Genomic DNA, 58,591 nt, shown 5'->3' on the forward strand with positions numbered 1-58,591 from the left:
AGCCTGGAGGTTGGGAAACTAAGACAACACAAAACAAGGATGGTCTCAGAAAACATGTGCCCTTAGCTGCAGTGAAACTGATGAGCGATGTCCTGAAGTGCCCGACTTCTGTACTGGATGGTAGGCTTCTGTCGTCTTCAAGTAAAGAGAAAAGAGATGGCAAAAGCCAGCACCTCTTGCCACATTTTATCTAGTAGATTTAAGCACATCTAAGTATTGTTCAGATCTGCATTAACAAAATGTAAAGGTCTCAATTTTTTGCCTTCTGCCATGTAAATGAAATGAGAATGTTTTATAGATGACCCCAGCAACAGTCTGTCTCTATAAAACAAAATTCTCCTATTCTTGAAGATCTACCAGTCTAGCTTGAGAGAAAATGATGTGTGTGAAAATCAGGGGCTAACACAAGACTGAATAAAAGTGTGTGTGTGTGTGTGTGTGTGAGAGAGAGAGAGAGAGAGAGAGAGAGAGAGAGAGAGAGAGAGAGACAGAGAGAGACAGAGAGAGACACAGAGAGAGAGAGAGAGAGAGAGATTACTAAATCACATGGTTGAGAGTTAAGTCTTTAGAAGCTCACAGATCACTGTAGGCTAAGTAAAAACAATGAAGGCTCTCCAGTAGAAGATGCAGTTTGGAGTTTGAGTCAGGTACAGGATGAACAGCATCCACACAGAATGATGTGAAGCAAGGTATAAAATGCAAAGTCCTAAAATATTTGATATGGAAAAATGATTAAAAGACAATCTAAGCTAGACTGGGTAAACACAGACCCGTAGTCCCTGTTACTTGGGAGCTGAGGCTGGTTATGAACTTAAAGCCAGCCTGTGCTTGCACAGTGAGATTCTTTCTCAAAGCAAAAGTGAAAACAAAACAAAACAAAAAGCCCCCACAAGATAGACTATGTAACCAAACCACAGTGCCAGGCCTTTCCAGTTGTCGGTCAGAGAGCAGTCAAGAGACTCCTAAAACAATATAGGCTATGGCCAGTGCCCTTAGTCACCTTGGTAAGACCTGTTGCTGTTGACAATATCCTACTATTGAAGACACCACATGTTTTGGACACAGGATTTGGAGGAATGAAGTTTAAACAGATCTAGAAGCCTCATCCCTGAAGACTAGCTAGCTCTTGTAGCACCTGAAGGTGCCGTGAAAGCTGATAAGGGAGAAAAATCCATTAGAAGTTCAATCCAGCTGCAAACTCTACTAACCACAACAATGACCAGCCTAGAAAGGTGTTCTCAGTGACACAATAGTGGTACTTCCATGTTAGGAGTAACCAGCAGTTGTCTATTAGACTTTGTACTGGCTGTGTATACAAGTTGTATGTCAACTTGACACCAGCTGGGGTTATCACAGAGAAAGGAGCCTCCCTTGAGGAAATGCCTCCATGAGATCCAGCTGTAAGGCATTTCCTCAATTAGTGATCAAGCGGGGAGGGCCCATTGTGGGTGGTGCCATCCCTGGGCTGGTAGACTTGGGTTCTATAAGAAAGCAAGCTGAGCAAGTCAGGGGAAGCAAGCAAGTAAGTAACATCCCTCCATGGCCTCTGCATCAGCTCCTGCTTCCTAACCTGCTTGAGTTCCAGTCCTGACTTCCTTTGGTGATGAACAGCAATGTGGAAATGTAAGCTGAGTAAATCCTTTCCTCCCCCCTTGCTTCTTGGTTATGATGTTTGTGCAGGAATAGAAACCCTGACTAAGACAGACTTGAATACAGCTTAACATGAAGGGACTGATGCAAACTCAAGGCTGGAAAGCTCATAGACTCTAGAGGAGAAACTACTACTGCTATCTTCCTGAGCCAATATCATTCCTAACTATTTATCCTAAATTCTTACCCTTATACCCACAGCTAAGTGTAGTTCTCATGATCCACAAAATGCAGAAACTAGGTGACTGTCGGATACTCAGATCCAATTTGTACGTTGACAATGGATCCTCTGTACATAAGGCTTGGAGTACCCTGTGGGAGGGGTGTGTGTGTGTAAAAGACTGGAAGAGTCTGAAGGTTAAGATGGCAAGACAGTGTCCTCTAGGCATGATGGTAAAGTGGCACCCATAAAATCTCAGGAATATAGTTGCGTAAACAAGACCTGCAAAATGACCACATGGATGGAATGCCAGCCCAGGTGGGGAAAATTCCATAAGGTCCGTCTCCTGGCTAGCTTTATGTCATCTTGACAGAGCTAGAGTTATTTGAGAGGAGGGGACCTCAATTAAGAAGATGCGTCTGTAAGACTAGGCTGTAGGCAGACAAGCTTGTAAGGGAATTTTCCTAATTAGTGATTGATGGGGAAGGACTCAGTCCATTGTGACTGGGACACCAATGGGCTGTGTTCCTTGACACTATAGAGAAGAAGACTGAGCAAGCCAGTAAGCAGCACTCCTCTGTGGCCTTTGTATTAGCTCCTGCCTCCAAGATTCTTCCCTGCTTCCATTACTGCCTTGGCTTCTCTCAATAATAGTCTGTAACCAGGATACATAAGCCAAGTAAACTCCTCGCCAAGTTGCTTTTTGTCATGGTGCTTTAGCAAACAATAGAAACCAAAACGATGCATATCTGATTTCTAGATGAAGAGCTTATGTAGTCACTGGCTGTCCAGAGCAGTTTTCTCCAAACACAAGCTCTCTTGATGTTATTCAATCTCAAGTGGTCAGCCCTAAATAGATGTCCATAGGAATGGGCTCATGGGATAGTTATTATCAGCAACCCCAAAATCCACCAAGTGGGTGAGGATTCGGATAATTTGGGATTCTGTTACCTGGTTAATGGAACTGTGAAATAGTGCAGCTATGTGGAAAATAGTATGGTGGTTCCTCCTAACATTAAAAAACAATTATTCTCTAGTGCAGCAATTTCACTCCCATAAATATGTCCCAAAGAACTGTAAATAAGGTCTCAAAGAGAGTCTGTACTCCCTTGTTCACAGCAACATTATCAACTGTGGCTCAAACATGAGCCAACTGTAGTACCCAAGGGTCTCAACCAACAGATGAATAGACTAATATCATATGATCCACACACGCACACTTATTTGATGTATGTGCCTGGTGTCCACAGAGGTCCTAAAAGGGTGTTGAATTCCCTAGAAGTGGAGGTGTAGATGGTTTGAGCCACCATGTTAAGAGCTAGGAACTGAGCCCAGGTCCTCGGTGAGAACAAGTGGTCTTAACCACTGAGCCATCTCTCCAGGCCCAGCACTCTCTTTCTTACACACACATCCCAGAGCCTGAAGAAACAGAGGCTGTGACAAGGAGCATGGGCTTGGCAGGTACAGCTCACCAAGTCCATGGTATCAGCAAAAAGATGTCTCTTGCACCATAGCCATGTGATCAGGTGAGCTAAAATTGACTTCATGGAATACATGCAGTGGAAGGAGACATCAATGTCTAAGCGAAGAGAGCCATGCTATTCACTCTGATCCTAGCTGTTCCTAGCTGGTATTTTTTTCCAGTGTTCTTTTTCAAGATAATTCTTTTGTCTGTGAAGTTCAACATTATACATTTCAAATGTACCAAACAAATTCATATCCATGTAAAATCAATATCTGTCAACAAAATAACAAATACTCCAAAATGTGTCAGAGACAGTGACATTTAGCAAATATTCCAGAGAGGTTTGTACTCTTCTACCCCTACTGTTAGTGTAAACAAGAGAACTTCTGCAAGGCACGTTTGCTGCTTCAGGAAGCCAGATGTGGTTCTCCCACCTTTCCTGCTGACTTTTCTGAGTCACCCCTGTCCCTGGCTCTGTCTGGGTGACTCACTCTGGTCATGCACGATGAAGGAGAAGTAAAGTCTCACTGTGGGAAGGCATGAAGGCTTTAGGATTACGATGTTAATGTAGCATATTAGTAGGTGAATAGAAAAACTGGGAACAAATCCAGGCCATTCACAGAAGAAAGGGTAATGACTAGTAAATATACGGAATGATTGACAAATGGAAGGATCATTGAAATAGTTTGAGCAGTACAATGGGCAATGTGGAAGAAGATATTAGTACTCTGAGTCTATGACATTGAATGAGTAAGAAATGTTGTTACAGTATGGACTGTTCCAGGAATAAATGCAGATCTGTTTGAAGGATACTTACATAATACACACACACACACACACACACACACACACACACCATACCTCATAATACACATACACACACACACACACACCATACCTCATTATAGCACACACAGCATGGTACATATTTGAACACTGAATATGATATTCATAGCTTTTTCAGAGAGAAAAAACCCAATCTAAATGTTTACTAATAAATACTTATATATTTTAGCTTCACTTTATACGATGTTATTAAAATATTATAGAGCAGTCGGAGAAAAGTTCAGGTTTTAGGTAGTAGTGATTTGGAGCCCCCAAGACACCATGTTAGATGATGATTCAAGTTACAAAGGTTACATTTTACTTGTTTTGATTATGTGAGACAGATTTTCACACAGAAGCCCAAATTGGCCTAAAAACCATTGTCACCCAGCCTGGCCTCTATCTGGAGCCAATTTCCTTCCAAGAGCTGGGATTCTTGGCATAAACCATACGTTCAGAAAAAGACCAAACCAAACCAAACCAAACCAAACCAAACCAAACCATTTCTCAGTGTTTCTTCAAGGCAGTTAATCTTTGTAATTACTGTATGTATGTAAAGAGAGACTTGCCTATGTTTTAGGTTATAGATAGTAATCTGAGAACTGAGGGCCTCTTGGGTTACTTTACATCTATGTATTAATTGTTTGTTTGTTTTAGAGTTTACTTTTATTTTATGTGCATGGGCATTTTGCCTATATGAATGTTTTGCATTGCATCTTGAATGTTATGCAGAGGCTAAAATAGAGTGTTGGTTCCTAAGGGACTGGAGTTACAGACAGATGTGAGCTGCCGTGTAGGTGCTGCGAATTGAACCTGGGTACTCTCCAATCCGCCTGTGTTGAATATTGTAACAAGCCTATGTTCATGTATTATCTGTATTCTCAGGAAATTAGAGATGATTCAAACAGATTAAAATACTCTTTTAGTGAAAGAAAAAAAATGAAAGAAAATTTCTCACATGTGTATCAATCACTGTTTTGCAGAGGGGAACATGTGACCAGATAAAATTGAAGTTATCAAACAAACCTTCAAGTCATGGGTCTCTAGGGCCAACTGCTTGCTTATTCTAGCCTCCCCACTGTGTCTGCTCAGAGCCTGCTGCTCTCCATCTAACCTGGAACACTCTCACTGTAGTGTTAGTCGGTTTAAGATGCTGTAATAAGCACAGACCACAGGCTTATAAGCAGCAAGCTGGTGTTTCTGAGTTTTGGAAGACAAGATGCCCAAGATCAAGGTATGGGCAGGCTTAGTATCTGATGTGGATCCATTTCCTGGTTTGTATCATATATAGGACCTTCTAGCTGGGTTTAGGCTAGCATTCTCATTCTACATCATGAACTAGTCACCTCTCCAAACCCCACCTCCTAATATGTATCCCATTTTTTAATTGGGCTGTTTGGATTGTTGGTGTCTAGCTTCTTGAGTTCTTTATATATTTTGGACATTAGCCCTCTGTAGGCTGTTGCTTTGTCCCAATGACAGTGATCTCTGATTCACAGTAGCTTTTCAGTCTCATGAGGTCCTGTGTATTGATTCTTGGCCTTAGTGCCTGAGCCATTGGTGTTCTGTTTAGGAAGTTGTCCAATGAATTCAAGGCCATTTCCAACTTTCTGTTCTATCCGATTATATGGGTCTAGTTTTACATTGAGGTTTTTGATTCATTTATACTTGAGTATTGTGCAGGGTAATAAATATGAATCTATTTGCAATCTTCTACTTGCAGATATCCAGTTAGTGCAGCACCATTAGTTGAAGCACCCTTTTCCACTATGATTTAGCTTCTTTGTCAAAAATCAAGTGTCCATAGTTATGTGGGTTTATTTCTGATCTATGATTCAATCCATTGATCCACCTGCCCCTATACCAATACCATGCTTTAATTTTTGTCACTACTGCTCTGTGGCACAGCTTGAGGTCAGGGGTGGTGATTCCTTTCTGAAGTTCTTTTATTGCTCAGGATCATTTTAGCTATCCTGGGTTGTTTTTCCATATGAAATTAAGAATTGTTCTCTCAAGGTCTGTGAATTGTGTTGGAATTTTGATGGGAATTACTTTGAAAACAGATTGCTTTTGGTAAGATGGCCATTTTTACTGTTAATTCTACTGATCCACGAGCATAGGAGATCTTTTCACCTTCTGGTATCTTCAATTTCTTCCTTCAGAGACAAAGTTCTTGTCATACAGGTCTCTTACTTGCTTAGCTGTAGATTTCCATTCATTCTCCTGACCCTCTCTCCTATCTCTCCCCACACATGATCGTGGACTTCCCCCTATTTCTCTCCCCAACCCCTCTCCCACTCCATTCCCTACCTCCATCTGCCTCTCATGACAATTTTATTCCCCTTTCTAAGTGAGATTCAAGAATGGCCCTGTGGGTCTTCCTTCTTGTTTAGTTTCTTGGGTCTTTGGAGTGTACAATGGGTATCCTGTAGTTTATGATTAATATCCACTTGTGAGTACATATCACAGGTGTCTTTTTGGGCCTGGGTTACCTCACTCAGGATATTTTCAAGTTCTATTCATTTGCCTGCAAAATTCATGTCTTTGTAATAGCTGAGAAGTATTGTAAATGTACATATCTATTATTTGGTTGAGGGACATCTGGGTTGTTTCCAGTTTCTGGCTATTACTTATAAAGCTCCATGAACAGAGTGGAGCATATGTCCTTGTGGTATGGTGGAACATCTTCTGGACATATGCCTAGGAGTGGTATAGCTGGGTCTTGAGGTAGAACTACTTCTAGTTTTTTAAGAAACCACCAGATTGATTTCCAGAGTGGTTGTACAAGTTTGCACTCTGACCAGCAATGGAGGAGTGTTCCCCTCATTCCACATCCTCCCCAGCATGTGCTGTCACTTGAGTTTTTGATCTTAGCCATTCTGCTGGAGTGTGAGATAGAATCTCAGAGTTATTTTGATCTGCACTTCCCTGATAACTGAGGATGTTGAACATTTAAGTACTTCCAGGCCACTGGATTTGGGTAATGCAAAATCCTTGTCGTGGAATATTTCAAAGCAGTGCGTCAATCCCTATCTGACTCATTGTGATGATCTGTAGATGCTCGGCTCAGGGAGTGGCACTATTAAAAGGTGTGGCCCTGTTGGAGTAGGTGTGCCATGTGGGCGTGGGCTTTAAGACCCTCAATTGTAGCTGCCTGGAAGCCAGTATTCTAGCAGCCTTCAGATAAAGATGTAGAACTCTCAACTCCTCCTGTACCATACCTGGCTGGATGATGCCATGTTCCTCCCTTGATGATAATGGAGTGAACCTCTGAACCTGTAAGCCAGCCCCAATTAAATGTTGTCCTTATAAGAGTTGTCTTGGTCATGCTGTCTGTTCACAGCAATAAAACCTGAACTAAGACACTCACCCATACCCATTTTTGTTTCCTTTGTATTCTATTTTGAAGCAAATCTTGGACATTGTTATCATAAAAAAAATCAACCTACTGAAAAACAAGATACCCTTATAAATATCCATTACAATTTTGTTTCTTCCCCTCCCGCCCCTGCCACCTCCCACTTTTTTTGGGGGGGTGGGGTGGAGAGTAGGTCTATCCCAGGGCCTTGTGCCTGCTCAGGTGGCTCACGCCTTTAATCCCAGCATTTGGGAGGCAGAGGCAGGCGGTTTTCTGAATTGGAGGCCAGGCTGGTCTACAGAGTGAGTTCCAGGACAGCCAGGGCTACACAGAGAAACCCTGTCTTGAAAAACCAAACCAAACCAAACCAAAACAACAACAACAAAAAAAAACCAAAAAAATCTACCACTGTGCTATATCTGCAGCCCAGTTCTCTGTATGTGTGTGTGTGTGTGTGTGTGTGTGTGTGTGTGTGTGTGTGCAAACCAGACCCAAGAAGTATACATAGTATATTTGGATGATATGATAAAAAATCCTTTTGTTTCATAAATTTTTTTCCATTTTGGTTTTTGTCTGCACATTTAAAAAAAAACCATGTATTTTATCTATACGACTAGCTGATAAAGTTGGCAGAACATTTTTTTTTCCTGCTATATATTTTTTCTACTTAGTAAATTAAGTAGTTGTGGTACAGACAGATAAAGTAAGCAAAATTAGCAAACTCACTAAGGAACTGGGTCACAAGACAGGAACTTCATTTTTAGAGCAACAGTCCTTCATAACTGAGAACAAGACTGTCATGAGTTTAAAAGAACATTAGGAAGCATAGAAAATTCTGAGAATTTTGAAAAAAAAAAGCATCAGTACAATTTGATGACTGTTGTAAATCTTGGGAAGTGACAGATGTTAATGTGGCCTCGATCCTCGTCAATGGGAGTCTGCTTTGCTTCAGGGCACGGACAGGGCGGAGCACGCTACAGTAGCGGTGTGCCTGTGTGCTGTTACATGTTAGTCGTGTTACACCAGATCACAAACGTCAGCTTGTTTACAATTTCACAGTCAACACTATCTGATATTCAGGATCCTTTTAGCTAGAAAACAATGCAAACGAGAGGACTGACTCCACAGAACTGCCTGAAGTAGAAAAGACACCCCCCCCACCCCCCACCCCGCCCCATGGGTGGAATGAAGTCTCTTCTTGTTTTTCACTGCCACCTACTGGAGCCTGATGTTTCTAATAAAAACCCACAGGGAAGCCTGTTGGAGGAAGGAAAAAAGGTTAGGAAAATGGAGAAAGTGTTTTTCAAAGGAGTAGGTGTGGCTTCATAGGCAAAGATACATTCAATTTTCTAATAAACACCTTAAAACACCGATTACAATACTGTTCGGCATTGTGAGGGGGTACTAATTAAACAGCAACCATCAGTGATATATATATATTTTTTTGGTGGCATTTGCACGTTTCTGGGCATGGCACGGCACGGCAATTATATATGTGGTCTACAGTGCTCCATTCTCCTGTCCAAGCAGTAAGCTTCTCATTTCGTGTGTCGGTTTCTTGCCCTTTAGTCCACTGAAGTGTACTGCAGACTTTACAAAAAGACTATTTACTTTGTGTTTGTGTGTGGGCATGCACTTGCCATGACACACACGGGGAGGCCAGAAGTCACCGTAAGAGTCAGTTCTTTCCTTCTACCACGTGGGTCCTGGGGATTGAACTCAGGTTGTTGGGGCAGGGATGGGGAGCTGGGGGGGTGGGGGATAGATTCAAAGCAGGTGCCTTTAACTCCTCAAAACCACCACACCTGCTCTCATTTAGGGCACTTTATCCACATCACTGCCAAGGAACCAAAACAAACACTATTTGACCGGCCGTTCTTTTTTACTTCTCTTTGTCTCCCTCCCTTTGGTTTGCAGTGGCACAGTGGCCACTTCTGCTTCTTCTTCTCCTTGGTTTGAGGGGGCACAGTGGCCACTTCTGCTCTTCTAGAGGCCTTACTTTTCATAAGAAAGACAGATGTGGTATTTCTCTGTGCCTGGCTTACTTCACTTAGTAGAGTGAACTCCACTTCTCCGCATGTTGCTTTCAAACAGCCGAATGATGTTCTGTCCTGTGCCATGACACTTATATTCCTTGGTGATGACAGCCACTGGAACAGGGAGACGCTTTGTGCCACTGTGATCCCTGGTTTTGGGTTGCATTTCAGTAGTGATGCTGAGCAGTTCTTACTGTTGACTACACAGACAGGTCATCTTTTCATCCTACTTTGAATTTTTCTTTACAATCTGAACATTAATGAAGTACTTCACAGATAAGGTTTGCACTTCCATATGCTATACTGTTTTCTCTGAATTATTTCCTTTGCTATACAGCTTTTTAGTAGAATATAATTTCATCTATTTGTGCCCATGCCTTTGGTGTCTTTATTTAAAAAGTCATTGCTATACTACTATCTTGAAGTGTTCCCTCTATATTTCCTTATAGTAATTACAAAATCCAAGGCTACTTCTGCATGTGTATTCAGTTTTGCTAGGACATACTGGAGACAGTCTTCTCTCCACTGTATGCTCTCAGAGTCTTGGCTGAAAACCAGTTGTCCATATGAGTATAGTTTAATTTCAGGGACCTCTCTTCCAATGACCTGACAGTTTTTAATGTTGGTAGAATGCTGTTCTCGTTACTGTGACTTAATAGTATATTTTGAAGTCTGGTTTTGTGGTATTTTCCAGTTTCTTCTCTCACCAAGTCACTCTGGTTATTCTGGGTTCCCCCACTTCTCAGTGTGACATGTATTTTAGGGGTTTTACTTCTATTTTTATGATGAAGTATTTCTATTTGGACCATCTCATATGAAATTATAATTCACTCAATAATTCTTACCATAAATTATTAGCACAGAAGTTTGAATTAAAATTAGAATACACTTGCAGTTAATTAAAATATACACATACAGCAGTGCATAACGCCAGGCTCTAAGCTTTGATATGGCAGGAATTGTAAAGGCATGGCTGGAGGGCGGGCAGAGCACAGAAAGAACAGGGACATAAGTACACTACCATCTCACGTGGCTTTAGCTGACTTCTCAGATCCTTAAGCTTGCATGGCCAAGTGCTTCACCCAATGAACCATCTCCCCAGCCCCTATAGCAGTATACTTTTGACTAAAAAGATTCTAAGGAACCAAGTATCCAAAACAAGTTCTAATTGGCTGTACACAGCCTGTCTCCTAGGATTTGCTCTGGTCTGCTAGGAGGAGCTGCACACCGAAATAGCATTGCTTCAGTGTACACGTGATAGTCCTTAGAGGTGTCCCCATTTAAATATCAACCTGCCAGCCATCTGCTGTGAATGCACAGCATGAACCTGAGGTCAGCTACTGACTGTATAACCCCATGTCCAGCAGCAGGGCCTATGTTCAGCGAACATTCTATAGACATACAGCTTAAGTAAAACTAATACCTACTGTTTAATGTACTGCCTGAAAAATGTTCACCAGCAAAGTACAGGAAGGAATTATAGGTAGACACTGAGTAGCTAGCTATCCACTATTTATGACTTTGTGCCAGGAGGGTAGTCTGTAGGCTCCCTTCGTGCACCCCTCCGTTACCCAGTTCAGAAGTGTGCAAGTAACTAGTTCACTAAATTAGTATACTTTTACTAAGTAAGACTTCTTAGGGCATTCCACTTGTGGAAATCTGCATAAACAAGCTAGTTTTAAAGGAATTTCTAGGCTTTCAAAGTTTAATAAATGAAAGGCTTTTGCTGTTACCTGTCATGGTTCAGAGTTCGTCAGGAATGGTAAGGCCCATGTGAGCCTGAGTCAGGGATTTAAAATGTAATAAAACACAGGAGAATCTGAATGAGGTAGAAAGGAAAATAGTGCACACTGCTTTCCCTAACACAAACCTATGGCATAGCCTTTATGAAGACAAGACTAGGGAGCAGGGAAAGTGATGAAATCTTCCAAACACAACAATCATCTTCAAAAGAGTTTTAGAAAAAATAATTTGACTTTATTCACTGGCATCCTCTGACCATCCCACACACCGGGAGAGAACTGAACTAGAGGTCACTCTGTTTTTGGAGTTGCAGCAGAGACCTGTGACCCTCTGAGTCTAAACAACTGAGAAATGGGAAGAGTCCATTGTGTGCTTGATTTTAGTAAAAAGTCCTTCAGTTGTTATGGCAATACTTTACTGAAAAAGATAATAATTGAATAACAGCATCATCATGAGTTAATTAAAATAAATCTAAAATTACTGTTCCTATTGGAATAGTGAATATTGGACAGAAGGAAAACCACGGCTACAGGGGAAAAAATAATCAACATGAGTGATCAAAACAGAGAACCCAGAAGGGAAATATGTCAATATCAGGAAGACACGTGAAACAAAACAAACAAAACCATCAGCAGGAACATTTATGAAAGCAAATAAATGAAGGTGTACATACTAAACGCAGGCTTAGACCTGTGACAGCCACACAGCTATCAACTGCTGCAAATACTTCCTCTTACCTTGTTCCTGGGACTGCAGTTTACAGGATTTTTACACTTACTGTTGTTGTGATAAATTAAGAACTGTTCAACTCTTACAAGAAAACCTCTGTCTATACAGTAGTACATTGTAGGAAAAATGGGTAATTTTTATTTTCCCATGTTGTGAAAATAGTCAAAATAAAATATATGGTCATGGACAGAATTTAGAAGAGGTGACTGAAAAGCAAGTCAGTTCTTTTCAAGCGCATCAGAAAATTACAAGTGAAAACCCAAGTCTACTTTGTACAGTATGAAGGTAACAGACTCACGTGCAGGGCCAGGTGTCCAAACATCAGTGCTGGGGTCAGCAAACTAGTCCCTGGGCTGGACTTGGCCTGTGGAGTATTTCTATATGGCCCTGAGCTAAGACTGATGTTTGTTTTTCTAAAAGGATTAACAACAACAACAAAGACACAACAAAGAACCTTATGTGGACTGCAGTCTCAGATGGCGCTGCCTGGCTCCCCAGGAAGTATCTGCAGCCCGCAGCGCCACAGAGGAGCTCTGTCTACACAGGCAACTGCGAGGCCCAGGGCACGTGCATCTGCTTCCTCAAGAGCATCTTTACTTGGGAAAGGGATCTTCTGATGCCATTTTCCAGATTCTTTTCCTTACATGGTTTTTTTTCTTCAACACCATCAAAGTTCATCCTGCATTCATGTAAAGGTGATCAAAAGAGAAAGGTATTATAAGCTAATCAATATTTTACTTTCTTACACATACTCAATGTTCTTACTGAAGAGAATATCACACAAACACTCTTTGCTCAATAACAGTTGATGTGCCAGTTTTCACCTGCACACAGTAGGTATTGTCACACCTACTGGTGTGTCGTCCGTGTGAGATGGTTTCTACTGTCACCTTGACGGGCTCTCTGGGAATTCCTGTGGGGCGTGAGCTGGGGAGACGGTGCCACTTCCTAGCAGGGGCGGACTGTAAGATGGAGGAGGGCACTGAGCAGCAGCACGCGCTCAAGCTTCCTGACTGGGTGACGTCACCAGCCCCTTCAAGCACCTGCCTCTCGACTTCCTCGCTAGGTGAATGCGCTGTGCTCTCGAACTGTGAGTCAGAACCATTTTTATCTTGAGTTGCTTCTGTCAGAATATTTTACACAGCGACAGAAAGGGTATTAAGACACTAAGTGGTAATATGATATGTTCTTTATCTTAATTTCAGTTGTAGTATTTTGGTTTATGAGTAGTAACACACTTTAAAATATTTAGCTTAGGTAAAACCGTAAGTTCTAAAATAACTTGAAAAAATTAAAATAACTCAAACACTAGAAAAATCTACTCGCTAAGAAGACATGGATTCCCATCTCCTCTACCCCTTAGCCGTGGACAAATGTTTGGGAAATAGGCCATAAGCCTTTCCCCACTTAGGGCTCCCCTTCACTGCTATACACAAGTAGGTTCTAGAAAGCCCGAGACTCTGCAGAGACTGTGCTATGCTGACTGCATTAAATTCTATGCAGCAGCTCCCACACTCCTGGAGTCTGCTCCTCTGCAGGCTGAGAGCAGACTTAAGAGAGATCAAACGAATTGGCTACAGAAGAGCAACAGGAAGGAGCCTGCAGTGAGGATGGACAGATAAAAATTAAGGAACAACGGGATTCAGGTTTAAACACAGTCCACTTATACCAAGCACAAAGGAAACTTTGCTTTCCAAAATATGTTCAGGTTCTAGAATATTTACTACTAATAATTCAGTATTTTATTTACACTAAACAACATTTAAATAACTATTAACCATATCACTATTATAAATAACATTACCATATATATATATTAATATATATATTTAAAATGTTTCGGAGATGGGACTCCTACCTAGCAGAGATCTGCCTATCTCTACCTCTAAGCGTTGAGATTACAGATGTGCACCACCAAACCCAGCTTGTGTATGTCACATTAAAAATAGAAAATCTGCAATGAAGTCCAGGGTATACTCAGAGCTATACAACCACTTTCCAAACACTTCCTGCACTTCAGAGCCAGATTCCTTCACACTCTCAAGTAGTCATTGCAATTTCTACTCTCACCCTGTCTCGGCAGCCATTAATCTGCTCTGTGAACATTTTACATATATAGGACCAAGCTACCCACCCACCCATCTATCCATCCATCCATTCTTTCTTTTTTTCTTCAGAGACTGGGTTTCTCAGTGCAACAGCCCTGGCTGTCCTGAAACTTGCTCTATAGACCAGGGTGTATCAGATCTATGCATCTCCCAACTCTCAGACACCCACCTGCCTTCACATTCCAAGTGCTGGGGTTAGAGGCGCGGGCCACCACTACCTGGTTTACTAATCATTTTTTTTTTTCTTCAAAAATTTATCATGAAGTATGGATGCATTCTTCATTTTTTACCTTAAAGACTCTGCAGGCAGCATCAATGTGCCACATTTTGCCTATCCACTTCGTTGGAGGCTGGCTGTCTTTCCCTATTTTGTTGTATGAGTGATGTTGCTATATACATTGGAGTCCCAGTTTTTTTTTTTTTTAAATGAAAGAAACTTGATAATTTTTGTTAACTGATGAGCATACAAATTTCTGAGCATTTCATCATCTAGAGTCTATAATGTCGGCTGTTGTAGTTCTCCAAAGTGAGTATGTCTTTGAATATTCATTTCTGAGTGGCATGCACACCATGAACACATCTTGGCAACCTGCCTGTCACTTGTAGGCTTGGTCTTACCTTATTTCTTTTTACTTGGCTTTGGAGCGTTTCCAATTTTCCATAAATTAAGGCAGCAATAGTTTTTGCATCTCTGGAATTTATTTGCTCTTCCCAAATACTTTTCTAAAATTAAAAACACTCATGTTATCTTTTAAGTACATAAATCAAAACATGACATTTCTACACAAGAAGCTTGCTTCCTTATGCCTTAAAGTTTTTTGCTCCAATGCTGTTTAACTTTCCTGTTTCTTCAAGAGCATAATGCTATAAACGTAGTTAACCCACACTAGAAAGAATACTACTACTTGCAGCATTAGCGGAGCACAAAGTGATTGCTAGGAAAACGCATCACTGACTTCAAAGACTCTTCTGTGGTGTGGTGGGGCATGTGTATGATAAAGTGACCCAGGAGCAGCTTGGCAGTAGAGCATTGCCCTTGTGTGTTTAGCCTTCAGTACTACAAAGTAAAAACCATGAAGACGAGTAAGCCATCAGCTCACATCCCAGTTTTTATTTCTTATAAAATATCTTAAGACAAAATGTGTCTTCATTTATCTTTAAAGGACCAGTAATCTTGCTGAAATATCATAGTTCTGTTCAAAAGCATAGTAATATACCTGGGAAGACGGGACAGTCTTAGGTGCTTTCTGTTAACAACTGTATCAGCTGAAAGATGCTACTTTTCAAACCAGACTCTGATTTGTTGAGACCTTGGTAGAGCTCTGGATTCTTTCACTGAAAACCTAACCCAGCCAGGCACCGTGGAGCAGGAAACCCTAACACTCAGAGGCAGATGGATATATCTGAGAGGCCAATGCTAGCTGGCTCTACAAAGCAAGTTACATAACACAAACCAAAATCAAACCTAACCAACAAAGAAAAAAAAGCATATTGGTAGTACTGCCCCAAACAATTATAACCAAAGCAAAAGACTCCACTTGTTATCTAAGCTCTTAGTAAGCATCCCTCAAAAAATGCTGTTACTAAGTGTATTTCAAAGGTATTTACAAACTAATTTCTTTCAGTTTTTAAAAGAAAACATTTAAAAAACAATTACTATATTAAAAAGTAGAAAATATAAAACTGCATAGAAAGTAATAACTTTGAATTGTACAACCCAGATACAACATGTTTGAACATATATTTGGTTATATTTTTTTGTATTCATGGAGCACAAAGTCTGTAAGGCAATTGAAACCACACAGACCAGAAAACCTTTTAGGATCCCTTGATACCGCAGAAAAGAAGATGTCTCAGTAAAACATATTTTTAAAAGATTAAGGGAGAAACTGGAAAGTAGACAAACTCTTCCTCCCATATAATGCTCTGGGCGTGGCCTGCTGAAGGAAGGCGGAGTCAGAGCCCACACACACCTTTGCTCTCTCGTACTGGTACAGTTTGACACTGGGGTAGGCTTTGATGCCGGCTTTCTGGCACGTCTGGGGGTAAGCCTGACAGTCCACTTTCCCGGCTCTCACTTTTCCTTTGATCATCTGAAAAACAAAACAAAACAAAACGAATTCACAGATCTTGCCACTTTCCAACATATTTCAAATATTTATATATTTATATAAAGTTTTTTTACTTTTAAAACTCGAGTTTTAATTCTTTGTATTCACACCAGATTGTTTCTTTTTTCCAAGCCCTTTAAGCTTCCACTGGCTGCCATTTGTCTAACATAAACAGCCACTTCTTCACGGGTACCTGGAGGCTGTAACTCTGACCTCCCTAAGTGTCCACTCACTGCACTTTGCCCACCACAACCAAACACCTATCTTTAATCCTAAGTGGCATTCTTAATTGGGTGAACGGCTGAGCACAGCATTCAGATTGTCTAGGTCAGAGATTCAGTCTTGCTATACATCAGGACCAGCCTTGCTCTTTTCGTGCCTTTGCAGATGGTCAGAAAGGGGCTTCTCTGCAGAGCAGTGTTTCCTCTCATCGGCAGCATGCACCCTGTCTCTGCTATATGGGTGTTCACCCTCCCTCATCATCTATGAATGTGGTACTCTTTCCACTGATATCTGTTAGCATTCTAACACAAGAACAGCTTTAAAGTCACAAGTGACTTCTGTTTGATTTAACCAAACAGACAATTACCGGACTTCTTCCTGTGTGCTTTATGCTGCTGTCCACGCCTGCCTCCTGTCTTTCCCGACAGCACTTACAGGCCCTCCAGCCCCATCCTTTCCCAGAACAGGTAGCTCGTTGTTTACCTTCAGGTCACTCCATCCCACTCGTCCCATCTTTGGGTGTTTTCATGGTCACCAGTCTCTCAGTGAGATCTTCTATAAGCCTATGCTGAAGAATCTTCCCCTCCTTTGGTAATCCACTGACAAAGGGGACGGCCCTTTGTGAACGCCTCAGGAGCACCTATACGTAAAGTATCTGTCTCTTCCTTCTGTGGTCCTTCAAGGCACAAGCTAGCTGTACCCTCAGTTTCCTTTGCTTAACCTATCTCTCACAAACATAAAGTTCTGCTGTCCTTGTGGCTGTCATGTGTCTGCCTTCTTTCTACCATCACTTTCCTCTACTGACTTATGGTATCCTCTCCAGCTCTAGGACAATGAGAAAGTGTCTTTGCTTCCTCTGGTTTCTATGGCTACTGAAATAAACAAACAGGGAGACTAACTTAAGTTAGCAATCCAACTACAGGAATAACAATGTGCACATACACAAACACACACTCGGACCCTTGTAATCTGTCACTAAATACTTTTAATACTAGCAATTTCAAGGAAAGGGCAAGCAGTTTGAGGCTGGCCTGGTCTGCATAGGAGATTTCCAGTCAGCCAGGGTTATAAAGAGAAACCTGCCTCAAGACAGATAATAATTATAGAAACACATTTTTTTTTAATTGAGAAATATTTTTAAGAACTAAATTAAGAATTAGTTTACAATGTTTTAACAAATTGTTAAAGCAAACACACATGTATGTACAATTTATTTAACTAGACAACAATACTTACCCTAGCCAAGAGTTCAAACTCAGGAGCAAAATTCTGGCAAGGTCCACACCAAGGAGCATAGAAATCAACCACCCAGTGAGTTTTCCCTTGTAGAACTTTTTCGTTGAAAGTCTGAGGTGTTAAATCTATGGATGCTTGGGGCAAAAATCTGCAGTAAGAGAATCAAACATTTTTTATTATACAAAAGCAAAGCAAGCATTCTACAGCAATACTGTAAGCATTCCTAAGTTAGAAATGGTTCAATCCTTGATAAATGCCATCCTTTTCCAAGTATTTTCGATGCCAGAATCCTTACTACATACACGAGAAGATAAAAAGCTGCAAAGCAGTGTTAGATACCAATGTGCACTTGAATCACTCACCCAAGACCCCAGCTTCTCAGGGAATACGCATCCCTATTCCAGCCATTGTAACTACTGAAAGAGGAAAAAAAAAAAAATCAAGCTGTAAATAGTATTTCTATTACTGCATATGGTCAAGAAACAGTCTTACTGTAGGAATTAAAATAAAAATAGCTCTTGACTGGTTAATGTCACCTCGTATCTCTTTCCACAAAGTAAATAAGAGTCATATGAGTTAAAATATATTTTTCGGTGTCTCTGTACCTTTCCCCACCCTTAACTACTCAGGACTGTACTTGCTTTTTTTGATTTCCCCATAGTAGAATCTTTTATCTTTTACAGAGAAACCCATGGCTCAATTTTCACTTAATTATAATTGTTTTGTTTCTTTTTAAAACCTGTATAGTGTAGAATGAGTGGATACCAGGACAGTCCTGAGTTCAAATCTCAGCCCCCAACCTTAGCAGGTGAGCGATAAGTCTGATGGGTTAGTTCTTTCTCAGCAGTGGTAGGAGGGGTGTGATTTCCACCCCCACTAAGTATAAAGACTGCTATGAACAACGGAGACAAGGCCTGGCCTGGACTTAGGGCCAATTAAGGACTTAAACACCAGTTCTGTCTCTCACAGCTTCTTGACTGGAACTTCATAACTAGTTTTACTGTCCAGCTCCCTCATCTTCTGAGAGAACCTCTGGTGGTGGCTCCCATTACATATCTGCTGGCCTAACTTAAGTGTTAACCATACAACCAAGTAATTATGATGGAATACTTACTGATACTGATAGGCTTTATTTGACTTTTGGGGATAAAATCTTATCTCGGGGTATCTTTGAACATTTTCTTGAGTACAAAAAGAATGATACTGTTGGCAGTCCACACTGCCTACATTGATCAGTCCAGTTAACGTCTATAAAAGAACAAAAGTCAACACATGGGTCAATGATTAAAATTATCTCTATAACTCACAATTAAACAAAAGTCCTACGTGAATGAGTCCTGTCTACATGTATATGCACTGTTTGTATGCACGGCCCTTGGAGGCCAAGAGCACTGGAACCCCTGGATCTGGAGTTAACGATGATGAAGAGTGCTTGGAACCAAACAGGTTTTCTGCAAGAGCAGCCAATAATCCTAACTGTTGACTCAACTCAACTATCTAGCCCGCACTGCAACTTTTATACGTGCTCAACAGTCATCGTAAAATGGGTATTTTTAAATCAGTATCAGAGAAACAATGGGTAAGGATTTAAAATATGCCACTTAGATTAATGAATTTGAATGCCATAACTTTTTGTTTTTTCGAGACAGGGTTTCTCTGTATAGCCCTGGCTGTCCTGGAACTCACTTTGTAGACCAGGCTGGCCTCGAACTCAGAAATCCACCTGCCTCTGTCTCCCGAGTGCTGGGATTAAAGGCATGTGCCACCATGCCCGGCTTGTTTTTGTTTTTTTATGCCATAACTTTGTAATTAAGAACTTCCCATAGTTAAAACTGGTTTTACTCATTTACTATGTAGGTAAATACATTTTTTCAAAAATTCTATGCTAACCTAGGCTGTGGTGACATAAGTCTTTGACCCCAGCACCTGTGAGGCAGAGGCAGGTGGATCTCTCAGTTCAAAGCTAGCCTGGTCTACAGAATGAGTTCCAGGATAACCAGCCAGGGTTATACAGGGAAACTGTTTCACAAAACAAAAAAACAAAATAAAATGATAACAACAACAACAACAAAAACATCAGCAACCAAAATATAATCAGTATTTTTTAAAGAATATTTTTTTTTCTAATGAAGATATGCTTTGTCTGATTCAGTATTTTAAATTTGCCTTCATTCAGTACCTTACAACACTGCCTGTTTACAGGAAATTTATATATATGTTTTACTGTTTGAAGTTTTCTACTTTGTTTCATTTTTCTTGTTTGTTTTGGAGAAAGAGTTGGAGCTTGGTGGCCCAGGAAAATCTTGGACTCCTGATTCTCCTGTCTCAGCATCTGAATACTAGTCTTATCAGGATTCACCACCATACCTGCCTGCAAAGCTATTTTAAAGACCCAATATTATGAGCAAACAGTATCTGTAAACTCTAAAAGTAAAATGATAGAAAAATTTAAACAGAAAATGAAGATGCTCTTCGGGTTAGCACTGGTAGCACTTTGGTCAAAAGGACCTTAGACAGCTCAGTTAGTGGGCGTCATTGTAACGATTCAGTCAGGTCTGTGTCAATTGTCTAGTTACAGGTTACCCCTTGGTTTCACAGTAACTGTTAAGCAAACATCGAAGTAGGTGTAAGATGTAAGCAAACGATGTTACTGTACCCGGGCCATGCGCTTCCATTCTGGCATTAAGACCTGACAGGGATGACACCACGGAGAATAGAAATCCACCATCCAGACTTCATCATGCTTTCTCTGTTTAACCAGTTCATTGAAAGTGCTGGGTGTAAGAGAGACCACTGAAGGGTTTCTGAGATCCTAAAAAATAAAAAGACCATTATTACACACACCAAGTTTTTCATGTATCTCTGGCAAGTTACTGGAGCAGTCATTTAGAAAGTTCCTATTTAAAAGAAATCCGAAGACACAGATATTTAAAAAAATCTATTATTAAGTTGGGTTTTGTCAATCAGTTTTTTTTAAAAGGTATATTTTTTCACTAGTTTTAAAACCACTGTAAGTTGGAAAAAGAGGTATCCTGGAGGAAAGTGTGAACAGATTATATAATCAAGTTCTAGGAGTAATCCAGATACCTCATAGGCCCCACTACCTGTTATGATAGCAGGAATGCGTGCTTAGAAGTGACCATTTAATGACTAACACAAAGCCTACTACTATTATTTTTGATATTCAAATGGAGATGCTGCATACCTTTCTAGAGACTGTTTATTCCAAATGCTGTTTTAACAGAGCCTCAGCCTGTATCAAGTGATACTAACACATTAGCTTCACCAGGACAGCAATCAACACAAAACAACACAACATATTACTGTGGAGGACAGATGAATAACAATCACAATAAACTACAAATTTCAATTTCTTCAGAAGTTACTGAAATTATTCTAGTGTCAAGACTGAAAGAAAACAGGCCCTTCTGTGCTAACAATGACAGGCTTGGTGCAGGATGCCTGGCCTTGATGCTGTGAATGCATTGAAAGAAAATAGGAAAAGGGTGATAGGCTTCATGGAAATTTCACATATTCAATAGTAGTATCTCCCATGTACAAAACACCAAAGTAAGTAATAAAACAAAGGCTTAAATTAAAAAAAAGGTTTTCAGAAAACAATCTCCTGGCACAAAAAGAATAAGTCCTAATGCAAACAGTCGTCCAAAATATACATATAAATAGAAAGGTTTCTAGCCATAGCCTAGGATTTAAAATACCTCTATGAACTCCAAGATCTGTTCCGCAGAGTGATGCCCTTCGTACTCATGAATACTGGACTGATTGAATACCACTGTTGTTGGATAAGCTTGGATGTTATACTGTGAAGAAGAAGAAATTCACATAATTTACCTATTAGTTTCAATTTTGTAACAGCTTGCTTTTTATAGACATACTTATTTTTTATTTTATATGTATGGGTGTTTTGCCTGAACATATGTATGTATATCATGTGCTTCTTGGTGCTGGAGGTCCGAAGAGGATGTCTGATCCCTTAGAACTGGACTAATGGACTGCTGTTCTCACCATGTGGGTGCAGAGACAGAACCTGGGTCCTCAGTAGGAGCAACAAATGCTCTTTCTTAACTGCTGAGTCATGTCTCTATCGCCCTTTTACAAGACTGCAGATAGAAACCCACTACTATCTTCTTGGTGCCTTAGACAAATTTAGCAAAGACAATGCATTAAAGCTTGTACTGATAATTAGTTAATCGTTAACCCAATGGCACTAAAATGTGGGAAGTGAGGCAGAGTAATTGCATAGTATGTACTTCAATTCATCTTTTTGCTCTCTTCAAACTAGGAGGGAAGAGGAGAGAAAAGACACAGCAGTCACTTCTTCTAGTGACAGTAATTAATCATCCAGGAGGGCAGTGATTAGCCACACCAAATACAAGAACAAATGACCAAGAACAAATATATTCTATATTAAAGAATTGAGTCATGCTGTAAGAAAATGGTCACTTTTTATTCTTTACTTGCGACAATTTTTATAGTAGAAGATATTACTTCTCTCCTCACAGTTAACATGGGCATCAGCCCTGAAAGGATTTTGTAATATTTAAAGTGATGAAGTGATTTCCTTGTCTAACTCATTAGTAAATGGAAAATTTCAAGATTCATAATTCTAGAAAAATTAACATATTATGAAGTTTTAAAGATGTGTGAATTCAAAGAATTTTCAGGTTAAAGAGACTAGGTCAAAGTTTACAAGTTCCCATCATCTTTTGAGTTAGTCTAGCCACACAAAAACTCTCCTTCATACCTCAGAGCAATTTTACTTAGTAGTTAAAATGACATAACCTAGCCTGGTGGTGGTGGTGCAAAATTTAATCCCAGCACTTAGAGGCAGAGGTAGGCAGATTTCTGAGTTTGAGGCCAGCTTGGTCTACAGAGTGAGTTCCAGGACAGCCAGGGCGACACAGAAAAACCCTGTCTCGAAAAAAGAAATAAAGAAAAAAAAAGACTAAGCCTACTTTACAGATGGGTCGCTGAGCTGAGCTTCTGAGCGAGGTCCTGTATGCCTGCTTGACCCCTGCACTTTAGTTGTTGATAATGGGCTTACTTGAGAGAAAATGTAGGAAACTAAAGGCATTGATATTAACTACTGTTACTCATGATGTTTGCATCTTTGGTTGGCATCTACTTTCCAAGTCACATAAAGGACATTAGACACCAATGACTCTTTTTATTTATTTCCTTAAAACACTCCCCCACTAACTTTTAATTTCAAACACACCGAAACCGCGAGTAATCCCATAACTACCTATGTATCTGCTCCTTATATTTAACAGCTAATAGGTGTGGCCATGCCAGTTGGTTGCTGACACTGTCTCCCTTGCTCTGAATCCTTCCTAATCTGCTGCACTGGCAGATGTCCAATCCACTGCGGTTTAACCTTTCCCACATGTACATTTGTCTTTAAAGACTTTTCTCTGATTCTGAGAATACTTAACTGCTGCCATGTAACCTGCTTTTTCCATTGAGTTTTTAAGGATTTATTTAAGCTGGTAAAGATTTCTTTTTCAGTGCAGTTTTGAACCCAGGAATTAAACATGGGAGGGAAGTGCTCTATCACTGAGCTACACCCCTCACTTGGCTTATTTGTAGTGCTCTGGTATTTCACTATTCCATTGCTAAATATTGTTACATTGCTTTTTTTTTTTTTTTGTCAATTTGATAAATTTTGGTAGGAAAGATATCAAAATTTTGATTGAGCTTGTATTTTCTTGACTAGTGAAGCCAAACATTTCCAGTCTTCTCTTATGCATTAAAAAACAGGCTTTCTTTTTCTTGCCATCTTTTTCTTTAAAATTTTAGGTTTTTTTTTTGTTTTTGTTTTTTGTTTTTTTGTGAGACAGGGTTTCTCTGTGTAGCCCTGGCTATCCTGGAACTCACTTTGTAAACCAGGCTGGCCTCGAACTCAGAAATCCCCCTGCCTCTGCCTCCCAAGTGCTGGGATTAAAGGCATGCGCCACCATGCCCGGCTAAATTTTAGTTTTTGAGTTAAAACACTCACATTACTGAAAGGATATAAACTTTATGTATTTAAATAGCTATAATCATCATCCAGTCATGACTACTGTAGTGGTTTGAATAGGTTTGGCATCTGTAGACTTATGTGTTTGAATATGCTTAGCCCAGGGAGTGGCACTAATTAGGAGGTGTGGACTTGTTGGAGTAGGTGTGGCCTTGTGGAGGAAGTGTGTCACTGTGGGGATGGGCAATGAGACCTTCCTCCTAGCTGCCTGGAAGACAGTCTAATTCCTGGCTACCTTCAGATCTAGATGTAGAACTCTTGGCTCCTTCTCCAGCACTGTTTGCCTGGACACTGCCATGCTTCCTATCGTGATGATAATGGGCTGAACTTCTAAACCTGTAAGCCAGCCCCAATTAAATGTTGTCCCTTATAAGAGTTGCCTTGGTCATGGTGTCTCTTCACAGCAATTGAAACCCTAACTAAGATCTCTATGCTTACATCATCTATACCTCTCCAATTTCTACTCTATTTTTACACCAACATTATAAAGTTTCACATCCCATTCATAAGTATCAGAGTATATTTAAAATGTAACATGTCGTCACCCACATAAGCACTCTGTCACTTTCACATATTAAAAATGAGCAGCTCTTTTAAACTGGATATCCTGTCTGGCCAAATCAACTACTCTAAGCTGACAAATATAAAGAAATTTAAATAATAATACAGACTGTAAAAACTTAAAAGTATGTTACAAAAGTATAAAGACTTAGATAAAATAGAAATTTATATAAGTATTTTATGAAGTCAATTACATGCTAGAATAAATACATGCTGGAATCTGGTAAACAAAATCTTGCATATCATAAACCTTCTATGTATCTATTTACAATTCAACTACAATTTTTTTTTTTTAGTATCATGTTGAAACTGTTTCAACATTACTGCTATAAATGGGTATGCATCTGGGAAGTTGTTTTAATATTTACCATGTTGCACAGTCCTTCATGAATTGTACAGTCTAAGGTACCAACTTTGAGTTGACCGTAGAGCAGTGTTGATGCTTTCCGTAACTCTGGCAAAAGCGCACGACATGGCGGACACCACTGGGAAGAGAGGGATAAGGATGAGCAGCCAGACTCAGGAAGGGAGGAGCTGCACGGTCCCTGCTACTGACACACAGTCTAGTGGTGCGCTCTGCCTGTCACTGTCCTGGGAGAGCCCAGAAAGAGCGGCAAAGCCGGGACAACTCTAGGACTAGGCTTCATGTTGTCAAGAAAATGGCTTTTTGAAACTTGACAGATAAAAAGAACTCACAGGGGCAAAGAAGTCAACAAGCCATGGTTCCTTGTCACTTGCAGGGAAGTTCTGAGGTCCAAGTGTGGTAACATGAGAATTAACACTTTCTTTGGCAAAAGCAAGTATATCGTATAGAATCTTCTTTCCTAAAAATTGAGAAAAATAAAATATGTGCTGTCTTGTATCTAAAGAAACATCCCAATTTTTATATTTAAATATTTAAGAAAGAAAGACAGGCCTATGGGCGCACTGGCTTTGGTGAGGCTTCTGTGTTCTCTACCTTCACCTTGGCTTGCTGTTCCGGGAATTCCCATCTACTGTATGTTCTTTTGTTTTTAGTTAAATGACCAGACCTCTATGGTATGCTTCCTCACCATCAGAAGTACAACAATCACTTTAGAATTCTCTTGAATCCAAACTCTGTTACAAAATGTCCAATGGGACCATGTACTTGATGTTGGAAACATAATATCTCAATTGTAATGGGTCACATGTGTTCTTTTCTCACTCTCTCTGGACTTGTGATGATCATTACCCAGGTGCCTAAATGGGACTTTCCAGAGGGATTCTTGTGTATGATTCTTGAATGATCATGTCAACTCCATTTCCTGCCCTAGCACCATGCCTACTGCTACTGCTGTAGTCACACTAGTATTTTTGGCCTCAGCTTTCCTGAATGAACCCGTTTTCCTATTGCTACCAGAGTCGCCCTTAAAAAAAAGAAAAAAGAAGAGAAAAAGAAACTTAAATGCTTTTAATGATTTGCTACAGTCCTTGGGCTGGCAGACCTTTCTTTACAAGAGGCTCTATTTTTCCAAGTGTCTTTTGACTTATTGAATAGTCAAAAGTAAGCTGAGCACTGTGAGTCAGACATTCATATTGTCATGTGTTTTAGTCAGGGTTTCTATTCCTGCACAAACATCATGACCAACAGCAAGTTGGGGAGGAAAGGGTTTATTTGGCTTACACTTCCATACTGCTGTTCATCACCAAGGCAGTCAGGACTGGAACACAAGCAGGTCAGGAAGCAGGAGCTGATGCAGAGGCCATGGAGGGATCTTCTTTACTGGCTTGCCTCCTCTGGCTTGCTCAGCCTGCTCTCTTATAGAACCCAAGACTACCAGCCCAGAGATGGTCCCACCCACAAGGGGTCTTTCCCCCCTTGACCACTAATTGAGAAAATGCCTTACAGTTGGATCTCATGGAGGCATTTCCTCAACTGAAGCTCCTTTCTCTGTGATAACTCCAGCTGTGTCAACTTGACACAAACCTAGCCAGTACATCATGGGAAACAGAAAAAGAGAAAACGCCTCCTTTTAAGGTCATGGGCAACAGAAGTTAGTTGACCACTCTTTACATTGAGTGGCATGTGACAGTATACTCTCCTGCCCATTTTCTTGAGTGCTGGTTCTTGAACTGTTTCACACTTTTCTTTCTGACCATGGATTCTCTTTCTTTACTCACATTAACTCAAACTCACTCAGGCCCTAGCCATTTAATATACAATGTAATGTCTTCATACTTGGCTTAAATTTCTTGAAGCCGACGTGTACATTCAACTGTGACCTGCATATTCTACTTCTGGTCAACTCTTAATTCAGTATCCTCTTCCTCATGGAAAGATCCAATGACTCAAAGTACGAGTCACTAAATACAATTATGAGAATTGCCTGACTCTTCTCTCTCTTTCTTTCTTTCTTATTTATTTATTTATCCTCTTCCTCATGGAAAGATCCAATGACTCAAAGTACGAGTCACTAAATACAATTATGAGAATTGCCTGACTCTTCTCTCTCTTTCTTATTTATTTATTTATTTATTATATGTAAGTACACTGTCGCTGTCTTCAGACACACCAGAAAAGGGCGCCAGGTCTCATTACAGATGGTTATGAGCCACCATGTGGTTACTGGGAGTTGAACTCAGGACCTCTGGGAGAATAGTCAGTGCTCTTAACTGCTGAACCATCTCTCCAGCCCCTGACTCTTCTCTCTTAATTTCCTATTTCCTAACAATAACCAAATTACACTGAGCTTCCAAAAGGTTGAAACTGGCCTACTGACCTCCATTATTTTTCTTGGCTACCATCATTTATCTATGGCATTTTTCTATAGTCAACCTAAATGACTAACCAGCCTCTGCCTGACTTTTCTTTCCAATTTTGCTTCCTACCCACTCTGAGCAGCCAGTGACTTATCTAAAATCAAGTAAAATCACGTATGTCTCTGTTGTCTTTCACGATAAAATTCCAATTCCTTTTTCCAGAAGATCAGAGATAATCTGCATCTTTGTTTTCTTCAAGAATGAACTTTCTCGACTTTAAAGTCCTGCTGGTTTAAGGTCAACAGGGCTCTATTATCTCAGGCCTGTGAATAAATCGACTCAGTGTTTGGAATGTGTTTCATCACCTCTTCTCCTAGGTAACCATTGTTTATATTTTACATGGAGATTACTTCTAGAGCTTCCTCTGATCTCCCAAGATTGTTCTACCTCAGTTTTTTTCATAAGTACACTTATTTTCTGATAGCCAGTTTCTTTCCAAGACAGCTCCAGTGACATTTACTTCATGTACAAGTGTTGGCATATGTGACCAGTGGAATGTGACTGTGATCTTATATGTTACCAGGTTATAAAAGTCACTGCTACTTCTGGCTTGCTTCCTCATTTTCAGATTACTTACTCTTGGGTTAGTTAGCTCCCGCACTGTAAGTACCCCACAGAGCCACAAGAAGAACCTTGGCCTCCTGCCACATGAAGCTTTTCAATGATTGCACCCGCCATGCTGAATCCTGATGTGGTGGCTGCAGCCTACCTTCAGATGGCCTTCATCTGCCTTGACTGCAGGATCACAGAGAAACTAAGATAGCCTGTCTCAGACTCCTAACCATGAAACAGTTGTTGTTTGGGTAATGGATACTTCATCACACCCAAACATTTAAAAACTGTCCAATTAGCTGTCTGCTTTCTTTCCAAGTCTATAAAATCTTTATGGCACAGGTTAAAAAGAGCTCACTTGCCCCTCTCCCCATTTTGTGTATTATACACCGGACACAAAGGTGCTGAGTGCAAAGTGTATTACAGTTTTTATTAACACAAAGAGAAGTGCTTGACTCTGTGTGCTTCCTAGGGAAGAAGGGTAAGTTGTGAAGGTGTAATTTGGAGTTTGCTGACTCTCTGGAGGAATAGGAAGGAATACTTATAATTCACAAGGTAGGGTCATGTGTGAGGGCATAAAGGACTGGAAGAGCATGGCATGTCCAAGGATTCAAAAGGAGTTGAAACAAAGAATATTTGATGGAACAGAGGAGGGGATGAAGCTAAGAAAACAGGCAGAAACAGGAATGAAAACACCCCACTCATTTAACAACTCTACACAGTTCCTACTACGTATATGTGGCATTATTCTAAGTGCTGGAGACAAAACAGTGAGCAAAGCAGAGAATGCCATTGTTGCCATACTAAGGAGTATGAAGTTCAGTCTTCAGAAGACTCAAAAGGCAGAGCAGTGGCGTGAAAAGGCTGTGCTAGGTCCTAAGTGCAAAACAGCAGGAAGCAGCTGTACACATAGTGATGATGGACCGGAAACAAGGAGACAGCAGAGAAGCTATGAGGACACTTCACAGGTAACACATAACACATGTAACTCCAACCTGGGCACACTGCTACAAACCTATACAGAGGGCAAGGCAGGAAGAGGAAGTTCAAGGGCAGTTTCAGCTTGGGATACTTTGAGTTTCAGGCTAGCATGGTTCACAGTAAAACCTATCTTGCTGTGAGGCTCTATCTAACATAGCTTAGAGTCCTAAGCTTTGTTTTTTGAGTGAAGGCACATGTGCACATAAAAGTCTACTTGGCAGAGTTGGGGCAACTTACATAACACTTCAACTTCAGTCTTCCCTTCACTGGAAGCTATGAAGAAGCCAACAGTTCCCCTGGAGGGGGCCCTTATCTGACTGTCAACAGTACTGGGAGTCAGGGTCATCTCGTTACACTTGTGTTCACACAGTTCCTTTAGCCCAGTGCTTCCTAATGAAACAACCCTTTAATAGAGTTCCTCATGGCCCCCAACCATAAAGTTATTTTTGTTGCTACTTTGTAACTATAATTTTGCTACTGTAATGAATCATAACTATTTTTAGAGATAGAGATTTGCCAAAGGGGCTGTGACCAACAGGTTGAGAACTGCTGCTTTAGCCTAAAGGACCCTACTTCTTTTACTTCCGTATTTGCTTTTAGTAGGTGAGCAGTTTATGCTCAATTCAAATATTGTTACTTGACCTATGCTATAGACAAATATTACTGGTCTTGTTAAGATTTATATATACTGAGCATTTTTCATGTGTTCCTTGGAGATCTTTCTCTTGTCCCTATCACACTGCCATCTAAACTTCTTGAGAGCACTGCTTTCGTGGTCTGAATGAAAATGGCCCCCATGGTTATGAACTAACCCTCAGAAACTGTAAGCAAGCCAATACTTTCTTCTAAGTTGTCTGGGAAATGCTGTCTGTTTACAGAAATAGCCTGTTTCATGTCTCACAACTCTGTGACCTCACACTTGAAGCAGTTCCATAGGTAAAGCTCAAGGGAGAGGCATCAGGTCAGTATCTGTTACTCATTTACCTGCATGTCTTCAGGACAAAAGAAACATAATCCTGAATTCAAGAGACAAAGCAGTCAGGCCTGAGGTCTAGAGCAGCCATGGCATGTGATATAGAGACCACAGGGGCTGCTTGCTTTGACAATAAACTCATTTCCACACAGTGATCTAACACTCTCAGATTTTTTTGCTAAAATAGTTATTAAAATGTTAAACAAATAAAATGACTATATATAATTAAAAATGTCTCCCCCTAAACTTGTTAGTGAGAACAAATTTTTCATAATAATTGTGTCCACAAAATATAAGTCACAATTAAATATTTCTATTTGAAAGTCAAGATGAATTTCTGTCATTTTTCCTACTTTCACTGTGATGGATGGTCATCCCCAGTTGGTGATGCTCGTTAGGGGGACTTAGGACTGTGGCCTTCTTAGAGGAAATGTGCCACTGGCCAATCCTAGTCTGTGCTGTGTCCTGCTAGTAGGTCACGATACGAGCTCTCAGCCTCCCTGTGGCCATGCCTGCCGCGGCCGTGTTCCCACAGTGATGAGGATGGACTCCTTATTCCTCTGGAACCATAAACCTTCTCCCTAGAAGTTGCCCTGGTCATGGTGTTTGAAATAGCAAGAGAAAAGTAACTAAGACACTTACCATGATGAATTTCATATTCTTTGGTTCCTTGTCCTTTAAACACTGCCAGGCAGGGCTGGAAGACATAAAGATCAGAGCAGACGCCTGGTGCAGAAGAGCAGTCAAACCTTCCAACCTGGAAAGCAGAGCACCGAATCAGACAGAAACATCTGATACAATCTCCAAATATTCACAAAGATAAGTATCCCCAGATGGCATGTTTATCATTAGAACTCAATAGGTTATAAAATGAAGGGAACAGAAATGGTTCATTTATGTTTAATACTGAACTCAATAAAGAATGCTCCCTACAGAGTTCAGAAGCTTCAGGAAATTTCCAAGAAAATGTGAACTTCTTAAGAAATATGTTCTTGAAAAGAATGTAGGGGCTATTTCATCTTGTGGTAAAGCAAAAATAATGTAGAAAAAGGATGATGTTCCCAGTGTCAAAGAAAACAGCATGAATAACACACACAAATGATAAACTAAGGGGTGGAGTATAGTACTTAAGACAAAAGAATCATTAAAATATCACAATCATATGGACAAACATCTGAGAATGGAAGGAAAATGAGCCAGGATTATAGAGAGAGCAGAGAAGAACTGTGACTCAACAGTGATGCTCAGGGGCCCTAGGAGGTAGCTCTTGCAGGAAACTGATGCTGTGCAGCCATGTGAACCCAAGTTCAGTTACCAGTAGTCATGTTAAAAACAACACGGGGATCATGAGTTTGAAAGACAGCAAGGAGAAGCATATGGGAATGTTTGGAGGGTGGAAAGGAAAAGAAGAAATAATGTAATCGTACTATAATATCATAAATTAATAAAAAATAACAATAAAATCTGAGCACAGTGATTTGCACCTATAATCTCAGTGATGGAAAGGTGGGGACAAGGGGATTGCTGGGGCGTGCAGGGCAGCTGCCCTACCTCAACTGACAAAACTAGAGATTCAATGAGACACTGTTTCAGAAATTAGGTCACCAGTGACTGAGGAAGACACAATGTTGACTTCTACTTCCACATCCACTTATGTATGTAGGCCTATATTCACAATCATTACTATTCAGTGGATGCTACTACAAAGTATCCTTTATAAGAGCACTACAACAAACTGTGTAAGCCACAAACGAGGATTAACAACTTAAAACAACTAAAATCACATGCATCGACTAAGACTACAACGAAATAAAAGTGGAAATCAAGACAAACAACAGAGAACAAACAAATATCTGGACAATGAACAAAGTAATCAGTGGGTCTCTTAAGAAATGTACAAGGAAGTGAAAATGCTCTGAAACTGGGCCCGCTGGCCGAGCCTCGAGTCAGGAGTGAGGAGGCACAGGCTCCGGGACAGGCAGTGCTACTGCCAGGTTCTTTCCCTTTGAACCAAGTCAATGAAAACATTAACTAGCAGATCAAAAGCCAGGGGACAAAGCATCAGTAAGAGTATACAGCAGAAGAGATCAGTAGGAAAACTAAACATGCACTTCAAGGACCATGGAGTCTTATGGAGTTTAGGCTGGCTCCTAAGGAGTTGAGGATGACTCTGAACTTCTGACCCTACTGCCTCCACAGGGATTTCATATCTGTGCGACTGGCAGGTCTGTACACTGGGGAATCAAATTCAGAGCCCCATGCACACTGTGAAACACTCTATTAACCACTATATCTCCACACATTTCAGCTGGTTTTAAAAAGAAAACAAGTAGACAAACCTTCAGCCATACTGACAAATAAGGAAGCACACTAGTTACACAAAGAATATCTTTTTCCTTACTTGAATATGTTCATTTTTAAGTAGAGTTTTCAGTTTTTTCAACTCAGGATCATTTGCGTTTTCATTTTTTCCAAAATGAAAAAATACAAGCCAGCGATGATGTGCCAAACGATCCTTGAGGTGACACAAAACACAATGTCAGCAAGCGGTGACTATAATTTCTAAGGATCTAATGGTTATTTCTTAGACATAAATAAAGTTTAGTTACCTTACCCATTAATTCAAAGTCTCAGCTAAATGCAAAGTCAACTATATTCTTATTTTGTAGTCACTAGTAATAATGCTATATAAAGCACATGGTAAGAGGTGGATCACTAAGTTATAAAAATAATGCAATGGTTGTTAATGTAGCCATGGTGGTTCCAAGAAAATAATATAACTTTAATAACTTAATATTTCGGGAAGGGCTAGAGAAGTCAGATTTCTTTTTAGGCTTAATAATATGTTTTGTAAAAATACTAAATCCAGCGGTAAATGATGAACAGAACAATGTGACTGATGTTACTACTAACTGCTCGTTTGTAAATACTCTCAAAAGATGCTCCCCACGTCCCAGGGACAGAACTGTGTAAGAAGAATGTAAAGCTCAAGTCAGACCAAGGTTGCTCTGTCAACCCTATCCTGCATTTCTGGTCCCTTCTGGAGCTCACATTCAGAGACACTTAGACTCTTTGAATTAGAAAGAAACACCATGATTTCAGTAATCAGAACTAATATATATAAGCCTTTGAAAGTGCTATTTGAGTCTTTCTAGTAATAAGCAAAATATATTGCTAAAACATTAAGACCTACAATGTTACCAACACTTATTATTATCATGAAAACATTACCTCTAGTTGATTTGCTGAAAGAAGTTCAAAGTCTGGAAGATTATGTATGATTTCCATGTATATTTCCTTAGCATCCAGTGAATTAAGAAACTGGAACAAGGGAAGCACACTGTCAGCTTTTGAAGTGAACACTCACTCAGTACATTTGACATCTTGCTTAATTTCAGTTTTAGTTACATTTTACCCGAGGCCCATGCTTCACAGCCTCATAGGATGTTTAATATTAGAACATTTCTAATATTACAGTATTTCTATCTATAAGAACTGAAAGCTGAAAAAATGATTATGGATGTTTTTAGAAACCAAATCACATAGGTGGGAGTTTTTAAGAGTAAAATACAGAGAAAGATTTCTTCAAACATGTCTGAAGTTTGGGTCTCTTATTTAAAACACAAATGCTTAGAAGTAGTACACGTCCCATCAAACATACTCTATTTCTGCCTGTATTTTATCCTCAGCAGACTAGGACTCTGTGCTGTCCTATAGACGAAGCATATGCTTCTATAAAATTAGAGCAAGAAAATGTATAGGGTATTAAACATAGGGTTTAGTATATATCTTCATAGCTATGAGCCATTTATGTTTAAAAATTAAATATTTAACTTCAACACCTTGAGCAGAAAACTCACTTTTCTTCTCAATTTCTTAAATGTGCTTTTATAATAAATAATTATGGCACAAATATTCTTATAAGAAATAATTTCTTGACTAGAGAGTTGGCTTTGCAATCTGATAACATGAATTGGGGAAAATTGCTGCAACTACTTCATTTCAAGCAGATAAGTAAAGGAATACACAAGAAGAATATGCAAGGTTGTACAACACTGCTAATAACCATGAAAGTCACAAGTATGTCTCAAAGAGGATACATTAAACTAAGTATGCCATAGTCAGGAGATTATATCTAGCAATTACTTCTAAAAGAATGAACATTTTAAATTAATGTATAAATGAATAATTAAATCCTATAAATATAGTAAAACCCTTTTCTGATAAAATGACTAAAAACTATTCACTACTTGATCCTATTTATTGAAAAAAAGTCCTATGCATACCTATCCATTCATTTTACATATTGGTAGAACCTATATGTACATACACAAACATTTAAGTGCATGTAATATTGCAGGGACCACACATGCATTCTATGTGCTCAGCATTGATCAGCAAATAAACTCAAACTAGTAATACCTATTACAATAATGTAGGAGAAAACAATGACAACACATGTAAGCAAATTATGGGATGGTAAGAGCAGAAGGAAGTACATGAAGGTGGGAGGGAGGGATTCGGGAGCAAGCGGGAAGGGGAGGGGTGAGGGGGGGAGAATGGATGGGAGGAATACTAAATATTACACAGAAAAGTAAAATAGGTTATCTCAGTCCCAGCCACATCTAATGATATAGATTGCAAACTGAAAACTACAATTACATGAAACTAGTGAAAATGTACTCCATTTTTTTGGTCATTTCAAAATGTAACAGTAATGAGATGTTCCACAATCAAATGATATAAACTGATTAATTTCCTTCCACATTGTTCACAAAATGTTATTCCTACCAATGTGCACATGTCCAATTATATGCAAAGGAATTTCCTTAAAGTTATACATACCAACACACTGGATTTTTCCCTGTCATTCAAAGTGGCTCCAGGTGGAAAATAAGCCGTGGTGCTGGCTGTGGTGTCCAGGCTCTTGCAGAGGCTGTCCTGGGTGTCACAGTCCACCCATCCCACGTTAACAAGGCCATCCTTGGGGAAAGTGGTTAGAAATGAGAATGTTGTGGTGCAAAGAAAAGAAAGTGGTCGCTGAGACTTACTTTTACTTAAACTCAGCAGCCTTTCCATTTCTACAGAATTCCATAACCTCCGACAATAAAATGTAGTCTCCACAATAATAAACAGCTACCATGGTAAACATCTACGTTTACCTTTTTATGCATATTTACAAGAACTACACTGGACAGTATTATTTTGAACGAGGCTGCTCACTAGTCTCAGATTTAAAGAAGCCTAAACCATGACTTATGCACGGTGCAACGCTGCAACTGTTCGCCCATGATCACAGAGCTCCTCAGGCGCTCTCCGCGGCTATGATGCAATTTAAATCAGCACAGTGCCAGCTCTCACCTGTTGCTGGTTGAGCTCATGTAATGAGCACCAAAATCCTACAAGAAAAGTCAAGAAAATGTCCAGACTAGTCAAGCTGATAAGACAGAGAGCACTAAGATCTATTTAACTGGAACTTCAGAAAGACAAAAGAACAGGAAATAAGCAAAAACTGAAATAATGGTTAAAAGGTTGAAAAAAATTAACCTACAGGTTCATAAAGTCCAATAATATAAAAGCAAAACAAGAAAATTACACCTAACAAAACTTTAGGAAATTAAGAGATAAATACCTTAAAAGTAGATGGAATTATTATATGTGAGCATCTTAAGTAAAACTTTAATTATACACTTAAGATACACAATTCACTTGGGCTGGGGATACCTAGCATACCCCAAGCCCTGGATTCAGTCACCAGCACCATATGGAAGTACACATATACATAAAACAATGTTCAATTTATTGTGTGGAAGACTTATGAAAACACATATATGTGGTCTCCCTTCCCCTATCTGCTTGAACCTGCTTGCTCAAGGGTGGAGCTTCCTGCTCATTCGTCCTGCCACGCCTACTGCTGGACCCTGCCTTTGCTGCTTGGAGGCACACACGTGTTCGTCCTGCTACTGGACCCCGAGATTGTTTGGCGGGAAATCGGGTTCCCTCCCCCTTCCTTTATAACTGAGTGTCTGGAAATAGTAAAATTGAGCTTTGATCAGAATCTTGTCTTAGCTTCATTCCCTTCTCTCGCCGCCTAGCCCCTCTTCTCTTCCAGGTTTCCAAAATGCCTTTCCAGGCTAGAACACAGGCTGTGATCTGCTGGCCGGACACAACACATATAGTCTAAATATTAGAAAATAAAGCCTATTAATGATTTATCTAGTTCAACAATTTTAGAACAAATTGAACCCTAAGAAAACAGAAGTAAATAAAGCATAAAACTAAATAAAATATCAAACAAGTAGAAAACAAGACTTGTAAAACATGATGAAATTTTAAAGTCTGATCAAGAAAAACAAACAAGCAAGCAAGCAAACAAATCCCAGAAAGTACAAGTAAACACAAAGGTCTCCAGGCAACAAATGAATGTTGTCAAATCACTTAAGTCTGTTAAACACAGCTATATTCTAATGCATTAAACTTAGTTGGGGGCGGTGGTGAGATGGCTTAACAGGTAGGAGTGCTGACTGTTCTTCCGAAGGTTCCAAGTTCAAACCCCAGCAACCATATGATGGCTCACAATATTACCTGTAAAGAGATCTGATGCCCTCTTCTGGTGCACCTGAAGACAGCAACAGTGTACTTATGTATAATATTAAATAAATCTTTGGGCCAGAGCGAGTGGGGCCGAATGGGGTTGATTGGAGCGAACAGAGTTCCTAAAAATTCAATTCCCAACAACGACATGAAGGCTCACAACCATCTGTACAGCTACAGTACTCACATACATAAAATAAATAAATCTTAAAAAAGAAAAACCTAGTTGAAAAGGTAAAAATCTCTTTGAAAGGGAGAGAAAGACAAGCCTTTCCAACATGGTTTCAAGGATAAAACATCCCCGCTGCTAAAACTACAGTGTTTCCTGGAGGAAGAATACAGCTAACGTTTAGAAAAACACAGAGCTAAATCACACATAAGTAGGATAAAGTGTTCAAGAAATTGTAAGATACTTGGTGTCAATTTCTGCTGTACTTCTTACATGGTGACAGTTTTACAAGAAGGAGGGATACTTACCAACATGCCACTAAGCCTGAGTCGGGTCTGTGACGTCAAACAATCTGAGGGGAAGAAAATGTATGAGGCTATTTTAGTTTGAATTAGAATGGTTCCCTTGTATAGCCATGTTATTTCTATGGCAGGTAACTTAGCCGTCTTGGTAAAGACTGACAGGCCTAGTGAGTAGACTTGGGCCCTGCAACAATCGGTCTCTATCTCACAAACAATCATTCCTGCCCTTTAATATATCAGGATTTCCACTCAGAGAAGAGCAGCCAGAGTTTTCTGTAAGGGCTTACTCTCTCAGTAGCTCTCCTTTGGCCAGGAAACCTTGTGATTTGAAAGAAGTAAAATGTAATGGAACCATTTGAAAAGGTATATGAAGAATCCTCAAAATATAATAATTTTTAATCTTCCAGGCATATATATATATATATATATATATATATATATATATATATATATATTTTACGTTAAATATGAGCAATAGGATACAATGAGGTAAAGTTTGGAAGAAAGGGAACTGTGGCCTGTCAGAGGCTAGAGATGGATATAACATGTTAGAAAGTCTCAAAAGTTCAGGTGCAGATAGAGAAATCAACACTTGGCACTGGCTAGACTGGTGGTTCTCAACCTGTGGGCCGTGACCTGTCAGACATCCTGCATATCAGATACTTACATCACCATGCATAACGGCAGTAAAGTTACAGTTAGGAGGTAGCAATGAGCTAATACTATGGCTGGAATCACTAAAACGTGAGGAACTGTATTAAATGGTCACAGCACTAGGAAGGTTGAGAACCACTGGGTTTCAAGGCTGTGATTTCCCAACACAGGTCTTGGGAGGATGGGTGAATGGCTCTTTTTAGTTATTAAACAATAAATATATCCCCAGCAAAGGGGCACAAAGGTAAAAAGGTGATGAGTAAGAGAAATACACATATTGGGATCAGACACAAAAAGTATGAACAATGGGGCTGTTTTATAATATCTGGAACAACTTTTAATTGATCTCACTCATAGGCATATAGGACACTGAATTTTAAACAACTTAAAAAGGCCCTTAGAAAATAAGACTATGACCATAAAGATATAATTTTATGAGGAGGACATGTATTTTATATATGTAACTTTTAAAAATCTAAATTTCTAAAAGCTATTTTAGAAGCAATTGTAGTTGATATAATTAATTACTTTGGACACTGCCCAGTTTATCTTTGGCTATTTGAAGTACAATGTATCCTGAGAATAACTAGGCTGAAAAACTCATCCACTAAACATGAAATTATAAAGATAGATTTACATGTCACTAATTTCATTACCAGTTATGTGTAAAATACATACATGCACATTTACTAAGTAAACACTTTGAAGCTTAAATTGCATTTTGAAATAACTGATTACTGACAGAAAAACAAAATCAAGTTCAGCAGCATAAATTACCTTCTCCTTTAGAGCAGAATGTGATCAGCCAGCCAACACCAGCAGCAAAAGCAGTTTCTATGGCATTAACAAAATTTCCTTTAAAGAAAATCAAATTTGTGAGTACATGTAACCCTTCCAAATGGTATTTCTTTCTTTCCATACATAACTACTTCCAGTCCCCTCTAAATAGTGCTAATTATTTTTTAAGACAACAATTAAGAAAACTCAACCATCATCAGTAAAGTCCCTTCGAAGCTGAGCTCTGCCTGTCTCCTGGCCAGTCACAGTTCTTCCCACACACGCTCACTGCACTCCATTGCTCTCCCTTAGACTTAAGGGAGAGCCCTGCTGGTTTCCAAGTACCCAGTGTTCTCTGAAGCCTTCCTACTCAATGCTATGAGACACCAGCTATGTTTTCTTTAAAGAAGTCCATTCTAACCTTTCTTTTCCTAAATGGGTTGTTTCACATCCTTTCCGCTTAGTTTCTAACCATAAAAGTTATCGGACTGTATTTCAGTTGCTCATTGGTATCTTGCTCACTGAAGTGAAGTGGGATCAGATACTCTTTTACCGTAAACATAGTGTTGAACACAGTTTCTACCACACAGATGCTGCCAAATGAATAAATAAGATATTCCTCTAGCTAGAAGCTGTCTCACGGATACTTCAAATAGCTAACCTAAAATCATTTGGTGAATTAAAATCTACCACCAGCAATGTTTTTGACCTTTAAATGAAGTTTCTGCCAATGGCCATGGCTGCAGGCACACACGCCTCAGTGCTCAGTCAGCTGTTTCAAGGATGCCATGTCCTCCCATCTCACAGCCCTGTCCACCTGAACTGCAGTAGTCCTTACGTAAACCCAACCAGCCAGTTCAGTGTACAAGGCAGCAGCAACCTGAGCAGTGACACACTTCCTTTCTAAGAAGCGCAGAAAAAGATACTGTAACCCAAATCAACTCGCACTGTAAATTCAAAATACTGATTTCCAAACATGACTGAAAAGCACACAATTAAGGAAACCTTACCTGTTAACAGCTCTGTCACTGTGCTCTTGACATGCTGCATGGCGAAGGCCACTAAGCTCTCCTTTGACCTATCTCCATTGTACTTCACTGCAGCCTGATGGTTTTATAAAAACATTTATTACTTCTTTATTTCAAAAGCCCACCAAATACCTGTATCTAACATTGTTTTGAATAATGCAGGAAGTTCTAATTTTAAACAACACAGTGCACTGACAAATAATACTTAAGAGAGCCGGAACAGTCCAGATCGTATAGAATAATACTTAAGAGAGCCGGAACAGTCCAGATCGTATAGAATAATACTTAAGAGAGCCGGAACAGTCCAGATCGTATAGAATAATACTTAAGAGAGCCGGAACAGTCCAGATCGTATAGAATAATACTCTTTTGTACCATCTGTAACAATTTTAGCTTCAGTTTTATCCACAGAAATTGGGAAAAAGGAAAAGATTAGAGCTTTCTATCCTATGTGACAGCACCTAAAATACATTATAAACCATAAAACATAATATGCACATTAAATAAATATCCTTTATGACAGGAACTGATGGTCCCTAAAAAGTTTCATAAAGCAATACAAAAATGTTTATTATAAATTAGCTCCTAAAATAAGAAAAAGCAGAAACAGCCTAAAAGTTTAGATATTGTTTTCTCTAGTATTTCGCTAGTTATAAAGTTTCACAAATCTTAAAAACAGGAATATCCCTTACCATTCCAGACCTAAAGATGAAGAGGCTGGGGTAGCTGTTAACTCCTTTCATTCTGCAAAGCATCCGATCATCGCCACAGTTGACAGCTCCGATTCGAAGCAACCCATCCACTTCTTTAGCAAATTCTCTCCACTATGATAGTAAAGAAAACAAGTGTTTCTTAGGTAATGTTTTTTAAGAACTCTTGAACATACTACACTTAGATTATATAAATTTTAAAGGGGAAATGTTTTACTAGATAAAACATTTAGTAAAAGTATTTGATAATGATTTCATAATCAGTTGCTAACACAAAATAACTTCCAACATACAATAAAAAAAAAGAAAGAACACATAAAACATCAACTAGGAAAAAGGCTTTAATGGCTGGGTTATTAAACATACGTACAGTGGGGGCTAAATCATGGCAATGCGAACATCCTGGGGAGTAAAAGTTTACAAACCACAGTTCTCCAGAGTTGACAGCAGCATCTGAAAGCACATAAGCCTAGTTACAGCACACTTCAATCACAAACCATTTTGCTAAGATCAAAATGAAAAAAGAAAAAAAAATCAGTCCTAAATAGTTCACTGCCTTACTTCCTGTGGTTCCCTTAGTGTCTTCTTTCTTTTCAAATGTCAAGCCCATGTAACTTTTACAGCCTCTCCTACGTCTATACTTGAATGAGTAGCAGCCTTGTAGGGGAATGACTGCCACGAAGCCATGTGTGTGGCACAGGAGCTGACAGCCAGGGCTTATGCCAGTCTGTGCACATAGGAGATAAAGAGGAGCACCAGAGCTGAGATTAAAGCTCTTCTACCACTGACAGCAAGGCTCAGGAAGGCCAGTGCCTCTCACAGATGCTAAACTTGATCTTTGAGGCACTGTATAGCCCTGGTAGCCTGGAATTTGCTATGAAAACCAGGCCTGCCTTTAAAACACAGGTATCCTCCTGCCTCTGGCTCCAAATACTGAGATCAACGGTGTGTGCTAGTGACCTGTACAACAGAGTAAAGATTACAGTGATTAAATTAAATCCCTTTCCTAAGTAAGGTCTTTACTTTTGAAAAGCGAGTTACTTAAAAATGCAAAGTAAAGAATTCTGTCATTTTAAAACATCAATACATATTTTTCCTAACATACATATGAAGCATCATGAAGCCAGCAGCATAGAACTATAGAATGAATTGATGAAGACAAACTTACGAGTTTAAGCAAGGCCCACTCTAATATTCTAGATAAAAATGTGAGGGCAATTTGCTTTAAGAGTATTCATAACATGTTTAATACCCAAATCATTGTCAGTGTTTTTAAAATAAAATTCTCATAAGTTATAACTATTAAGGATTGTATACTATGCTTCTTTTGCTTAACTGACTGGTTAGCTGAAAACATTCAGAAACACAATTCCGTGGCAAGGCAGTTCTGTGGAGAAACAGTTCATGTAAACATTGCATGCAAGAGTGCATAACTTAGGATTTTCCTCAGTCCTTCTTTAGCAGACTTGAGGACGTGTTAATCTACCTAGATGATCTCAACAAATGTCATGGCTTAGACCAACAACTGGTTTTAATTTAGGGAAAGTCTTCAACAGAGTTAATGAAAATCTCCATAGAAAAAGAGATCCTTTCATGAATTATAAACACACGAGATGGAGTATCTATTGCTGTGTGTATCCCTGAGTCAGAAGCACTTCTAATCTCCGCAATAAGTACTGGCTCAGTTCTTACTGCCTATGTAGTAGTAAGATTAAAAATACACTTTCATTTCATTTATTCATAGATTTGGAAAAAATACAGTTTTGCTATGTTGTCTAATCTAGGCAGGAGCTCCTTCTGCCTCAGCCTCCCATGTAGCCGGGCTCACAGGGTAGGCAGGCCACTGTACTGGGCTCACAGGATAGGATAGGCAGGCCACTGTACTGGGCTTAGAGTATTGTTACAAGTGGAGTCAAGTAGCACAATGAAATGCTTTTATATTAACTCAGGAATCAGAAACAGAGCAAGAATATTTAAAAATGCAAATTTCTTTTAAACTGCAAAGCCAGAATATCTATTAATATCTTGTGCAATAGCCTCAACTAGTACAGAAAATACAGCACTGTCTTAAGTTCCTCTTTCTTGAGCCATCTTCAAAAGGATGCCTGAACTGCGGCCTTATTTGGTGAGATGTTTTCTACCTTTCAAATACAGTCTAGAACTCGATCACAACCGATGTACTTTTGTACTGTGACAAAGAAAAAGACAGCATGCATGTGCTTAGTGGAAAACAGGATTTCTCACAAAAGGAAAAGACCCTGACAACCTTGAAATTAGAACTCACTAACTACTACTGTATCCTCAAGTGAGGTCAGACATGTGCAGTTCTTTGCCTGGCAAAAGTGAACTATGTAATTTATAGATTAAACTTCTCAGTAGTAACAACTGGAAACTAGACAAACTATAAAGACCTATGTTGAAAGCCTGAAGCAGGTGTAGTAAGGAAGCCCAATGCCAATCCATGGGATGGTGGAAGTCAGAGCCAGTACTGGCCACTGCTAGAAGAGATGCCTGAGCGGTAAGAAAGGCAGAGATTTCAATAGATTAATCAGCTAGAAGGAGAAAAGGACTTAAGGGTACAGAGGAAGGGTTCTGCAAGTAGAGATGAACCGGGGCATGATCACAGCTTGTGACCATTTTGTTCTATCTGAATAGAGCTGATTTGAGAGTACTGGGGACTATCCCAGAAGTCACTAAGAATGCATATATCATTTAAAAATGATTCTATCATTATTTATTGAGAGACTGAATAACTCAACAACAGAAAAATTGGCAGTAAAAACTCACGAACAAGCCCAATGGTGACATCTGCCCAAATACAAGTTGTCTCCAGAACCCACATTTGTCATCTCCCCACCTTTTGAACTAAAATGTCGGGATCATCTTATCACAATCTCCTGACATGAAGAACGAAGCTAGTAGTAGTTAACTATCCCTGAATTATCTCTAGAGTTTCATGGCTAAATTTAAAATTATCATTTGGGGTTCTAAGTGACCTAATTAGGAGGCCCTTTTCTGCAACATAAACCTTAGTAAAGTCTTATTTTGGTGGTCTCACACAGCAGCCAGTTGCAGGTTTGGTTCGGTTCCTCTGATTCAATATGCAATCTCCTGTTTCCTAACCACAAATGGTCCACAAAACATTTACAGATGAGTCAGACTAAGAACCACACAGGAAAAGCTGCAGAGCTATTTAACCACATAGTGTAATACAGGTATTAGTTTTGTCTGGCAATGAATCGAGTTCCCCTATTTCTTTTGTAGGAAAGGTGTTGAAATATTCATATACACAACTTTCAATGGGTAAGAAGTATTAACATTTCTAAAATTTTATTTTATGTATGTGATAGTTCCGCAAAGCATCGAAATCCTTGAAACTATAGTTAGCAATGGTTGTGAGATACCACGTGGGTGTTAGGAATTGAATCCAGGTCTCTGAAGAGCACCGGGCAGGCAACTCTCTAGCAGTAGTTTTCCTAATGTTGCAACCTTTCATGTTGTGGTGACTACCAACCATACATTTATTTTGTTGTTATGTCATAACTGTAATTTCACTGCTGTTGTGAATCATGTATATATCTGATATGCAGATGGTTTTAGGTGACCCCTGTAAAAAGGTTGCTGACTCCTCAAACTGAGAATCACTGCTCTAGCCCCATGCTGGTGCTTTTATTTTGAAACAATGAACCATACACTTCTCTGAAAAGTTTAATGGATCATGTACATCATATTCTTTTTTAAAACTAGAAGAATTTCTAACTTCTGATTACATTTAGACTGGTGAGTTTTGGGTAAGAGATGTGATTTGTATGTAAGTCAGAAAGCCATATGCCTATAAACTTACCAAATTCTCTTCTTTCTAATGTTATGATTTCAGGATCATCATCGTAAATACCTGATTTTAAAAGTGGATAAAAAAATCATAAAATTAAAACCTCATTAAAACAAATCACTACATAAAAGATTATTCACTCTTGCCTTAGCTATACAAAAATCAGAGAGTTACACTGAATTTCAAACTTGAAAACTAGACATCAAATTAAGAGAGACGCCAACGGTAACTCGTTTCGAGACTGCCATCAGCGTGGTAAGCTTCTTCCGAGGGAGGTGACGAGGTTCCTAGTCACCCATTGGAATCCGTATGAATAGGCTCCTAATCGCCTTCTCCAATCCCACATGAACTCCCTGTTTTGTTACTTTTAAAAATAACCACAAACTCACTAGAAGTTGAAAAAAAATGGACTGGAGAGCTGGCTCAGTGATCAAGAACACTGACTACTCTTCCAGAGGTCCTGAGTTCAATTCCCAGCAACCACATGGTGGCTCACAACCAAACACCTGTAATGGCATCTGATGCCCTTTCTGATGTGTCTAAAGACAGTGACAGTGTACTCATATACCTAAAATAAATGAATAAATGTTAAAAAAAAATGTTTCAAACACAGCACACGTTTTTATGTACCCTTCACCTAACTTCTCCTAAAGATGACATGCTATTCAATATATGGTATCACTTTAAAATGTTGTATTGCTTAAAATCCTATACTATAAAATTTTACCATGGCTAAACTCAATGTGAGAAAACTCCTCATTACTACCTAAAACATTTAAGTAACATTAACAATAGGTATATAGTACACTTTATTTTTTTTTTTTTTACAGAGGCCACTTGTAAATAAATAAGTATTTTGGACTTTATAGGACATTATAGGACACAGTTTCTGTGATGTTGTTTGGTTTTGTTTTTAAACACAAATACTCAATTCTGCCCTTATAGTCTTATAGAAGTCATAAATTATTTAAGCAAATAGCAAACCAGGTCTTGCTGGAGAAAGTCAGTAGATAGTATATTTAAATATTTTCAAAAGCAAATCAAGTCTTGAGTAAATTGCAGTAATAAATTTATTTTCTTTATCCTAATATAAAAGCACGTCAGGTCTTAGCCTGCATGTGAAGCTAACTAGTGACAAGATGAAACACTAGTTCTGTGACCATACACCTGATGTGACTTTGATCTTTTCTTCCTCGTTCCCTTCTTTCCTTCGTGCCCCCCTCTCCTCTTGTTTTTCTTGCTTAATCTTGTCACCATGTAAAATCATGGTCAACAATGTTGTCACACAAAGAGGATGGACGATGCTTTTTTTTTATTATTAGATATTTTCTTTATTTAAATTTCAAATGTTATCCCCTTTTCTAGTTTCCTCTCCAAAAATCCCCTATTCCTCCCCTCCCTCCCCCTGCTTACCAACTCACCCACTCCTGCTTCCTGGCCCTGGCATTTCCCTATACTGGGGCTTAGAATCTTCACAAGACCAAGGGCTTCTCCTTCCACTGATGACCGACTAGGCCATCCTCTGCTACATATGCAGCTAGAGACACGAGTCCCACCACGTGTTTTCTTTGGTTGGTGGTTTAGTCCCAGGGAGCTCTGGGAGAGGACAGTGTTTTTACCAAACAAGCTGCCATTATATTTAAAAAGTTCAGCTTTTGTTGGAACATGTAATGTAATGCTCTTCAAAGTTTTGAAAAGCTTTACTAGTTAACTTCTAATGCAACATACAGCATAAAACACTCAATTAACAGGAATCATACATATGAATATTAAGTTTAATCTGACCAATATACTCTCATGGATATATAGTATTTTCTGAATTCCAACCCACTTACCTTTCAACTCAGCCTGAGAGTACATTAGAAAACACTAATCAAAGTAACATATACAATATACAAACTAAATAGTGGAACAAAACTCACTTTTCTTTTACTCATACTAAGAAAGACTTGCGGTGGGGAGACAGCCTGGTGGGAGAGCATAAAGTCCCAGCATGGTGAGGGAAGAGACAACTCAGACTGCAGGAGTAACACCACCTTACCGAAATCGTAACGGTAGTAGCTCCAGCTCTCATACTGGCCTCCTTGATTATCTTCAAGTCCCTTTTCTCCATATTTGTCATACTTTTTCCGTAGATCTTCATCTTTGAGTACTTCATATGCTCTATTTATTTTTAAAAAATCACCATGTGCATTTGGGTTATTCTGTTAAAAAATATTAGATACAATAGTTACTTCAAATGCACAATTTGAATCTTTTCAGAAACACAGCTTTAATTGATCCCAGAGATCCCTGAATACTAGATATCAGCAGAAAAAGCAGGGCAGGGCAACAGGCCAAGAATCATCAAGATGAACTAAGGAAGTCCTTCTAAGGAAGCAGAGTGTCCAAACCGGGAAAGTGTGAGTTTCGGCAACACAGTTTCTCATGTCTCCGGGAAAGTGTGAGTTTCGGCAACACAGTTTCTCATGTCTATATAAAGTATCCAAATAAGATCAATGGGTAAAGAGCAGTTATTCTCTTGCAAAAAATGCAACTAATAAAACCTAAGGGACCTTGAAGCCTTTACTCCAAACTGTGTTACTTCTGTAACAGTGGTAATGTTCTCCGGTGAGACTCAACATAAAGTGTAGTTTTCTTTTCTTTTCTTTCTTTCTTTCCTTTTTTTTTTTCTTTTTTCTTTTTTTTTTGGGGGGGGGGGTTTATGAGACAGGGTTTCTCTGTGTAGCCCTAGCTGTCCTGGAACTCACTCTGTAGACCAGGCTGGCCTCAAAATCAGAAATCCGCCTGGCCCTGCCTCGAAAGTGCTGGGATTAAAGGCGTGCATCACCACTGCCCGGCAAGTGTATTTTTTAATGAGTCAAGTTTATTAATTAAGAAATAATACCAAGATAGCAATTCCAAACTGGCCTGAAAAATGTAACTTTTTCACTGTTTCACAGAATTGGCTTCTGGAAATCACACTTGGAAATTTTAAGACAAAAACTTGTAAAACAACAAGAACAAATATTTAAATATAATACAGATCTGTGGGAAAGATAACTAACTAAGAGTTTATAATGTAATTATTATGTAATTGAACAAAATAATTTCATTTATAAATTTCTACTTCAGAAAATATCTCCATCATGTCCTCTCATATGACAAGCTAAAAATTAATGAAAAAAACTTAAAAATTTAAAAAACCGTAACATTCAAATCAATCTGTTTTTAAAGATTCTTGGGTACACAATCAAATAGTTACAACTGGAAATCCCTTTGGAGCTCGCAAGCTTTCATTTATAAGTTTTTAAGTCGGAAGCTGGAGTCGGGCATGGAAAACAAGAGTGAAAGTTAAAGCATGCTGTGACTAGTAACTGCTGTCATATCTGCAGGACACTTGAATTCTGAGGGCAGATTTGTCTCTATCAGTTCATCACCTACTTGAGTGTGACCACCACTTCACAGACAAGACTTGGGGGTTAGTGTCTCTACTTCTGCTGTAAATCAGTTTACAGAGAAGAGGTAACTATGTATCCGATACCAACAAAATCAGCGTACTTGGCTTCCCCTGGTTTTACTTTAACAGATGAACCTAGTTTCAGAACTCAAACCCCTGAGTCCTGTGCCTGCTGCGTAAGGGCTCTACTTCTGAATTATATCTACAGTTCCCAAATTACAATTTTTGACATTATGCTTAAGCATTTCAAATACTTATTTAAAAAGAGTGAAAAGAGAGACATAGCAAAATATCCAGATATTTAAACGAGAAAGTTTACCTACCGGGTTTTTATCAGGATGTAACTTCAGTGCTAACTTCTTAAAGGCTTGTCTTATTTCTCTACTGCTTGCAGTTTTAGATACTCCAAGTAAACTATAAAAATTCTGATCTGTGCCCACTACAACGACCACATACAGTATCAGAAGACAGAGACTTATCCTCTTCAAGTCTCTGATAAAGTCATCTTTGTTTAACCAGACTCCCATTCTCTTTCTTATGAAAGTTCTGACTTATGTGAACATTAAGATACAATGCTGGGTCCGGTGGTTAAAATAGACACACGTGAGAATCTCTGTCCACATTACTTCGAGGGTCAATCAAGCATCTCGGGAACACAGCTCAGAAATGTTAACCTAAAGAGAGCAAACCAGGCAGTTAAAAGACTTTTCAAACTAAACATTTATAGCATGATTTGCCAAGTGACACAGCCAGTAATACAGTTTCCACACTGAAGGTCACATCCCTGTGAATAGCTTTGAACCCCTAATCTCTAGGACTCTCCCTTGCCTCTGTATTCAGGTAGGCATGTTTGTAAAATCACTCTGATAGCAGGAAAAAGGTAATGAGTAGTAGTAGCTAGCTTACAAGAAACACACACACGAGAGAGAGAGAGAGAGAGAGAGAGAGAGAGAGAGAGAGAGAGAGAGAGAGAGAGAGAGAGAAGGGGGGAGGGGCAGAGGCAGAGATACTGAGAGAGACTGGGACAGAGACACAAAGGCTCTGGTCAATAAGACACTACCAGGATAAGACTCAGCAGTGTTTCTTTTCTCTCCCAGCATGCTGCTGCCCTTTCTAATACCTCCTCCCTTTCAGCTCCTTCCAAGCCTGGAAAGCTTATCAAGTTCCTTTTTTTAAATCTAATCTCATTTGTAGAGAATGCCTTCGAGGGAAAAACAAGGAAGTACAAAGCTTTTCCAAGAGGGTTGTACTTTTTTACATAACCGTTTAAGAACATCAGTATAAAAATAGATAACTTAAAAAAGCAGGCCACACAAGTTTTCTAAAGTGTTAGCACCAAGAGAAGATATTTTATAATAATTGCAAATCAATGCAATTTCACTGTAAAGCTCCTGTCTGGAGTAAAAAATAGAAAAACAAAGAGCACCAGGCATTGCTTGAGGGTAAGACCCTAACATTTAACCTTACAGCTAAACTAGTCCTCTTTAATATCTTAAAATGCTTTGGGGGTAAAAAAAAAAGATCTAACTTCCTTAACCTCCTCAGTTTCAGCTCTCTTCACTTAAGTCCGGATATGTTTCTAAGTACTTCTCCTTACCTGGGAACAGGCCTCACCTCACGTCTAACTCCCTCTTTTCACCCGCCTCCCCCTAATAGCCCTTTGTAAAATATACTGACAGAAAAACAGAAATACCCAGACTGACAACCATCAGGAAGGAAAACAAATGAAGAACAAATCTCAACGAAGACGACTTTGGGATAAGGTGTCCCTCGGCTTAGGGTGGGTTCAGGCAAGCCTGGGAATAACTGAACAGCCTGGGGCCAGTGAGGCTGCAGGTAAACGCAGTGTTAATGATGGATGCTGCCACCGCTCCAGAGCGGGATCGGGGAGAGGCGAAAGACAGAGGGAACGGGGCTAGCAAAGGTGCGCCTTGAGGTCCCAGGTCGGACCAGGAAGAGAGACCCCGAGTTAGAAAGTGCGAGCAGAAGGGGGCCCGCAGAGGTGGGGTGGAGGGGGCCGTGAGAACCCGGCACAATGGGGGCACCGAGGCGGTGGGATGGGTCTGGCGTCCTCCCTCCCTGATGACCCCGCAGTGCGTGGAGCCCGGCCCGCGCCCACCTCGGCGTCCTCAGCTACTGCCCCATCCTCAGGCCGCCGAGCTCGGGACCCGGCAGGACCGAACGCCGCCTGCGAACGCGCGCAGCAGCAATTCTGCCGCTCCCGTCGCGCCGGCGGGGCGGGGCCTGGCGCGGGGCATTGTGGGAAAGGCGTGGGCGAAAGCGGGCAGGCGGCGGGCAGGGAGGGACGGGTGGGACCGCTGAGGCTGACGTGGCCTTCTGTGTGGCTGCGGCGGTGGCTGCGGGTCCCGCTCCTAGCCAGAGATAGGGAAGCATCCCGCAGCGCGGCCCACAGACATCTTGCGGCCGTAGTCAACCGCTGGCGGAAGGAAGGGTGTGAAGCCCGCCTTTTCCGGTCCCGTTGCCAGGGCGACGGGAAAACCCGGGTGGAGAGATCCGGCTCTCTGGAGGTTTGGTTAAAGGGTGGGTATCCTTGAAAGGGCAGATTTGGCAGAAAGTGGAGAACTCGTCTGGATTGACCCCGTTTGCCAGAGACCGGACAGAATAATTAAAACAAAGTTTTCTAGAAATAAAATTGTTTACAACTTTTATGTATCAACAAATACGAAGCGTTCTACAGAATTTCTGGATTTGTGAATTGCCTTCTGATCCTCTCCTTTACTGGATTTGTTACAGAAACTGCAGTGTTTGAGTCATGACACTTTGGCTGTTGAAGTAGACACATTTAAAGTCCCTGAAAGAGGAAGTGATGGAAGCTGGTGGTAGTGATTTGAAATAAGTAGAAATTGATAGTGAGTCTTTGGGTAGTTAACCAGATGTCAGTTAATAATTTTATGGCTGTAGGACTTGTTGCTAAACCAACATATTGTAGGAAAGAAACGGAAGTATAACGAACAAAGGCAGAAAAATATCAGAAACAGCCTGAAGTAGCAGCTGTTAACCTGTACCAGGAACTGGCCGAAGTACACATGTGTTAACTCAGCCCTACAAATATTCTCGGGAGATACTGCTTATTATCATACACATGTCAAAATGGATAAATAAATGGGTAACTAAAAATTGAGGAAAATAAGATTAACACTTAAGCAACCTAGTTCATTATGCCACGGTGATCCAAAACTGCTTAGAAAAAAATCTAAAAGCAAAACCGAACTGAAGAATCAAGTGGAAGCTAATAGTAGGTTTTTGTTACCATCGTGAATACATTTCGACTTTATTTTTTAGATGGTAAGGAAGCTTCTTAAAGCTTTATTGTAAAGCACTGGAGTTGCATGAAGGGAGGATTCAAAGGAGATGCTTAGGAAAGGAAAAGCAGAGAAAACACAGACACACAGGCAGCATGTCACAAGTAATTTAAAGCAGTGTGTAAAACATTTTCTCTTCTCTGGGATATGTACTGGTGGGTAACAAGAGCAAAGACTTTCTGCTCCTAATAAATTGGATGATTGAGGGACACATTAGCCTGTTACTTATTCAAATATATCTGTAATTAGGAAGGAAAAATATGAAACACAGACTGCAGCAAGACCAAAAGGTAGAAACGATCACCCAACAGCTTTCAGCTCATTTTAAGAGGTTTTATGGCTCAGTGGTTAAGATTACTGGCTGCTCTTCCAGAAGACAGAGTTCAATTCCCAACACCCACATGGCAGCCCACAACTATCTGTAACAGCAGTTCCAGAGGCTCTGGCACTCTTGCACAGACATGTAGGCAGAACACCAATGTGCATAAAAATAAATGAATCTTTAAAAATAAATTTAAAAGTCCTCCCCCTTTTCAATGGGAAGCTGAAGAAGAGTTTTAAGTGATGAAATGTTTTATGTAAGGATGACTTTGCTTAATTTGAAATGATCTTAAAGTTACAAGGAATTAAATGTGTAGTACAAAAAATTGTTTTTCTCAATAGTTTGGGAGTAAGTTGACTTCTCCCATGACTCCCCAAAACTAGTGTGTGTTTTTTTCACAGATGGGATGCTTTCTTTTAAAAGTACAACCTTTGAAAATGGGAAGTTTCTGTCAACACATTATCAGTATCTAGTCCACAAATGTCAGATTCCGGTTTTTCCAATTATCAGTAAGACTTCCCAGTATAAGGATCTAGTAAGGAGCTATTTTTTCTTTTTTCTGTTTAGCACAATAGTGTTTTAGACTTCCTTAATGAGAAATATTTATCCAGTTTTTCCTAGATTTCAAGGTCTTAAACTTGTATAGAATACAGGTCAGTTATGTTATAGATACCTTCCTATTTTTATTTGACTGGAGATTCTTCATGATTTGATTTAGGTTGTGTTCATTTGACAGACATGTAACAAATGGCATTGTATTCTTACTATCTTATCGGATGGTCTCAAATTTTTATTTCTCCCATTGTTGGTAGTGGTAAATAACTTGAATAGGAGGATTTTTGTGATTTTCTTTCCATGTAAGTTACATTTTTTTTAAAATAAGATGTCCTTTGTGGGGAGCTACTTGGAGAAATAAATTGTCCTTGTTAAGCTTTCAATTTATTTATTGTATTTTTGTGGATTCATAGATTCCTGTTTTATGAAATTGATCAAACCTGTTACTCTCTTTTACTTAGAAATTTAAGTAGTTTTAAACCTGGCCAGTTGAAACTCCTAAAAAAAATTTTTTTTTGTGCCATCTTGCCAATCTTACCATTCTCTAATCTTAGATGCTTTTGTACACAGTAGGATTTTCTAGGGTCATTCAGGGCTCTTTCTGCTTTGGTACTGACAGGAGTTATTTCTCCAAGAAGTCTTGATTACTTTGAAGATGATATTTGATTACAAGATCTAAGGCTTGCTCCTTAGTACTGTAGCACTCATGCTTCTTAGTAGGGAGAGGCAGTGACCATATGTTCACACACACGTATTTATGGTTATGTTTACAAAACTATTAGAGGCCGTATGTTCATATACACAAATATTCATGTTTGTGTGCATAAAATTATCATGTTACACCAATACTTCCAATTCTCAATGCATTTCTAGTGATACAGAATGTATTCATTCTATATAATTTTTCCCTTTGCAAATCTGTAGCCTTTTTTGCTGATGGTGAAAAGCATGTTTTCCCTTGTCCTTGAGAGCTCTACTCATTTGCTTCACCATGTTACACATTTCCCATTATTCTTTTTGGCCCTCCCTTCTATAACCAGCTTGGAATCCCTACTACATTCTGAGTGGCTCCCTTGACAGATGCTCTACTCAATCCATTCAGACCTAACCTGGGTTAGGCTACAATCTCACAATGACACTTTCTTCACAAGAGGAATACTTCCTTTTAATTTTTAGTTTCATCTGGGGAACTAAGTATCACTCAAGATTCAGTATGTTTTTTCTGTAGACATTTTCTGTGTACAACAGAAAGTATACAGTAGAAAGAAATAACGTGTATTTGACATTATCTTTTATTGTTATACCAATCGCAACCTATTGCAAGAACATCTTATTGGCTGGTCTACAGTACTGATTCTTTGAGATAAGAAATTGGGTTTTATTTCTTCCCCCAATGCCTCATTAGAAGAGAACTTGGCATGTATTCAACACATGCATTAGGGTGGAATGAAAAATCAATATTTGGTTTGTATGAAGAGGAAGAGTAGCCTTTTGTTCCAAAAGCTACTGTTTGAGGCTGGGCAAAAATAAATGATAAATGAGCGATAGAAACAGTATGGTCCATATGGTGAATTTTAGGGTGACATGCTCAGATAATTAGAGGAAAGTATGCGTGATTCTAGTAGAAAGAGTTCCTTAAAGTATTTGAACGTTCAGACATTGAGTACATTCTGGAGTCATTATGCCTATTCCTTCCTCTCACAGGGAGACTTTGAGTGACTTATCCAAAGTCACTCAAAAGGATGGAATTGGAGTGCAGTCAATATCTTCTGCATTCTTAGTGTGAAATGACAATTATAGCTAAAACTGCATATACCTCATATGTCTCAGGTGCTACCTAAAACATGCCACCTCCCATTAATACATTTAATTATTGCAACAGCCCTCTGAGGAAAGCACTGTTATTGGCAATTCTTTAAAAAAAATAAGTTTATTTCTTGCTGTTAATTATTATGTGTATGCTTGTGTATCTATGTTCGGACGTGTGCAGGTGACTTCAGGGGACAGAGATGTCAAGGCTCCCTGGAGCTGCTGGAGTCACAGGCAGTTGTGAACCACCCAACTTTGGTTGTGATAATCCAACTCAGGCGGTCCGAGCAGTGAGAGTCTGAGCCCTCAGGCCGTGTGCTGTGTGCAGTGTGCAATGAGAGCTTACTGGCTGAGCCGGCACTCCAGGCTCTGTTGCCAATTCTACTTAGGAGGAAATCAAAGCAGAGAGGAGGGTAAACCTCTTGCACTCATCCTATAGACTTTGGATTCAACATAGGTAGTCTCTATCAGAAGTCCACCAAGACAAATAAGACAGCAGTATAAGACAGAATCTGCAAGGCAAAGGAGTCTGGACAAGGTTTAAAGGAGACAAGGTCTAAGGTCCCAAAGTCCTGACCCTGTGGAGCTGTGTAGGGTTCCCCACTCCAGAAACAAGCTTCGACATGTGCTATGTGTTGTGTCCAGGGAAATGTAATAAAGGCTAAATGCCTGAGGTTTTTACTGGAGCTAAACACAAAATCATCCTCTCCTTAGCAGCTCTCAATGCCTTGGACTCCCAGAAGGATAGTAGGTATTCAGCTCGAACCACATTGTGTGGTTTAGGCACCGTGGGCCAGTCTTATCATTCAAAGAAAGTTTTATAACATGGGAGGAAACTATTGACCAGCTAAATTTCTGGATGCCAGCCAAAGGCTAACCCTTCAAGAGCAACTCCTAAGAGCAGCTGTCCTGCTGTCTGTGATAACGCTTTACTGCGTACCTAAAGTCACCCCTACCCTCTCACCAGTTGGGTGGTACACAGAGCCAGCACCTTCTGCCACAGATTCAAGGATGACACAAGCTTTGAGATATCAAAGAGCACTTCTTGTCTGAGAGGCGGGAAGAGGATATGTTAGACTTAGAAAACTAGTTATTGACACAGCACTTTCTGTGTGAACATCAGAGAGAGAGAGAGAGAGGCTGCTGGACATAAGGAGCAACCTATATCTATTGGTTGCAGTATGTACTTAATTATAGAAAATACTTGGTTGATGCTTGTAAATAACATATTCTGTAAGTGTTGAACTAGTCAGGGTTCTCTAGAGGAACAGAATGCAAGGAATGAATTTACATTGAAAGAGATAACAACCTACCTCTGTCAAAAGGAAAATGATATTGTGTTTAGTAAATGTTAAAAAAAAAGAGGGTTTATTAAGCTTTTGGGGAGACAGGATCTTTTTAGCCTAGGCTGACTTCATACACTAAGTTATATTCCAAGTTGTGATACGTTTTAAACTTTAAAATTCAATTAAAAATAGATATAGGGCCATTAAGTTTATTTATTCATATTTAAAAAATTAAAATAATTTGTGTATTGAGAGAAGTTTGGGGAAAATAGTACAGAGAGTTCCTCTGAGGCCCCTCTCAGGCTTTCTCATGGCTGTGTTTTATATAACTACGATTCTCATTGAAACAGAAAACTGACGTTGGCACATAGCTTCTACCTTTCTTTTTTTTTTTTTTTTTTTTGTTTGTTTTTTTGAGACAGGGTTTCTCTGTATAGTCCTGGCTGTCCTGAAACTTATAGACCAGGCTGGCCTCGAACTCAGAAATCCGCCTGCCTCTGCCTCCCAAGTGCTGGGATTAAAGGCATGCACCACCACACCCGGATTCTACCTTTCTTTATATTTAGCAAGCACACAGTTGTGTGAAACCATCTTGGCACAGGTCTCCCTATACACACATTACCCACACACGGCCCCTTCCCTGCCCCCACCTCTGGAAGAATGGCCATGTTTCCATCTTTACAGTACCATCCTTCACAGTGTTATTTAAACTCCTGTATGATCCTTTTAAGATTTCCTCATTCTCATCAGAAAACCTTTGCAATTGATCTACATTTTTGCAGGGTTGTCATTTTAAAACAACATTACATAACGTATAGACATCATAGTTTGTTTAATTTGCCTCCTATTAACTTGCCTCCTCAATTGTTTCCAGCTTAGGACTATGCCAAATAATATTGCTTTGAACATTTGTGTGTAGGATGCAGAGTGTGTTTATAGGTTCTCATTTCTCGGGAATCAATGGCCAGGAATACTATTGCTGATTATACGGTAAATGCATAATTAGGTTTTTTTGCATAATTAGTTTTTAAAAGAAAAGTAGTAAACAGTTCTCAGAGTGGCTATGCCAATTTGCATTTTCACAGGCAATAAATGAGATTCCTGTTAATAGAACTGTCTGATCACAAAACCAGTCATGGGCTTGTGTTGCCTTCACAAGAACAAATAACTTTGCATACTGCCTAGGACTGATGTCGGTAAAAGAGCTTTGGTGTTTCTGATGGCAATGCATCACACTCACCTGCAACAGACTGGGAAGAGAGACCATGACACGTTCCAGAGGAGTGCTCAGAAAAAATGCTACTCAGGACAGAAGCCCTGGAAGTGGCTAGTTTTCCATTCAGGACAGGTTTAGGGGCACATGGAAATGTGAAATAGTCCTAAAAGCGAGGGCAAACCTGGACAAAAACTTTCAAGGAACATGCACACATAGAAATAGAAAATATTCCAGGACAGCCAGGGCTATACAGAGAAACCCTGTCTCAAAAAAAAAAAAACAAAAAAAAAACAAAAAAAAAAACAAAAAACAACAACAACAAAAAAAAGAAATAGAAAATATTGTGCTTTTATGTACAGGAGAACAGCTATGAGCTATAAGTGGGAATGGGTTTACTTCTAAAGACCTAAAAGAAGCCAATTCAAAATAAGAGGTGAAGAAGGGTTAAAGGAAAGAATCGGGCACTATGCTATAAGATAATATGACACGACTAACTCATTGTGCATGGGAGGTAACTACACCAATCAAGGTTCTCAGTGGGGCAGAATATCAAGAGGAGAGACAGACAGACAAACATATATGAGAATATTTATTAGAGGTACTGGCTTAGGAAAATTTTGAGGACCCATAACTACCTATATGTTGGACATCTTCATAAGGAAAACCAATTCTTAATTGTATCAACACATGTAAGAGTTTTTGCAGTAATTACTTTTAGATGTCAACTTGATGAGATTAACATCAAATAGCTAGGAAGCTGGTGACAGATTTTGTTTGGGTGTTCTTTAAGGATGTTTTCAGAAAAGACTGTTGCTAGATGGCTCAATCTAAGTCCTAAAGGCTCAGAACCAGAGAAGCTGGTGATGGAAGGGCCAGCCTCAAACTGGAGGTCTGAAGTATGGACAGAAGTCCTGGAATGCAAAGACAAGAGTTGTGATGTCTATGGGCAGGGGAGAGTGTGTCTGCAGTTTTACAAGGAAGAGAGACAAGTTCTTTTGCTTATTCTACCCAGGTTCTCATCTGATTGGACAACACCCATCTTAGCAGAGGGCAGACTTTCTCCACTCCAGCAGACTCTTGTGGCTGTCTTCTCTGAAAACATTCTTTCACCAAAAACAAGCTGCCACCTGTTTTCTAAGTACTTGTTAATCTCATCAAGTTGTCACCTGAAAGTAATAATTGCATGTGTTTTGATGCAATTAAGAATTATTTTTTTCTTGTGAACAAGTCAACAAATTAAAAAAAAACAGATAAAAGAAAATGGAGAAATTAAGCACAATTAAAAGGACTTTAAAAAACATATGTAGGGAATACGCAAAGGCGTAAAGAGTTTGTGGCACATTACCTGAGGTGACTCCGTCTTAGGCTCCTTCCTAGCAGATCTGGAAGTTGGAGATCTGCCGAGCTCCACGGAAACCAACTAGGGCCAGGGTGTACTTGAAAAATTCAAGCTTGTAAGGATGTTCAGGTGATAGTTCAAGCCTCATATGCAATATCTGCAACCATGGGGCTTAGATCCAGATCCCTAATTCATGTCAGAGAGGAACTAGCATTTTTGCTATCAAAAACCCATAGTACAAGGGCCAGCCTGCATTTTCAGAATCTCTTATCTAGTTGTCTAGAGGCTTGGCTCCACACCAGGGCAGCAACATGTACACCTTCTGTTTCCTCAGGATAGTTCAGGCTGTTACATGTAATTCTGACCATTAGGCATTCACTTAGCAACTTGTACAAAAACCAGGGCATGTGGGGCAGCATACCAGGTAGCATAGATCAGAGACCAATGCTGAAGTGGGAAAATTCACCTATCAGGGCCAGCACACCGAGTAGCACAAATCAAAAACTTGTGGCTGAAGCTGGGAAAATTCAAGTAGGACAGCATGCTCAAATTCAAGTTTGAGATGGATATGTTGCTGTCAGCTTGCAGGAACTACTCTTTAGAAGCCCCACAATTCTTAAGCAGTAAAGTTAGCTGAAAATATCAAGACCTGGATGCACACATTGTCAGTCTTTCCTGCTATCACTAAGGCTTTAGAAGTAAAGTAACAACAAAACTACATAGCAGAACATCTAGGAATTCTAGATAATGTAAAGCCAAAGAAATGGACCACTTCTTTAATTCACTGTCCCTATCCAAACAATTCATGGTGTCATGTAACCAGGGTGTTTAGTGGTCTGCCAACTGTATGGAGTATGAAAATGGGAATGTTTGTAGGACACCATATAGCTGTGCAATGAGTACTGAGGATTCCAGTTTTCTTAATAACTGTATGTGACTCTTAGGCTTTTAGTCTCTTTAGAGCTCTCTAGAGGCCAGCCTCTATTGTGTAGAAGCTGGAGACAATGTGGCCTGCTTTGCCTGCAATCGGGAGTACAGTAACTGGAAAGGAAAGGTGATGCTGTTTTAGATCATTGACCATTTCTGGGAAATTTTTCTTTAGAAATGCTGGGGTAGTGTCTTAGGGATTTTTTTTTTCCCTGTGAAGAGACACTGTGACCATGGCAACTCTTCTAAAGGAAAATAATTAACTGTGGCTGGCTTACAGTTTCAGAGGTTTAGTCCATTATCGTCACAGTGGGAAAAGCATGACAGCATGTAGGCAGACATGGTGCTGGAGGAGCCTGGAAAAGTTCTCCATCTTGATCCATAGGCAGCAGAATGAGACTTTGTGCTACACTGGGCAGCTTGACCATAGGAGACCTCAAAGCCCACCTCCACAGTGACACACTTCCTCCAACAAGATCACGCCTCCTAATAGTGCCACTCCCTATGGACCAAGCATGCAAGCACATGAGTCTGTGGGGACCATTCGTATTGAAACCGCCACAGGTAGTATTTCAAATCTGAGTATGTAGTCACATTCAGCTCAAGTGAGAAGAATGTTCATGTACTAGCCAGCTACGGCTGCAGTTTAGTCCAAGAAACTTCGAGTGCTAGATTTTATTCTGTAGATTGCACTGATGATGTCAAACGTTTTTGTTAAGATGGTGGCTCCAGGTGTTGGGAATCTGGATATGACCCATGAATAGAACATGCCAGATAA

The 58,591-nt window shown here is 39.7% G+C and overlaps 1 protein-coding gene across 1 annotated transcript; it reads right to left on the reverse strand.

Annotated features, from left to right (window-relative positions):
- Positions 1-14,544: 14,544 nt before the first annotated feature.
- On the reverse strand, positions 14,545-49,433 carry Dnajc10 (DnaJ heat shock protein family (Hsp40) member C10). Its single transcript, XM_021183881.2, is given in 24 exon segments — positions 14,545-14,654; positions 14,657-14,686; positions 14,689-14,797; positions 16,048-16,167; positions 17,644-17,791; positions 18,006-18,059; positions 18,758-18,891; positions 20,300-20,455; positions 21,363-21,464; positions 24,613-24,729; positions 24,941-25,068; positions 30,174-30,288; positions 31,933-32,046; positions 32,763-32,852; positions 34,377-34,514; positions 36,603-36,646; positions 38,028-38,105; positions 39,038-39,131; positions 39,748-39,879; positions 40,136-40,218; positions 43,610-43,660; positions 45,639-45,801; positions 47,360-47,710; positions 49,156-49,433. Coding segments are annotated over 23 exon segments (2,499 nt in total). The 5' UTR covers positions 47,564-47,710; positions 49,156-49,433; the 3' UTR covers positions 14,545-14,559.
- Between the last annotated feature and the right edge of the window lie 9,158 nt (positions 49,434-58,591).

This window comes from Mus caroli, unplaced genomic scaffold, assembly GCF_978045245.1.
Source record: "Mus caroli unplaced genomic scaffold, Mus_caroli_1 scaffold_2, whole genome shotgun sequence".
Taxonomy (NCBI): Eukaryota; Metazoa; Chordata; class Mammalia; order Rodentia; family Muridae; genus Mus; species Mus caroli.